At 41.4% G+C, this 72,089-nt stretch overlaps 1 protein-coding gene across 1 annotated transcript; it reads right to left on the reverse strand.

The window, feature by feature from the left end:
- Positions 1-18,366: 18,366 nt before the first annotated feature.
- RAD21 (RAD21 cohesin complex component) lies at positions 18,367-43,626 on the reverse strand. The gene is made up of 14 exons (XM_039549057.1): positions 43,399-43,626; positions 35,199-35,372; positions 33,679-33,808; positions 31,423-31,522; positions 30,328-30,434; positions 29,224-29,427; positions 28,650-28,775; positions 28,334-28,456; positions 26,506-26,729; positions 26,024-26,183; positions 25,558-25,709; positions 22,572-22,721; positions 22,032-22,115; positions 18,367-20,156 (listed from the first exon to the last, which is right to left on the reverse strand). Exons 2-14 carry the CDS (start codon positions 35,340-35,342, stop codon positions 19,965-19,967), a joined length of 1,896 nt encoding a protein of 631 aa, XP_039404991.1. The 5' UTR covers positions 35,343-35,372; positions 43,399-43,626; the 3' UTR covers positions 18,367-19,964.
- Between the last annotated feature and the right edge of the window lie 28,463 nt (positions 43,627-72,089).

Genomic DNA, 72,089 nt, shown 5'->3' on the forward strand with positions numbered 1-72,089 from the left:
TTTCTGTGACCAAAGATTAATTTCTGTGCCATTATCAAATGTAACCCTTGAGGAATTAATTGCATTTGTATCTCATATTGAAGTCCTATTTATATGATCAAGCAATCTGGAACAGATAAGCCCCTTCTTGGGAAACCTCTGCTGCTCAACAATATTTGCCTTTGCCTCAGACAGGTTATGCCCCCTGGGACCGCAGGAGCTCACTAAAGCACCATTTGTAATGCAGCGTGACAAATCCCGGAGCCACGGCGATAATCTCTGCAAACTCTGTACAAACAGTCCCTGTGCCTCAGCAAAAGTGATTAATGGGCTCTGCGGAATCAGCATACGGCCCTCTGCATTAATTACTTCGGAGGGACGCTAAGTGGAAAGCCGCAGGATGTGGGGGAGGCCGCGGGCCGGGCGGGCCCCGCTGTGCTGGGGAAGGGGAGCGGGGCAGCCCGGGCTCCCCGGGCCCAGGGGCGGCTCAGGGCAGTGTGGGGTCCCGGGGCAGCCGGGACGGCTTGGCCTGGGTGGGCTCGGGACGGGCACTGAGCCGCAGCGCTGCTCCGCAGACGCCTCTTGTGCCCTGCTCACGCCGGGCGCTGTGGAGGAGAGAGAACCCCGCCGAGCCCGGCCTTGGAGTGGGGTCAGGGAGAGCACCTGGGGGGCCGGAGGGGACGTGGTCCTTCAGGAGAGACCCCGGTTTGCAATATTCCCTCTCTCTCTGCCATAACTGCCGTGATTTAAAATGCACAGGCCCTTTGTAAATTACTGCAGCTCTGCTGCAATGACTGAAACGGGGCCAGTTTATCTCCAGGGAAGATCTAAGCCTAAACGTTTTACAGAGAAAGAAAGAAGATGAGGAGAGAAGCATGTATTTATCTTTCCAGTGTGTTCTCTGGGCCTCAACCAAGCCGAAAACTTCTACATCTTGTCTCAAGTCCTTCTAATCCCGGCTAGAGGATTCTGGTTAGAGACCCCCATGGAAAAGTCTTAATGAATTTACCATGCATTTTTTCAAATTCATTAAAAACATGTCAAATCCAGTAAAGCACACTAACCTGCCTGTATATTTTCCCCTTCTCCTACAGAAGTCTATGACAGGAATACCATGGCCTACCCAGCCCTCTTGAGTTACTCAGTGGTGGCACAGCCCTGGCCGCTCTGCCAAGTGTGATGAGTTTGTGCCCAGCTGGCTGAACCCCCAGTCCTTTAGCTGCAACAATGATTTCAGCTGGAGGAAGTCATTTGGTTATTCTGACTGTCTGATGTGATCCAGAGACCATAGAGGGCTTCACTGCACTCGGACAGGAACAATATTGATAGTACTACATCACGTGTGGAGCCACACTCTCTCGTGTAATAGCCTGTGCTGATGGACATCAGGAGGGGAACCTTTTGCTACCCTATGTTATACACAAGAAAACAAAAGCAGAAATATCTTTTCCACTTTGCATGTGAAGGATGAGAATTACAGCATTTTAGTTTCCTTGTCTTGTGCTGATCATAATATCCTAATCCATTCTTAAAGAGTGCGTTCATCTGACATTCACCCTCCTAACTGAAGCAATACACCAAAATGAATAAACATAGGAAAAGATACCTACTGGGACACTTAGCACACTAGCGTGCTAAAGTAACAGAGGTTTGAAACATAGGTAAATGAATAGGAACAATTTTACATTTTTTCAAAGAACCCACCACTCATCAGGTGTAATTTGGCATTACACCCGATTTCTGACGGAACTCATCTGAGTGAGAGCTAGAAACTCAAAAGCTTACAAATCAGATGTAAAAACAGTACTAAAAATCCTGCAAAGCTGTCTGCCAGGATATTCAAGCATCTTAAAAAATGTGGCTCTCAAAAATTTACCAGTGAAGCCTGAACTAAATCTCCACAGGTAAAAGTTCACTGTTTTCCTTGCACTACTCTGTAATGACAAGAAAATGCATGAAATATTTGGAAAATAGCATGGCATCTAGTTTTACAGAGTATAGCCTCCTGAAATTGCTGGGATAAAAACAGGGCAGCAAGAAAGTCACAGACACAGCAAGAAGGCTTAGGTCTCTCTTCTGAGAAATAAGACAGCTTGAGTTTTAAAGGGACTTTAAATAAAACAAGCAATAAAATAAAGTCATTATTTCAAATTGTTTTGAAGTTTTGCCACTTATTTGGCTAATCAGTGGGCACAGAGAGCAGGGACAGCAGGGAGGGTGATCTGTGTAGGGGCACTTAATCCAGAAGGTCTGGAGGGAGGATGTGCTGTGACATCCATATGAGTGGCTTTCTATGTGCCATAAACAATTAGATGGACATTCAGTACTGGAATAGCAAATTCAGAGTCATGGATATAATCAAAGGAAAAGTGTCTCTAATCACAGGTGACTTTTCCACTTCCAAAGCCACACAGCTGGAATCATTACTACAGGACATGTCTAGCTCTGTGCTGGAATAGCCTTTCCACAAGGCAGATGGGTCCTGAGAGCAGTACCTGGCAATTTGCTGATGGGAAGAAATTGGGCAGATAGCCTGAGGGCACCAGGTCCACTTAGTAACCTTTATTATGCAACTTATGGAAGAAGTCTTTTTTCATCTTTGGGAAGTTTGTAGCTGTTGTGGTATTTGGAGAGAGCAGTTAACCCGAAACCACTGGCAGCAGCTCAGCACGAAGAGGCCATGTTAAAGAGGGACCTCTCAGAACTCTTTAAATCAGATTTCCTCAAAGTGAAACAGGATGGGACTGCAATGTTTTCTTGGCATGGCCCTGAAACCAAAATGATTCCTCACTGACTAAAAAGTTTCATGAGCTGGTTAGACTACAGCCTGAAGCCAGAGATGGAAAGGAAGCTCCCTTTTCCTTGAATTCTGCTCCTTTTTCTCACGAAAGCTGGAAACAGGACTAACACAAAGTAGTTCCTTTCACTGCCAACATCAAACTCCAGTTTGATTACTCAGTGCATCAATTTACTGATTCTGTGATTTGAACCCATTGGTTTATTGATTTAGTCTTAATAGGTACACTAATGCAATCACGAGATTGTTCCACTTTAATTAACTTTGCAAAATTGTAGCAGATTTACCCTTGCTGCCTTAAAAATGAACCCTTGCTTATTCTTTTCAATAAAACGCACTTCAATAAAATCCACCACACCTGTTTGTTCTGTCAGACGGCTCCAGGAAACTAGCAATATGACAAGAGGACACAGGCTGCATCAGAGGAGGTTTAGGTTGGACATTAGGAAGAAGTTCTTCACAGAAAGGGTGAGGGGGCATTGGACTGGGCTGCCCAGGGAGGTGGTGGAGTCACCATCCCTGGAGGTGTTTAAGAAAAGACTGGATGTGGCACTCAGTGCCATGGTCTAGTTGACAAGATGATGTTTGGTCATAGGTTGAACTTGATGAGGTCTCAAAGGTCTTTTCCAACCTAGTTGAATCTGTGATTCTGTGATTCTGTCAATCAGAAATGCACGTTTAGAATAAAGTATTTCCAGGCCACTGGACTCTTCCTTCAGACTAGGATGAATCCATCTTATAATACACAGAAAGTGGGAAAGGCACAGAAGGCAGCATGGAAAACAAAGCTGAACAGAGGAAAATGAGCTTTTTTTCCTCATACCATTTATTTTTCCAGTAACATACTATTCAATCTCATAATTATTTCTAACTTAATGACTGACAGGTAGAAAAGGTTCAGAAATATGACTTAGGCATGGACAAAATAACTCTTCTCACTGGTAGATGAATTTCAAGGTGTTAGACTATTCAGTAGGGTGAGTTTAAATAATGGCCATAGGTCTTATTTGTACAGTACCTCACAGTCTGCTTTGCCCTCTGTCAGGTTTGATAAGGAAATAGTCCATTTAGTGTATTGAGATTTCAGCTGCAAGCCTCTGCAGAGAGTAATCATACATTTTTAGGGCATTTTCCATCCTGGCTATCTGGTGCTATTCTTGAGCTTTGCAATTTGTTGCCCATGTTTTTTGCAGCGTGATCATACCTTTTTTCTTTCTCAGCCCTCTTTCTGTTCACTGTTGCTCACAGAATTCTCCAAGACTGGTGCCCAGGTACAAAGTAAGGCTGCACAGTCCAGACCTGTGGACTTCGTGTCTTAGACAGGAAGCTCCTACATGTACTGTGTGCACTCTCAGAAAAACTCTAGTTTTCTCTTTCAGTTTCCCAGGGCCTACAGGTATAATATTTACATCTGGTATTCTTTTTTATCTGAACCAGAGCCAAAACAACTAATCACAGGGTGAATATGTAGATGAAAAGCCCTATGAGTTGGTTCTCCAGTGTGATTTTCTGAATCAAAAAATGCATAGGAAGAAGGGGGATAAAGGGTGTATTATTGGCCTAGAAAAAGTAGGATGTCTCTAAATGAAAAGATGGGTAGAAAAGAACCAGAAATTAATGGAATGTTGATGCATCTCAATTTCAGTCTGCAAAGCTACAAGCAAGAAAATGAACTGCATCTCAATGACCTGTAAAAGAAACTGGGGTATTGACTACTCTGAGCTTGAAGCTGATCTAATGAAATCATACCAAGAGATGTGAACAAACAGCTGGAAGAGGAAAACAAATGGTGAAAAGACCCTGGGATAAATTGCTCACCAAAGTAACAGCAACTGCAGAAATATGTCAAATTTGTTCAAGTTTCAAGAAGAATAAACAACTGCTGACCATTCTGTGCAGTGAAAAAGCCAAAAACAATCAAAGGTTATTAGCCAAGAAACATCCACAGCATCAACAAAGCAGATCCTCTTTTCTCAGCAGCTCTCACTGGGACTTTTGCCACTTCTGGGAGCTTGCAGCAGGGAGGAAAACCGGTGACTGGAGGTTTTGCTGATCTGCACGTTCATGCAGAAGGGAACCTCTACTGATGGCAAGGCTGCTCCAAGCAAGACCCTGCTGGTCCTGTTGTCGCAGCTGGGATGCACTGGGGAGCTTCTGAGACCTGCCCTGGGACTCTGCTGGTTCAGCAGATGATGGGGAAGTGCCATGGTTTAACCCCAGCTGGTAACTCAGCCCCACACAGACACTCAATCACCACCCCTCCACGCCCCCCCCCCCCCCGGTGGGATGGTGGCAAGAATATGAAGTGTTAAGAGAGAAGTCTTGTGTGGATTGAGATAAAAGAGAGTTTAATAGGTAAAGCAAAAGCCATGCACACAAGCAAAGCAAAACAAGGAGTTGATTCACCACTTCCCATGGGCAGGTGGGTGTTCAGACTTTCCCAGGAAAGCAGGGCTCCATCACACGTAGCAGTGACTTGACAAATGCCACCACTCTGAATGTTCCCTCCTTCCTTCTTTTCCCCCCAGCTTTATACACTGACGATGACAGCATATGTTATGGAATATCCCTTTGGTCAGTTGGGGTCAGCTGTCTCAGCTTTGTCCCCTTCCAACTTCCTGTGCACCCCCAGCCTCTTTGCTGAGTTTTGTCTTCCTGTCTTTGATGTGTTACTGTAATGTTGTCAATAATTTAGCTAATTTTTGATGCAAAATGCACCCCCACTAATGGAAATATTTCATTTATCATCATTATCATGCTTCTTTCAGTTTTCAAACTTATGCTGCTGAGAGAGCTCCAAGGTAATCCTGTGTATCTTGAGAGTGGGACAGAGAAAACAGAAAGGCCACAGGAAGGTGCTTGGTCACCCACTCGTCCCTCCACAAATCCATGCTTTTCCTGATAAAGTGCTTTACAAAGTAATACTGAAGACCAAAAAGATTAAGCTTTTGAAATGAAGGAAGCAGCTGAGTCACAGCTTGGTAAGCAGTAGGTGAACAGTAACTGGGGAAAAAAGGCCTGTTTAATATTAAATACAATACGAGATATTGTAGGAGACACTTGCATATTTTAAATGTTGTACAATGGACCACTGACACCATATTCATGTATACACACAAGTAAATTAGATGATACTTCATTTTCTCTATCTCTCACAGAAGAGTAAGAGGCTGGATCAACTCACTCAGAAGAAACATGATTCCCAAGAGTACCCAGAGCTTCAGTTCAAAGCTCAGATCAATAAGGTATTTCTGTGCCGTAGAATAAAGAGTTGTAAATGTGTATTTGCCACCTGATTCTCTTTGTAATGTAACCAGGGGGTATGTCTCAACAAGTGATAATTGGAAAACACCACATGTGAGAAATCACCTTCCTTCAGAAAGGAGACAGCCAAAAATAGAACTGAGCAGATCACAGCGCAGGGCGCTCCAGGATCTTTCCACATGAATGAGAGGGAGTGAAAATGAAATGGCAGAATCAGAGCTGATGACAGCCTGTCTGCCTGCTAGATGTGTCCTGAAAATGGATTTTATAACATTTTCAACTACTGTGAGGATTCAGGCTGCATATCTTTGTTACCTGCGCACAAACAGGTTCAAGGGAAGGGCGTGGCTCTTTTTCTGGCCATGCCTTTTAGCAGGCATGAGATATCCCCAAACCCTTTGTCTTTATCTGTAGTATCTGCTATGCATCTTTCTGTGCCAAGCACTCCCCTTTCACACTGAGCAAATAATTTTAGGAGTAATGGAACTGCCATTTCCGTCAGACATGAATGCTGTGCCAGCCCTGGCTTGCTGCTGGAAAGCAGGGTCCACTGTGCAGGCTGGAGCTTGGCTGGAAGAGGTGAGCACAATGGGTTTCAAGAAAGCAGTGGGGTTTTAAGAGCAGGAGACCAAACCCAAGGTCTATTTTGTTTGGTACCCAGCTTTCAACAAGCACCAGGGCTGGGTGCCTGCAGGTTTGGGTTGGACAAAATATCTCAGGTATCTGGGAGTCTTCTTCTGGGAATGTGTCTGGCCATCAGACTGGCCACTACACAGGCGCCTGTACATCAGAGTAACTTATTTCAGCATCAAGAGCATTTTTGGTTTGCTTCTGATAAAGTGTGTGGAGAATCATCAGAGATGCATCAGAGACCCCCACCATACCTAGCTTACCTGCATATCTGGATGGAAGCATGGTCCAAGGAAGCTGCAGCTTTGTCTAAGGTTATTTTAAGGAAGGAAGAAACATCTCATCCAATCTCCTGCTCTTTGACAGCAGCCACATCCATTTCTCACAGGAGTTTTTCAATGTACCTATTCAGCAGGACAGCCTGACTAGAAGAAATCTGAAGTGCAGGATTAGAGGACAGGCTTCTGTTACAGCAGGTGCCCAACTCACCTGCCTTCACCACACAAATCACCTTGAGAGGAGAGTGACCATGGAGATTTCAACTGGACATGGAGACAACAGGCAGACAGGAGCTGCAATAGGACAACAAAACAGGAAAAGAAAATAACAAACCAGTGATCAGTGGTGAACCATGATATTCACCCAGCAGCTGATCCTCTGCCTAAGACTCTTCAAACAGCAAGTGGCTTCTGACTGCGGTAGGCAATTCGTTCTGTCCTTCCAAACCCCAAGAGCTACCACCACTTTTTTCTATCTTGTTCAACATGCAAAAAATTAAGGGATGGTCTTCCTTCTCTATACTAGGGCTTTAATTATAATTTGGAATTTGTAGTGTTTGGTAGGTTTGTATTTCTGGGGAAAGAGATGCTTTTCTGTGCTCCTTTCTCCAGTAGCAGTCATGGTGTGGGTGGTGGGTCAGATGAGGAGGTCCCTGCTTGGACTCCCTCCTCCTCTGCTAGCTAAAGCAAAATGGCAGTGCATAAGTTAACCAAAATAGTTAACCAAATTGCCCAGTGACCTTATAACAATAACAATGTTTGAATGTTACTTTTGTTCTCTCAGCATAAGGAATAAGGAGAGCGAGAAGGAGTGGCCAACATCAGTCCAGCACAATCTTCTGGGGTAACCACAGTGCTTGGTTGCAGAGGGTTGTATCTTCCCATGAGGTGATGAAGATCATCTCTCCACAACACCATTTCTGTTTGTTATAGTGCTAGAGTGAGTGACAATGAGCAGTGACATGACATCAGCTCCCATGGGACGTGATCCCCATGTTTCTGGCCAAGACCACAGAGTGACCCCCTGCCAACATCTCAGCTCCTCGGTCCCAAACTCCAGGACCAAAGCACCAATTTCACTGAAATCCAAGGGGAAATTTCTTCCCCTTCAACAGCACTGGCATTTCAGTAACTTTTTGCTTCATGTGGCAAAATGCCACACTTTCACAGAGTGATTTTTTTGTCCCTGTAGCAAAGCTTCCACTAGTATTGGATAGGCTTTCACCTGCCTTTGGCCTAGAGCAGTGAGATCTCCATACCTGGACAAAGAAACATTTGTCCTTTGTAGTTTGAATTCAATAAAGAAAAAGAGAAAAGAAAAGCAAAAGCAAAAGAAATGGAAGAAGATGGGGCCACAGCTGAGGGGGCTAGGACGCCTGAAATCAGAAAGTCCCAAGGAGACAGAGTATTAGAAAGACAGTAGGTCAAAGCTGCACATTAAATTTATCACCAGGCTGTTATTTTTATATAGTTGGGTCATCCATCACAGGGATGTTTTCTCTAAATGAGTGAAGCATGTGGGAAGCTGCCCTTACAGTTATGTGCACATACAGAAGTAAAACACCTTGTCCTAATTTTTGCCAGAAATCTCCAAGTATGCTAAGAACACAAGGAGATTTTTTTCTGACTCCACTTACTGTAGCTCTCTCTGTTTTATAATAACTCTGCATTGAAGGTGGGACATCAATTCAATTCATTGCATGTCATTTATCAAGTTTGCAAAGATACACAGAAGCCATCCCTTTAGGGATGGGAAGTTCTGATACTCAGAGAAATGAAAGTTAATATCTACCTTGCTGGTGTAATGGAAAATGTTATTACTTTCAGAAACATATTTCAAGTTCGGAGACAAGGGTTTTAGGCAGATCTTTTGGAGAAAATTGTGGTTTATTGAAAATGGATGTAAAAGTAGATTAAGCCTCTTCCCATACCTTAATGCAACATATTTTGGAGTGTTCCAAGAGGTCTGGCCAGCTTATGAAAAATCTGAGCTTGTATGACTAATAGTCACATCCTACAAGTAAGCCCACTGTTTGCATTAAAGCAGCCTGAACACGGGGAAGTGTCTGTAAAACCAGGCAAAAGAAAATGAAACCAGACAATTTGAAAATCCATTCTTACTGAGAAAAATATGTATGACAAACACCCTGACAAAAATCTCAACTACTGTAAAATGTTGTAGCAGCAGTAACTTCAGCAGACAAACTGGAACTGGTCTTGGAGACACAAGCACAGTTTTGTCTTCTGCTCTTCTGGCAGTGCCTAGATAAGCAGGTAAGATTTGATACCATTGGCTGACAGTGAGGTAATGTCTCAGAGAAAAATGCCATCCTCTGCTGTTAATGTTCTGCTTACTTGCCAAGGGACTTGCAAAGCAGGGAGGGCAGGACATCACCAGTGAACTTCAGCTGTGGTGAGTCTCCTCCTTAGGCAGGATTCTCATCACCAAGAGGGTCTGAGATACCCATCTCAGTGCCATGAATGGATGCAAAAGTAGGTCCAGCACAACTCTGAGTTGGGCTGTAGTTGGCACCACTGCTGAGGGGGTTGACTGTCCTGGATGCTGCTCTGGGATGGTGACAAAGTGCATCAGACCTGCATGAGCCTCCAGTAACAAACAGGTTGAGAAATGACAGCTTCCAAAACGTAAATAGTGTCTTTCTGAGGAATATCAGGGAGTGATGCTGTTTTTAATCTAGTACCGTAAATAATAAAGTCCTTCACTATAGAAAAACTGTTACTCCTCTCCAATGTTCTTCTAAATAAATCTGTTCTGCCTCATGTTCACAATGCTCACCAATATGAACTCCTCTACACAATTGCCCCAGCTCCAGTGCACATCAATGCCACTGTCCTTGCCTCCATCTTCAGGTCAGTCAGCATCTTCCTAGATTTCACACATGGCCAGTATATGAATGGCTCCCTCCCAGAAGGCTTCCTGACACAGCTGTATAGGAGCAAGATGTGTTCCTTCCTGCTGCTCCTAAGACCAAAAGCACCAGGTCCTTCCATGCATCCCTATGTTCCAGACAACAGATAGTGTTTTGTACAGAGAACAGGCTGTGCAAAGAACACTCCTGTAGGCTTTCAGCTTGATGGACAACCAGAAAAACTGGAATGTCACTTGAACACTGCTTCCATTGAATCTAAAAGAGAAAACTAGAGACAGTGTTTTTTGTAGGGAAAATGCAGGAAAGAATTCTTTTTTGCTACTGGAACTGGAATTGTCATGCTTCACTAAGCTAAGCATTGCTGGGAATAGAAGATCTGTGGCAGAAGTGACCTGGAATGGGAATTTATGGGCATGAAGAGAGAGAAATTGCCAGAAAAAATGGGAATCATTGAATCACAGTTATAGAATGGTTTATATTGGAAGGGACCTTAAAGATCATCTCATTCCAGCTCCCCTGCCATGGTCAGGGACACTTTCCACTCAACACCTTGTCCAGTTTGGCCTTGAATGCTTCCAGAGACAGGATCTCCACAACTTCTCTGGGCAACCTGTCTCACCACCTTCACAGTAAAGAATTTATTCCTTATGTATAATTCTGCCACCCTTAGAAGCACAGCTTCTTCAGTAAGAAATTGGTGTCTCCTGTCACTAGGAGTTGCCACCACATTCTGAGTCTATGGATGACCTTGGCCTCTAGGATTTCAAATAAAGACTCCAAAAAAGCTAGTTAACTTAAATCCAAATCAAGAAGCAATTGGACAATTACTTTCAAAGTTTTGTCACATGTCTAAATTACATGGGAGTTTAGACGTGGTCGAACTTGCAGGGTGAAGGGACCTGAGAAGACTCTTTTGCCTAGAAGACCTTTCAGATATGAGGATAGAAGAGAAAGGGAATAGAAAGAGTCTCAAAATCTGTTTTGTATACAACTAAATCTCTCCATGGCAAAGAAAGCATATGGTATGAATGCAGAAACTCATTAGTGCAGACCTTTGGGAGACACTATGATTAAGCAAAACAGAGCCAGATGAACATTTGAGAGAAACAACAAATTGCCAGTGCTGGAGAAAAATAACTGAAAGGCAAGTGACTACAGTTGCAGACTCACGAAAAGGATATTCAGGAATGTGATTTCTGGGAAACACTTTTTCCAAGAAAGGTTTCTGGCTCTTTGAGACCAATCCAGACATGGAGGGAGTAGGTTAGCTCAGTCCTCAGTGGTGAAGCAAGGAGATATTTAGGTTGTTAGCAAGGAGCTGATGGTATTTTTCTGTGGGCTGTTTCCACTTCCTAGTACTTTAAATGTTTCAAGAATTTAAGAGCCTTCCCCAGGCTGCTCAGATTCTTGGTCCATCTTTTTACAGCGATATCTTCTAAAATTAAAATATCCTTGCAGGAATGTAATGAAGACAACTATCCTTCCCTATCTAGAAGGGAATATGAAGTCTCAACAAAAGATAAATGCGTATAACCTCACACACATCCTTTAGTCACCAGGAAATTAACTGCTTTAAATCTTCTTTTCTTGGCCTTTTGCCCACCATTACATGGCTTTCATCAAGAACTCATACCTACCAGACTTTATTGAGCATCTAAACCCTAAACCTGAAAATGATCTAATTTAGCTGATCGAAGGAGAAAAATTACAGAGAAACTACAGTTTGTAAGGGACTATTTTAAATGCTAGCTGCTTCTACTACATTTAACTGAAATCTGTGAGCTGGTTATAGGAGGCTATGTTGCAAACATGTAAAGACTATATTATGGTGATGATTTATCAAATGATACATTCTGAAATCAAAAATGTAGTGCTTCTTTGCTACTTGTACCTTTTGGTTCAACTGGATTTCTCTATTCTGTGTTTTGAACATTATTTTGAACAACATTAATTAGGAGCTGAAGCTTTCAAATAATACAAGGTTTTTGTAGTAGGCTTGTTCAATGACCTTCAAACACTAATTTTTTGCTTTAAATGTCAGACCCAAGTTCACGGTAGCGTTTTAAGTTATGTCATTTGATTTAAAACCTGGTGCCAACTTGATACTTCTCCCTTGGAGCAGGTGGAAAAGAATCATGGATGAGCATTCATTACTCATATCTGTGTAACATTCAGGTGAAACCAGCCTGATTTTTGCTTAGAAGTACCTTGTCCTGGTACTCTAGTCTAAGCCTTTCCCAAGTGATGAAGACCTGATTGTGCATCAATGACTTTGGTGCAAGGACTCTGTCCTAACTGTGAGGCTCCTGGTGAGAGATGCTCTCTTCACCCTGCTCCTCACCTCTGCCACTGGGAGTTTGTGCTGTGATGGGGAACAGAGAAGTGGCTTTCCTCTGCAGCTGTGATGTGCTTGAGGTGATAGGATGCAGGAGTGCAATGTCAGGGCACACGGTCATCTTCACAGGGTTCTCTCACACGGGCTTCACTGTGGGTAGGCACAACTGGGCTTTCTAGTAGTACAGGCTGGGAAATTCCTCTGCTGGAGGGGAAGGAGGAGAGTGGATCCTCGTAGTCCAGGTGGCTTGCCAAGTACCGTTCATGGAGGAGTGTTTACACGTGTGTCCTTGCACAGTGCATCTCTGAGGAAAATGTCAGCTTCTGTGGAGCTGGCAAACCCCAAGCCCATGGCTGCCAGGGAACTGTTGGCACTCACAGCTGACTACCAGACTTGGGGCTACTGCGTAACAGTATCTGTTTTCCCTTTGGGCAGAAGAACACTCAGGCCAGGGTATTTACCTGTGTAGCCAGGAATGGTGACGCTACACCACTGCAATCCAGCAGCTGTGGTACCCTTCTCATACAGTGCTGCCTGCCTCAACCACGCACAACCACTGATACCATGTCCCATTTTCTTCACAGATCACAAGTACTGCTTTGCCATTTACTCAGGCATTTTGCTGCTCAGCTCCTCTTACCATAAGGAAGGAAGTGTCAAGTTCAAAAAATTACTGTTTAGTTTTTAACTAGAACCACACACATTAATACCAAAATAGAACCACACGTAGGAGATAAGAGCACGTAACCATGAAAATCTAGAGTAATAGTAGTCTTGCCTTTCCTTCCAGTATGGTAAGCATGTTTTGGTTGTGGTTTTCCACTGATGATGCCTTATTTTGCATGTGAGGTAAGGGTGCCCTTTGTTTTGCAGGATAGAATGAGCACACGTAACCTTGGTTCCAGAAATCTTATCACAGGATCAATTAGATTGGAAAAGAAGTCTGAGATCATTGAGTCCAACCTATGACCAAACACCACCATGTGAACTAGACCATGGCACTAAGTGCCACATCCAATCTTTTCTTAAGTACCTCCAGGGACCATGACTGCATCACCTCCCCGGGCAGTCCATTCCAATTTATTTACCCTTTGTGTCCTTCAATGGAAAAAGTCTTGGCCCTCAAATTAAGCATAAAACTTTGTTACTGCTGAAAATCTGGGGCCTCAGGGATGATAGAAACAGAGAGGGCTTTTGAGGAAAGACAGCAGAGACATCATGCTCATGTTTGAACCCATGATTTATTGAGCAGGTGGGTAACTTTCTCATATCCTTGTCCCGGCAGCCCAACTGCAGGTCCTGTCTCTCATCCTGCTGAGTCCACCTCCACAGCTGGCAGACCTTATGTCTCCACCTTGTTTGCAATGAAAACTCAACAGTTCTCTCACTTTCGGTCCAGCCTTAGGGATTCAGAGTCCTATGGCTCCATTATACATATGCCCAGCACATGGCTGGATTTGGTACCTGCTGTATTTCCCTCAGGGCATCACACTGAGCCATAAGGGTCCTTTCCTAACAGAAATGGCAGTACTAAGTCACAAGAATAAAGTGCCATAAATGCAAAATCATTTAACATAAGGCTATGTGTGCACCCCTCTTGCTGGACTAACACTGCTCTCTGGGGAAGGCTCATCCTCCTCCTCCCCAGCTCTGTCTGTTGAGAGTAACCTGCATCAGCCTCCAGGGAACAGCTCTGGGCAATCGGGTCAGGAGTACAAGTGAAACCTTCCTGCACAGCTGTATGCACTGGGGCCTGAGCTGTTTGTTTAGCTGTGCCTCACCAAAAGGAGCTCGTTGGTGATCAGCAAAACCTGCCCAACACCTGCAACACTCCGATGGTCACGTCACCCTGCCAAGGGAATAGCGCAAGAGAGATGGCAATGAGGGTGGCTTTGCTGCTGACATGAGGATGATTTAAATATTCCTGATAGATTCCTCTTGCATGTGGTAGGTCTGCTCTTTTTGGGCTTGGTTTTAAACCGTTTTTGTATCAGCTTTGAACAGAGCCTACCTGTAATTCCACAGGCTCAGTGGCAAAGGCAAGAGATCCCAGAGATCCCAGCCCCAGCTCACATCCCGGGGAGCAGCCTGCCACAGTTAATGAACTGGAGCTGCTCCTCACAGCTGTGGAGATGAAACTCTGCACTGGAAGCACCAGTGTCTCCTGCACTTACTTCAGTCTTGAGACATGATAAAGGAAAGCCTGCAGCTTGTGTTGCTAAATGCCTGCCACCATAACAAATCTTTGTGTGCCTTTTCTAGCTCATTGCTGCCTCCCTCAGCATCAGCAGCGCTCAGTACAAGTTTGCATTCATGTAATTACAAAATGCAAAATGGTACCATTAGTTTATTTTCAGGGTCTCTCATTAGTTACTTGACCAGAGAAACATTCCTAAGCATCAAATTTGGCTTTTAAATCCAAATGCTAAGCTACTTCTCCTTCTATTTTTTCTTATAACATTGACTGTGGTTTCTTATTCCTTAAACATCAGCATTTCTTTTGTTTTGGAGATTAGTCCCATAGTCAAGAAATATGAGAAGCAGCTTAATTTGTACAAAGACAAATTTAGCTGAACTTTTCTGCAAAAATGCTTAGCAGTGGAATGGTTTATGGTATTCTGATCCCTTCATTTCAGAGTTCACAATCCAGTGCAATGTGTGGTACATGCTGCCTGTGAATTTACTCCAATTCTGGCTTCCTCTGCAGTAACATGAGGACTGGATATATTAACTTTCACAAAATGAACAGAAAATTAGTGTGGACACATCCACTGGCAGAGGCTGGGCTTGGGCTCTGTCATAGAAATACCTGATTTGAGGGAGAACTTTCAACTTCTATGTTGGAAAAACAGAATATTAATATAAGTGGTGTGCAAGTTGATGATGAACAGGCCACCACACAGTTTTAGCCAGGGCTGGGACTCCTGAATTCAAACTGCGATTTTGTGAATAATTTTCTTAGACTGGTTTAACACATATGCAAAGTTGGCACAGCCATCCAAAAAAGCAATCATCACTCCTTCCCTCCTCTATTCTCCTGCCTGGTGCTTCTTGTGTTATGCTGGCACAAGTTTCTGTGTGGCTGCCCAGTGAGCAGGATGTAGGAATTGATCCAGCTGGGAAAAAAAACATGTTTCTTTTGGTGGGTTTTACCCTGAATCAGTTCCCACTATCCCCAAACCTAGAAAACTAAATTGTACAAATAATTGCCAGCATTACCTGGGCACTGGAAGGCAGGCAAAGTATTTTGAGAAAGTAGCAGAACGATTTAATTTAGAGAGGAGTCCTTGCATGGAGAACACTGCTGGCTGTAAACCCCCATCTACCCTAGAAGGATGCCAAGTGTCATGAGCAACTCTGTGTTTCTTCTCATCACATGTATTCTTGATCAGTGTCAAACATTTATAAACATCCATGATTAAAGGTCAACCACACATCCTCAGTTATTTAGTGTTAGTTTCAGGCTATGTTATGATGTTTAATGTTTTTATTGAAAACAAAAACTGGGCAAACAAGAAAAGCAGCAGGGCTGGGTAAAGGAGAACATGTAGAGACCCAGCTCGTGACAACCAAACTACCTCTTGTATCCTTCCTGCCTGCTGGGGAATATCTAGGGCCAAATGATATTGGAGGGTGTGTTCTCCTAGACAGTTTCTGGCACTTTATTCTACTTATAATACAACACTAACATTAGTGTTTGGCTAATACAAATGTTCTTCTACCTGAGGTTTTTTTAATTGTTTTTTTATTATGCATAAAGATGTTTTAAGCTACAACAAATATAAAGCCAGCTCCTGTTATAAGAACTAGAGAAAATCTTCCCTTCTTCTACCTCCTGTTCTTGTCTCTCCCATGGCTTTACCAGATGTTCAGAGGTCAGCAAGAAATGCAGAGAACTGTCCTTTCTTCCTTGTGTATTGGGACAACCTATTTCGTGGTAGTTCAGCTTTTCTCTATGTTCATGTTGCAGAAATTCACAGTATATATTCCAGCCACTTCGTGGAGGTGAAACAGAAGAAAGGTCTGAAAAAGCACAAAGATGAACTCAACCACTTGAGGAAAGAAGTACAATCAATGGACACTTGAGAGGTTTAGCAACAGAAAAGTTTACCTTAACTCCACTCCCCCTCAACAATAATATTAAGTACTATGACACACACTTGGTTGTAGCAGTGGGATGACAACAGGGAGTGAAAAATAACCCTTTGAAATTTGACTTCCTTGATTTGCTGGTGCAGGATGTTAGCTGGAAAGACCAAAGCAGAAAAGGCAATTTCGTGCCTACAGAAGATGGGCACAGATCAACATCCTCAGCAACATATACTTGACCCTCCAACAAAGGCCCTGAAGCAAAGTTAACCACAACAGCTGCCAGGTCATTGCTTAACAAGCTGTCTGGTATCAGGAAGAATTCTCTACTCACACCCTTCCCAGAAACAGAGCACTATTTAACCTCCAGCTGTAGATAACATCACCTGCCTGACTTCTTTTCCCTTCCACCCCAGTTGGAATAAAATGGAGCAGTGGGTCTTCAAGGTGGATCAGACACACAGGGCAAGAATTCATTCAACAACTCGATCTCATTGAAGAAATATTTCCTTAGATTCCTGGAACTCTTCTCCTTTCACACACCAAGGAGTAATTTGGAAAGCAGGGCATGCACAGTACCCCCACTGTGAAGAGTTAAGCTTTGCAGACAGAACAAAACTGCCACTAGCGGAATGATGGAGCACAGAGAAGCATTCACAGCAATTCCTTCCCCTCACTGCTGCACTACAGCCAAAGGCACTAGAGCCAGTCCAGCCTGACTGGGAAGCAGTGAGGAACACATTTTACAGTAATGCTCTTGATCAAATCTAAATCCTTCACAAGACAGCTTCCTGAAAAGAGATGTTACTGAGCTGTGACAAAAACGGCTTCCTATCTAGTAAAAACTAAGTGAATGCTTATGGCTAATTTCTTTAAAACCATTTCATTTGTTTGAGGAGGAACTATAATAAAATGCGGATGCTGTACTTCTTTACAAAGATGTTGGAGCACTTTAAAAAAACCCCAAAAAACAACAGCAGTCATAGGGAAAACAATGAATGCTGTGCAAAGAGAGCCCTTCCCCATCTCATCATTTGTGTCCATAACAGAGGAGGGAAATATACTTCTTGTACCTCGAGGAGCTATATAAGAACACCAGTGCTCCATCACCATTCCTTGGACCTCATTCAACAGAATTACCACAAAACCTGCTTTCCAAGAAATGTGAGCCTGTTGGTACTACTTGCAGGCCATGGTCAGAACTAGTAACGAATCCTGTACATGATGAAGCAGAGCTTGCATTCAGTGCCCCAGATTAGAGTGTCATCAGGCATACATTTGAGCAAAATCAACTTGTCATGAGTGTTGATCACAGTGGTGTAACAAAGAACCAAACTGGTGATAAAAATGTACTAGATTATGCATAGAAGCCAGAAGAGCTTTCATTCCAGCCTGAGTGCCCAAGTTCCCACACTTCTCTCTCACAGAAGTTGAACTGAAGAAATGAAAGTCACTTCTCCAGTGCTGTACCTACACACACACACACACACACACACACACTTGGGCTGGCTCAGCACAGGCCAGCCTGCATCCCACAGGAATTAAAGCACACACAGGATGGGCCTGGCTGCTTGCACAGGTCACTCGAAAGCAGGACAGTCCCTTGTGTGTGGAGCCCAGACTAAGTTAGCTCACTCAGCCTATGTCAATCAGAATTCACTGCCCCTATACACAAGCTCTGCAGGTAACCAGCTGACTCCATGTGCTGCAGCCACAGGCTTGGATCCAAGTGCCTGGATCTACCAGGAAGAGCATGCAACTTCAGAGGCACTGACATGCACGCAGAAGCAATTCCAGGAGCAAGGGAACAGCAGAGCTAACAGAATTCAAGTTGGGTACGTTCTGGCATTCAGAAGAGACAGGCATGTAGATGAATCACCTTTTATAGACAGTCTCCCATAATTTTCCACAGACATTTCTAGCATAGAATCCTTGAACAAAAACACTTCCTTCCTAACAGCAAGAAATCTATTTACATACTCGAGTTTTAATATCTCAAAGAGCTAAATCTTTCCACACCCAATACCAAAATTACCAACCTCTAAGTGCTCAGTCCCTCCTACATAAATGGAAGGTGTTCAAACAAGATACAGAGCTAATACGTAACAGCTTATAACACAACTTTTATTAGAAAAGTTATACATAACAGCATCAACTATTTTCAAGAATATTAACCTTGAAAAGCAACAAAAACAGACTAAAAATGTGTAACAAGAAACTAATGACCTTCTCTATAATTAAACATTCAAGTTATCTACAATGTCTCTTTTTACAAAGGGGAAAATTACGGTTTTACAGGCACATCATGTTGAAAATAAAGCTGCAGTAACTTTGTACAATTACCTTTTTCAAGGATTATTAAAACATGGTCATCATGTAGTCTCATGTAGACTTTTTTAAACATTCACATAATTTTACATTTGAGTATACACTGAAATTTCAGAGTCCCAAAATTATTTCACAAAAGTGCCAACATTAAAACCAGAACCTTCAGTGTGAATAATTTTGCCCTAAAAAAAGTTAAGACAGGTCTCCATAATCAACATATTCACATAATTTCTGGTGCTACCTGGTCTAACAGTAAAGCTTCATTCTTCAGAAATAAAAATCAAACCGGACTTCTTCTGCAAAACCAATAAAATGTTTTGAACACAGGAGTGTACATTATCAGAAAAAATTGACACTAAAACCATAAATATATCTGAAGAGTCATTAACGCACTACACAATTATGTGGAATTGTGCCCATCTATACTCTATATTCAAGGTTTGTTGCCCTTTTGGTACAGGTGGTATCTGAATTTAGCAATTATTCTTATTGTTGGATGCCTGCTTAATAAAAAAATCAGATAATTTACAATCTAGAAGTCTGTTTTAAAAAGTCTGGAGTTTATATACAGCTCTAACAAACCTAAAGCATTATGATTTCTTAAATGTTTAAATGAAATGACTAGTTTTCATTTGTCACTTATTAACGTAATTAGCCATTATCAGTAGTGGACCATAACAAGGTGATAAGTGAAAAGGAATGTTTTGTCTGAAATGCTTCACATGTTCTGTCCTTTCATGTATCAGGTAGAGGAAGTGCTCTCCACAGACACTCATTTCCCCTTAGCATCAAGGGCTACAAAAATCTGACTGCAAAAATGCAGTGACACAGCAAGCTGACATATCAGGCACTACCTTTCATATTGGCAGCTTTAGGAGACCCACAGTATGCACAAAGATCTAGAGAAGGGGAAAAAAGTCTACTATTATGAGAAGCAGACCAAACATTTCAGATGAGTTTGGCAAAGTTTTTAATCAGACAATAGGTTGGCCATCCAGATTTACTTGTATAGATTAAAAATACCTCTATTAAATCAACTAGTCAAATTATTGTAAGACATTTTCATTGATACTCAACATCACATGCACCAATATTGCACACATCTGCTCCGAGCTGTTAAAACAATCTTTATCTGGGCGCTTGAGATGTCTGGTTTCTGCAGCTGGAACTCAAGTCACCCACCCCAGCAGTTTCACTAAAAATGTGAGTGGTGAAGTTAAAATACAAACCCCAAAATAACCCCAAGAGAAAACCAAGGACTTTATACAGACAATAAAATCTAAATTTTCTGCAATGGTCTTGTGGGCCCTACGGACGGGGCAATACACGCACGCACTGGTGAGACGAGCACCAGCTCTGCTCTGTGGAACCATTCAGATAATGTGAAACCTGGGACCAGGGGTGGCAATGATGTCACTGTAGGGCTCCTCCTGGGTCAGCTCTATAGCCTGCTGCTTTTTCAGTACCAGGAAACTGTAGAACTTTGCAGCTGCTTGTTTTCTATTTGTATTTCTGCACAGCTCAAGCAAGCTGATAGATTCTGCTCCAGTCTTAGCAAGAGCTCTCTGAAAAACACAACATTGATACCACAAATTAAACAGAGAACTACACAGAAACAACAATGTCTCTTGGCAAGATTCTGTTTGTTGTCAACCCCAGGACACTGAGGATTCAGAAGGATGGGAACATTACCACATGTACATGAAAATTTCTTCATGGATCTCAGTTAAATGAAACCTAGTAGGCTTCCTAGAGATGTGTAAAAAAAAAACCATTCTTGAATCTGCTGAACATATTCCAGAAACACTGGTGTACAGCACAAGATTTTATTTCTGCAGCTATAACTAACCAGTTTTTTTTGACTACAGGACAATTTTTTCTATTCTTTAATAGGAATAAAACAAAAAAAAAAATCAAGTTGTATTTCTCAAAATAAAGGTAATCCCAAAAATAATAAAGTAAAATTTCAAGCACTAACATTCTTTAAAAGATGTGTAATTTTCCCAAGGTGAAAGCCTGTTTATTTCTAAAACTCCTCTGTCTTAAACTAAGTACCCAAAGTCACCTACATTTTCTCAAAGTCTTGGCAAGAATATATTTAAAAAAAAAAAAATCATGAAAATACATCTTTTTTCTGGCCAGAACAACTGAGGCCTTTGATTTAAAACAGAACTGTCTGCCCTGGAATGACCTTCAACTAGATGAAAAGACATTTGGCTGGCCAAACCAAATTACTTTATATTAATCAGAATTTAACTCCAAATCTCATTGCATATTTAATGTTTCAGCCATCCAAAGTGATGCTCTTTTGGGTACACAGAAGAAAGAACTGAAAAAAACTAGTTATGGCCAAAGAGAATTCTAAAGTTCTCTTCAGAAACTGTAATGAAACAACACTACCAACTCAACATCGGTATACTTTAGAAATTATTTTTAAGCTACAGTTGTAGTGATTTGGTCTGGGACAGAGTTAATTTTCTTCACAGCAGCTCATATGGTGCTGTTTTGCATCAAGTAGGCTGGAGGTGCACAAGGAGTTGGGAGGGGACACTGCCAGAACAGCTGACCCCAACTGGCCAAAAGGATAATCCCTGCCATATGCCATCATGCTCAGCATTTAAAGCTGGGGGAGAGAAGAGGGGGGTGTGTGACCATTTGGGATTGTGGCATTCAGTAACAGCCAAATCACAGGAGTTGCCAAAATGTTTAATGGAACAAAGGAGCTACAAACTAGGATGAAAGGCAGATGCAGTCCAAGAATATGTGGAGGACACACACAGAGACTGATAAGCAAAGGAACGGTTTGCACTTCAGTTCAGGTGCACAGTGGGGTGTGCAGAAAAAAGCTCTTTAGCTCCAGCAAGCAAGAATCCATCCTACGGACAGATACATGTCTGTGCAGACTGAAGTCACGTGCTAGAAATCAGCCGAAGTCACATTTCCACAGTTGTTAAGAGATTCAGCTTCTCATGGCATGCAAGTTTTCAAACTAGCACAGCCAGAAAGTAAATATCCTGTAAAATGGTGTTATATCCCTAGACCCTTATGGGGGTTTGTCTAAGGACACACAGCACAAAACCAGAGGTGCTAGGGTTTCATTAAAAACACAATCAAACTCAATTATTTTAAAGTTTAAATTTCTGGGAATCTTAGTTGCACACCAAGTGTAGACACAAAGGTTGAAAAATATTTAAGTGAAAAATTTTAATTCAAATGTTCTCTGAAAAAAAGTGACAATTATGAAAGTATAGACTTAATTTTAATATATTTATTTGATATAAATTTAATCAACTACACGCATTCTTCCCCCTCTAAGGTAACTGGTATTTTAGGCTGTAACACCAACTGCAAAGAACGCTCCTTCTTGACCTTTTTAGATCAAAAGCATCACTGGGCATACTCAAAAGCTACTTTAAAAGAAAGCAAATAATCATGGGTACCTGAAGTCCATGGAGCATTTGTTGAGTCCTCTTGTTCCATCTCCTTTCTTCTTGATCCTGATCACCCCCTGTGCCGTCTTCTTCCTGCAAACAGGCGTAAAATAAAAGACATCAATGAAGTTTGTTTTGATATCCATAGAATATTAAATACTGTAGCTAAGAGACAACTTAAGTTATCCAATTTCAGGACATGCTTGGTTTTCTTGCAAAAAGCTACTTTCATTAAGTAGCACAAGCTATTTAAAATATACCACACCATTAAGTTCGAAAGTTCTTGTCTAAGGCATCAGAAAAATATAGAGTGGTTTAATCCAGCCATGTGTGAGAACAGGAGAACACTAATTTAAAACAGAATGTGTATGAAAATTATAAAATTAAATAATATAAATATAATAAAATGGTCATGAAATAATTTAAGAATTACATTTCCAAGGGCTACTAATAAGGACAGACAAAAGAACTATTTCTTATGCCTTTTACTGAATCCACAGTCAAACACTTCTGGGAAACACACAAACTGATTCTACACGGAGTTCTTACTTCTTCCTCCTCCTCCTCTTCTTTCTCCTTTTCCTTCTCCTTCTCTTTTTCTGGTAGAAGTTCTAGCTCTGGTATTAGCTGGCAGATGTTTTGGGGCTCCTCTGGAGGCATTTCTACAGGTGGTATTTCCAGCTGTTGTGATGGTGGATGCTTTAAAAGCACACAGTACAGTTAAACAAACAGTATCATTTTGCCAGTGAGTGCTTTTACAATAGAATAATGGTGCTACAGACCAGTTTAATAAAATCCAAGTATGTAAATCTTAGCCATTTATTAGAATTTTTCATTTTTGAAAACCAAAAACCAATTTTGTTTTGCTGTCCATATGTGTATTTTCAATCCTTTAGATTCTACTCAAACCAGAAATTATGGTATCACTAAAAACTAAAAATGCTTTCCAGTAACTTCACTTACTCCCCCATCCAAACTACTGATCTCATTCCATGGATCAGCACATGCAAATTTAAAATCCCACATAACCAGATGCAGTGCTACATGAACACACTTAAACTCACTGGAACAAGACATCTTCAAAATACCAAAATGCTGTTCTCATCAATACAAACATGAAGGAATTAAACACTGGTACCTGCAAAGTTTCTGAAAACGTATGAATGACTTTGGTGCTCAAGTATATTCTCAGAAAGTATTTATGTCAAGAGGAAAATCCAGAAAAGTAATTTAATAGGATTTATGTAGACAGTTTTAATAAAATTGATATATGGTACTCTCCCTCTTATAAACAGTTAAGTGCTTGCCAGCAAAGTTACCCTGACACCTGAAACTGTTTATACACATACCCTAAAATGGCTAAGCAACTTCTGATGTAGTCACACAGCAGGTATCACTACAGATTGTACATGTTGCCACAGACCTGACCTGGCCTCTAAGATGGTCACAGAATTCCCAACACACCAAAACCCCTAATTACACTGACTTAGCACAGTTGATGCCGATTTCACCCCATGACATAGCCAAGAGGAGCAGCAGCTGCCACCCTGTTAAATAAGATAATGTAACATCTAACAGTCCCATTCTACAGTGAACAACCTGTTAGCCAAGGAATGTGCAAAGTGAGGTTAAAAAATGCACAAATATGCGACACAGCATAAACCAGGACTGTTCTCACCAGGCAAGCATACAGAAAAATACACCTTTCATTTCGCCCATTTCCTTCTTTTCCCCTTCACAAAGTTTCCTTTCACACTGCATCACAGCTAGTGTCCAGGTCTACTCACAGCTCAACTAGGAAATCTCTCCAGACAATCAAAGTTTTTCTTTGAAGCCTTAAGCCTGGAACACTAGGACTGTCTTAAAAGACATTTCTGCAGCTAACACAATCCTTGCTTCACGGAAGCTGTTCATATACACTTGCCAAGCTGTGTTGGTTTAACACAGTCTGTTTTTTAGTGGGGTTGGGAGATAAGCTCCTCGAAACTTTTATGTCCAGCACAGAGCCAATCACTGAAGGCTCTGATGATGGGCAGGTTACTAGCCCGATTAGACAAGTTGGTAACGCCTCTGTGATGACATATTTAAGAACAGACAAACCATGGGAAGCTCTCTTTTCCTCTCCAGAGGGGTGGTGAGACAGCTGCCGGGGCCCATCCCGGCGGGGGCAGCTGGGACCACGCGGCCGGGGCCCTCCCGAGGCTGGGACTCTCCTGAGGCCGGGACCACCCGCACAGTGCTGGCAAGGACCACACAGCCAGGGCTGGCCGTGCAGTGCTGGCAGAGACCACATGGCCAGCAGCGAGAGACATGGTGAGCAATTCTCCAATGCAGAGCCCAGACGAGATCAACCTCTCAACTGCCACTTAAAGACACCAACTTTCTTCCATGTCAGAGAAAAGGGAAAAGTGAGGACACGTGAGGAGAACCATCATAGCGACGAGGTCAGTGAAAAGAAGGAGAGGGAAAAAAGTGCTCCAAGCGCTGGAGCTGAGATTCTTCTGCAAGCCGTGGTGAGGACTATAATACAACAAACTGTTTGCCTGTAATTCATTAGGTGCCTGGGGGGGTGCAGATATCCACCCGCAGCCCGTCAGGAAGAGTACTCACGCTGGAGAGCGTGGATACTGAAAAGCTGTAATCTAGTGAGGAATCCAAACAGAGATGACCCTTGCTTACAGAGATAGAGAACCCTTGCTTCCAAACTAGAACAGCTCATCCTTAAAAGACTAAACCCCATGAACTAAAATGGCCCACGCTTGGCAGGGAAGACTGCTTGGCCCATGGGAGGGACTCATATTGCAGCAGGTTTGGGCAGGACTGCTGCTTGTAGAAGTTAAAACCACGCTAGAAAAGTCACAGAGAACTATCTCCCATGGGAAGGATCCCACAGGACAGAAAAAAGAAACTCTTTTCCCTAAGCATACTGAAGAAAGATTTTTAAGAAGTGAAATACTGACCAAAACCCCATGTTTTGTTTCCTTGCACGGTCGGTGGAAAGAGGGAGGGAAAGAAAGGTGTTCTGAAGATTTGCTTTGGTTCCCATTACCCTTTTTACTTTTAATTCTGTTAATAATAAATCATCTTTATACTGTTTAAGTTTTGAACCTGTTTTGCCTTAAAGTGTTCTTTTTTTCAACAATCCTTAACTCACGAAAATGAAGTTTTCAATTCACCCTCCTCTGCTCAGCTATAGCAGAGGAAAATAAGTAGATGGTGTTTTCATGGGTGCCTGGCACTTAGCCAGCTTCCAACTGCAACAAGCACAACTTAATAAGTGATATACTAGACTCCTTGAAGACTTTTACTGAAGGAAATAGTATAATTTCTTTATTCTACCAGCATTTTAAGTGTTTCAGTAAGTTTTTCACCTAACAAAGGCACCAGAATGACTACCCAGGGACAAATGTTCTGACACTGCTACAGTGAATCTCAAAGGACCACAGAAAGCTAGGGCCTCAAATCTGTCATTTCCTACTCAAAGACACTGCCCACTTCTCACTCCCCATAAAAAGAATAGTAAAAGCTTACTCACAGGTAACACTGGCTCTGGTTCTACTTGCTGTAGTTTGCGTTTAACACCTGTCTGAGCTGGTGGGGGTGGCATAACTGATTCATCCAGGTTGGTTCTGCTGCCTTCCATCATCGACTCCTGTAAACGGCTTGGTTCTTCCAGAATAGGTTCATCTATATTCCACAACAAACCTTCTTTTAGATACTTAAGAATGTAATTAGAAACTGTACCAAAATCCAATCTATTATTTTAGAATTGAGCACTCTTCACAGCCTGCACTTTTAATCCACTGGTTCAAACAATTCCTAAGCTTCCCCTATTTCTAGGAAAAAAAAGTTATTTTGTGTCATAGGTTGTACATCAAGCTAAACAACCCATTACAAAGCTCACTGCTTCATACATAATCTTTGATGACTTAATACAAAGCACAAATAAAAGAGAAAAATACACTCTGAGGGAATGCCCTTCTCTTTGACAAGACACAAACCAATGACATCTCGTTGCTGCTGTTGTTGTTGCTGCTCATCTCTAGGAACCTCTGGGTTTTCAAAGTCTTTAAGGAACTCATCAAGATTGTCAGCTTCTCCACCTTTCCTCCTCTTTCTCAGGTCTTCTGGTACCAGAGGTGTAAGACAGCGAGTAAAGAGCTACAGAGGAAAGGTTACATTATTCACTACTGCAGTTCTCAGTGTCCTTTAATTTCTTTTTGGATCAAGTAATTATGGGCTATCTTTCTTTCTCAGTTTTTAAGCTCCTCTCCAACAGTACTAACATCTAAAAAAATAATTTTTTTCTGTAACTGATAACAGCAATGTTTGACGTATTTACCTTAGTTCTTTTAATATGTTTTTTCTTACAATTATGAATACTGCCATCACTGTATCACTACTTATATGCTGATGTTTGCTATACATGAGGCACAATCCTGAATACAGTCCATTTAAAAGTGAACTCGCACAAAAACATTACCTTCAGTAGCCTGTTATTCCACAAAGGCTGTGCAGGCAGAGAGAAAAGCTTTTCAACTCCACCAGTTTCTTTCCACATCATCAATTTCTTTGTAGGAGGTGCCAAATCCAAAGTAGTAACAATATCAGAGTAGTCACTTAATTGGGCTCGAATAGTCTTGCTGTCCAATTCTTTCACACTGTCCACAATCAGCTTTCTCTTCCTCTTTGCTTTGGTTTCCTTGACTGTTGATATTTTTAGCAAGCAATGAAGGTTAGCTCAAACAGGTACCAATCTGTAGAAGAATCCTTCAAGTTCTCTATAGGTCTCACTTGCCCACATATAAAGCTGCCTCAAGAATCTAAAGCAACTCTAGCTTTGGAAGAAGGATAAAACATCAAATACTATGAATGCTGTCCCATAACTTACACATTCTTCTGTGAATTTGAATCTACTTAAGCCTCAATGTTCTCAGCTGCACATGCCTCTCTACCCCATGGCTTGCTTGTTAGGCTGTGCAAACATTGGCCACTGTGTTGAACAGAGTATGGAGTACCTCTTGTATGAGGAAAGGCTGAGAGATTTGGTTTTGTTCAGCCTGGACAAGGGCAGTTTTGGAGTGACCTAATTGTGGCCTTCCACTACCTGAAGGGAGCCTACAAGGAAGATGGAGGAGACTTTTTACAAAGACATGTAGTGACAGGGTAGACGGGAGGGCTGCAAACTGACAGAAAGCAGGTTCAGACTAGATACTAGGAAGAAATTCTTTACTGTGAATGTGGTGAGGCACTGGAAGAGGTTGCCCAGAGAAGTTGTGGGTGCCCCATCCTTGTGAGTGTTCAAGGCCAGGTTGGATGGAGGTCTGAGATACCTGGTCTAGTGGAAGGTGTTCCTGTTTATGGCAGGACGGTGGAACCAGATCTTCACGATCCCTTCCAATCCCAGCCATTTTACGAGTCTAATCACAGATTCAAAATACCACACCCACTTTTTCCCCTAAGCCCTACCTGAGCTTTAGTGGCGTTCATGTGGGTGGTTGTTTTAACAGTAAACTTCTGACCGTGCTCTAGGATGGCTTTACTGTGCTCAAAGCCTGGTACTCTGCGGCAGAACCTGAAGCTCTGGCAAATGCTGTCTTTGCTGATCCCAGCAGATGAGCTGGACCCCTGCTGCCAGCCTGCCACGAGAGGGCAGTGCCAGGGCTCTACCACTGGCCAAGCAGGGAATCAGGGCCTGGAGCTCAGTCTAAAAAGCACAGGACAAGCTACTTTTTTTCCAAACATGAATTTTTTTAATAAAGCAGGGGTCTGTATATAAGCCAAATATAGTATTAGTTAAATAAAGCAAGTTTCTTGCATTAAAGAAAAAGGGAAATCCCTACTTAGTAGAAATTAAAATACAAAGGTGCATCTCCCAAACTCAGCAATTCATTAAAGCTACAAATCACTAGAAGAGCACTCGTTCTCAGTGTAAACAGTCACTCCTGCCCTTCAAACACAGCACATAAAGAACTGTGCTGCACTACAGATCCTGTATTAAAGACATGCTGAGTTCCATTCCAACTCTGTGCATTTTAACTAGCATGTTTATCTAAAGCTACAGTATCATGCTGTTACACATACTGACTGCAGAAATGACAAGCTAGTATTCTCCCAAGACCATCCATGCTACCTCTCTGGGAAGTACTGGAAAGCTAGTATTAGAATAAAAGGAATTCAGCACTTGATCCCTGTTTTCCCTCCCAAGTGAGAAGCAAAATCAGCAGCAGTGCCAGACATTCATTTCCACTCCATCAAGTTAAGGTGGTCTCTGACAAACTGTGTAAAACATTCCCCAACAGTTCACTCACCCGTTATGTCAATAGGCTCCAGAGCAAAAGCTTCCTCTTCATTGGGAACAAGCGTTGTCTGGTCAGTCATGGTTGGTAAAGGTTCCACGGGATCTACCGAGTCTGGGCTGTCTGGGCCTCCCACTGCAATTACAACAAACACCTTGCACTAGGGTCAAAACATCAACAAGCTGTGCTACCCTTCCCATCCCCTCCTCCACACTTTCAGGTGGTTTACCGTATTTCACACTTTTAAGCTTAATATGCTTTTAAAGAATTAGAATTCAAATTAAATGAGTTGAAAGTAATTCTAGATCTAGTCCTAGATCATACTCACTTGATACATTATCATCATCATCCATATCATCATGGGGAGGCTGCTCTGGCATCATTACTCCACTTTCTGAGAGTGCAGGTGGGTCATCAAAAATACCACCATCATTATTACTGAGAAGTTTGTCATCTGAAGCAACCATATGAAAGAATCAGTTTTGCATTCACAAATGGGTATAGACACATTTACAAAGAAGTACAGACAAGTTTATTACAACATAGACAAAGATAGTGCAAAAGTTAGAAACCAGTACTTTCAATGCTGACATAGAAGAAAGTAGCATTTCAAGGTGCATTTCAGCTCTAATTCTGAACTTACAGATAACGTTTATTACAATATACTTGCCACATATTTTACATCTAAGATTTTTTGAACTTTGTTTGAAATATGCCAACACTTAATGTGCTGTGAGTCATCTATACTACTGTAGCACTCACAAACCGGAATTTCACTGGGCAAGACATAACTTTTGACAGGGATCTTGGCAACAAAGGAAACAACTTCCCCTCACCTACCCAAGAACTAATTAATTAAGGCAGGAGGTGGGATAGAGGAAGAACAAATTTCTCAAACTTACCCAATATTCCACCATCGTTTCCTTCTCCAAAATTATCATCTTTGTATTGGTCTTCATATTCCAGGTGATTAGATTTCTCATTGAGGTGACTGGTGCTCTGTTCAGGTTCCAGTAGGAGATTGGAAGCACTAGTGCTCACTAGCATGTCATCCTCAAATGCACTGCCTTCTCTCATCATCTCACGATCATCCATCCCAAAGTCACCTGCAAGAATACAATTTCACTGCTAAAAGTGCTAAAGAACCAAGATGCAAGAGACCTACCTAACTGATCAATAAAGACCCATGTAAGACCAAACTTTAATTCAATTTATCCTATTTGCAGAGTTAACAACAAGATGTAAGGAATTGTGCCCAGCAATACCATAGCAAAAAAATACTGTTCAAACAATTATAAAAATAACTATCTCCTCTTCAAAGCATTTTATTGTACTTATTTGCATTGATATTAGCAAGATCCTACTAAATTTTATCTCCACAGAAACCAAAGAATTCAATGGAATTTGAAAAAGTTGTGCCTTATGCCTTGAGGCTGAGCTTCAAGTACAGAAAACAAACCAATACCAAGTCAACACTATTCCTAGATTATTCTTTCAAAACAATTACTGAATTATGGATTACAATACTATATATTGGGAACCAGACATTTAAATAAAACTGTCTTTAGGCTTTGATTCAGATGTTAGAACACTGTCCTTGAAAGATACCCAAAGCAGCAAACTTGTTGCCACTGACTGATTCAGCTTTAGAAATCTCCCAGTGGTTTCTGACTGAGAGCCTGTTTATGATTAAAGCAACAGCTCACTTCATATTCACATCACATTTTGAAAATTGTAATTGTCACAGTACTTCACTGATTAACTCGACTGAAGATTCTTCAGCTTTTCTTTCTGCCTATTCTAGGCAGCTAGAAGTTTGCTGAGCATTAGAGGACAGACTTTCTGGAAAAACTGTCACAAAGTAACTAAAAATTAAATGTAGAAAACCACAGCATGTTTGATCTAATTTGCTTTGTGCATAATGGGCATTCCATAGTAATTGCAAAACCGTATCTTACAATAACTGAAATTAGATAGTAGCACATAGTAACACATGAGATCTTTACCAAAGTCATTATCCTGGAGGATACTGATGTTGCCTACTTCCTCTCTCATTGTAATTTCTTCCACTCTGCTCTGGTTCAAACTGAACTGCTGAGCCACATCAATATCACTTAAACAAACAGAAGGCAATTATTAAAAATCCCATTAAAAAATTAAAAACAGATAAAGCCTGCTAAAATAAACATTACATTATTTAGTAAAAAGCAATTTTACATTCAAGTCAATTATTGAAAAAAGTAAGTGAACACTGAATAGAAACTACTACTTAAAACAGTGAGACCATTAATGGTTCAAAACTATCATCCAAATTGCGTTAGATTCTGGGAAATATATCAGTAATCTCTCTTACTCCTCGCTGTGTTTGGGTTACTAATTTCAAAGGCCAAACTAACAATCAAGAAAAGACTTCCTCCCCTTCAACTCAAAAGCTATTAATGTAGTTTATCAAACACTGTATTTTGCACCAGTACCAAGTTAACACTCTGTGGTGTATGAAGGTACATTTCTTATAAAGACACAGAAATTTTATGCAGTTTCAAATTAGTATATACTCTAATTTAAATATAAACTATATAGAACACTGAATAAGCTGTATTCTAAAAACTCCCTTATGGATCATTCAAATAACAAGAATATAATAATAAAAAACATCAGGTTTTTTAAGATTAAGAACTATTCAGGTTGTATACTTGTTATATGTACAAGTAATCTATAAGTATTAAGTTTAAAAAATTAAAAGTGCCATTTCAAAAGCTCAACAACATTTCCATAAAACTAATCTTGTCTAACCTAAGCATGTATGTGATGTAGGGTGCCTTGGACAGAAGAAAAAACAAAGTTATAACAGATAGCTGAGTTTTTCAAAAGCTCCTGTATGGACAGCTTTAACTTCAGTTAAAGTCAATGCTACTATGAACTTAAAATCAACACAAAGATGACTGCACACTTCCTTATTAGTGTATTAAAAGCCCTAAGAATAGAAGTTACCTACAGACTTTTTTTTTACATTCAGCAATGAGTTAGCTGTTTAAAACCAGGTTCTCCTCAACTAAAACCAATTATCATTTTCATGGAAATGAAAAAAACCCCAAACTTACTCTAGATCAGGAAGTGGTTGGTCAAAATCATGAAACTCCTCAGGTAAGGTAATAGCATTGTAAGCAGCCTCTCTGTTTTCCTCAGGCAAATCAACAACTCCTGCAAATAAGAACACCCGGACATGAGTTCCCATTCCTTACGAGGACAGCATTTTTCCCTGAGCCATTAGCATTTTCTCCCTGCATGAGCTTACTGTGTTCAAATTTGTTGAACTGAACTGATGCTGAACTGATGCTGACACCTACAAAGAAACCTTAAATAATGCTAGTAAGTGAGATTCCAACTAAATTCAAAACATATATCCTCAAGCCTTTGCACTCTATATAAACCTGGAAGCCTCAAATCAATCAGTAATGTTTGTGTGGCACTATGCAGAGCTGTGCAGCCAACAAAGGCATCATATGTTTCACAACACTGCAAGTACCTGTTCCAAAATAATTTCATCATGATACACAGTATGAGCTGCAAGGTTCTACTTTACAGTGGCAGCACAGTGTGACTACTTTGCTGCTGGTCCTTTATTCAGTTCCATCAGCTCCAGAGGTCCCGAACAGTACTGATTGCACTTGGGGCACACTAACTCATAGGCTTCTGCACATAAAAGAGCTGCATTACCAAAACCACACACATTTTCTTTTCTTATCCTCTGGAGATGTGTAATCTTATTCAGCAGGCATTCTCAGGGCATGACCACCAGATTGGGCATCACAAAACCAGTGCCAGTAATTGGTCCCTCTCTTTTATTCAAAGTCTTAAAGGTCAGGGCACTTGAAAGTGCATGGGAAATGCAGGTTCAACTCCTTCTGTAACTTGCCGAAGATCTGAGCTCTATGCTCTGCCTTCTGACCCACACACGCAACACAGGCAATTCTGAGGTACTGATACTTCAGAAACACTCTGCCCACTGTGCTCCCCTCTGTAATGAATAATCAAAGAACCACTGTCCATAGACACCAGGAAGAAGCAAGAGTCTGTAGTTTACTCATCATGGTACTTGACTAGGAATGAAGAAAACTAGTCCATCCTTTCAGGGCTGTTCAATATTTTTGGCTGCCTGGTGCTTAAAATGAAACATGTAAATGATTCTCAGAACAGACAAGACTCAGGACAATGCCTAAGGCACACAAAGCTGATAAACTGAGAGTAAATGCTATAAGATGAGTATTTCAGCTTGTGTCAGGCCAGAATGTCACTTTTTGTAAGTCTTAAATTTTAAGGTGGTTCACCTTCGACATGCACTCTGTTAGGAGTGAGAAAATTGGGAAACAGACTGCCTTGTGAAATTAAAATAAATTTATGTTCTTATCACCCAGGAAAGTTAAACACAGTAGTAAACAAAAAATTGGCAACAGTCAACAAATTGCCACTGAAAGCTACAAAAAATTCAATACCTGAATTCAATGCCTGAATCAAACCTGTAGGTCAGGAAATTAAAATAAAGGGAACATACCCCTAACTTTTCTCAAGTTACTGCTGCACTGGCTTTCAAGAATTGCCTTTTTAGAAAAAAAGCCTCCCTCAAGTTCAGCTTTTAAATCTATTGCACTCACTAACCTAAAAAGGGAGAATATGATTTAGCAGCTGTGAGCATCCAGCAGCATCACTCCAACAGCTACGCTGTAGCTGGAAAAAAGTTCCCCAGGCCGGAATTAAAGAAAACTATCTTGAAAGCCATGAAAGCCAAATAATTAATTGACTGCTAGATGGAAAAGTAATTTCAGATATTAATATGGTACCCCGTCTTCATGGAAAATATTTTACGTAAGCAACTATAGAGCGGGAAATTACGTTGCACACATACAAAAGGGAGATTATCTTTGATGCACGCATTACAGTTCACATTACTTTCAGAAACTAAAATGTGAAAGTGGAAAAAAAAAAGCTTACTTTTATGTTTCTGTCGTAACTCATGGCAAAAGAATCCTCACCCTTGACAGAAACAAGTCCCCTTCTGTGCTTCTTTTCAGTAGGGCACTGGCCTTTTTCAGACAGAAGGTAAAAGCCATGCAGTGTATTTCCATTTAACATCACACACCAGCTTTTACTGAATCAGCATTAGAGAAGTTTTTGTTCAGAATTCAGTTAAAAGATGTTTTTCAGCAGACAACTCAACCAGCCAGCTAGCTGCAATAATTACCTCTCCTATAACCTATACCTTTATGTAATTACACAGATCTAAAGGCAGAATTGTATGCCTTCTTAATAAATACATTTGTCAGTGTAACTTTTCAGAGTGCTTAGTTAAGAACAGATACCTGGACGAAAAGCCATCTTAATCTTAATGAAAGCCTCATTACAGTCTGCAAGAAGATATTTTGCTTTCCTGTGGTAGATTCTAACAACACCTAGTAAGAGATGTCCTGAGGTTCGGAGTGCCATCTTCACCTAAAAACACATTGCACAATCAGTTATTAGATGTAATCAGAACTAGATGTAGCCTCCCTTTTCCCTCCAGTCAGTTTTACATGAATTTTCTCAATAAAATCAAATATCCAAAATAAGCATAAAAATCAGCAGAAATCTGAAGAAACAAAGAAAGCAAAGTCCAGTTCAAGATGATACTCTATTACATTATTTATGGATGACCTGGCAAATATCAGTAAATTAATTAACAGCTCACTCCAGGAATTCCCAAATACTGCTCTGTCTAGTTAAAAAATAAGTGACAAAGCCTGTTTTTACCACACATTTTTATCTTTTTTTCTACCACCTTTGCTACTTTGTGGAAAATTGTGAATTATGGAAAAAGTGAAAAATAAAGTTCAACAACCATAAACAGATTTGGTTAAGTAAAATCTGGTTTAAAACTGTTAGCTACCTCTCCATCTTCTGTCCTGGAGTTAAAAAGAAAATCAGAGAAAAAAAAGTGGAAGATGTGGAGTGCCTATAAATAAGCACTGCCACACTTAACAATTTTAAGTTCCTTTCCTCTTCAATTTCACTGCTTTACTACGTAATGAAGTATCTGCTGTGGGAACGCAAAACTGAAAAAATTTAGAGAAGGACTCTTCTTTATGTATTTCAGGCTGAAAGAGCATGAAATTTGTGTTGAATGGTACATGGAAGAACTGTCTCACAGAAAGAGTAAGCCATACAGCATTTAACATCAGCCTGTAAGAATTCAAAATTTTTATTGCCTCCAATGTCTTTTTAATATTTTAGCTGATGAACTGTTACATAAAGTTAAATATATGAAAGAGTGCCTGTTAGTTTCTCTTTTCTCTAAAAGAATGTTCCAGCTCACTAGTCAATCTACCAACATTATCTTCTTCCTAAATCCTTCCAGAGCTGATAATGAAGCAAATCACTATTCTGGAAGAGTAAGCATCTCTGTGATTGTACAATACACTTTTTGCTTACACTTAGCAGTTCTTCTAAGATCTAAACTAGCATTATAAGAACTGTTAACATTTGTATTGACTAAAATAAAAGATATAAATTTTCTTTTGTTTTCAAATAGCTGCTTTTTGTATAAGACATTCAGACATCTGTTAACTGACAAAAGCCACAACTGTACCACTAGTTCTAAAATGAATAATTTCATTGTCATGAGTACTAGAGGGGAAGAAAAACAAAAACATGTAAAAACATCAAGCTACGTAAAATTTCCTCCACTTTCACAACAGAGTATTTCGTATCTAAGCAGACCTTTCCACCCTTCAAAACAGCAACATTAAGAACTTCATTTGCTTCAGTGACTCAAATAGTAAGTACCACCAGTACACACAAGTTCTTTTCACCGCAAGGTAACATCACATTAGTGTAAAATGGGTACCTTTGGGGAAATGATACTCTCCACGCTGCTCTCCAGATTACATTCAAAAACATGGGCTTTGGTCAGCTTCTTATCCCAATGGGCTGCCAGCCAGATTTTGGCCAGCGGCCCACGCTTGCTCAGGACAAAGTGGGCATAGAACATGGTCCCAGATGTCTAAGACAAAGTGCAAACCTGTAAAGAGAAAGGCAAATATTTCTTTCTGCAATTTTTATTTTATGAGGAACATCCTTGTAAACACCCTCTTATCCTCAGAAGTACATGTTTGCTTTTCAACCACTGAGGTCAGACTATTTGTTTAATATGTTTAAGAAGCCAACACTTACAAATGGTGTCCATGTAATAGCATATATATGTGTTTATTACAGAGTAATTATAAAGCAGAAGTAATACCCACTAACAGCCACATACACAACTTAAAAATGTTTATCATCCCTCAAGAAAAAAAAATCTTGAATCTTTTAACCTTTGGGGTAATGATACCAAACTCTCCTAGCGCAAAGAAGCACGTCTCAGTTTTCATTCCAGAGTAGCTTTCTACAACTTCCATTTCTTTCTACTCTTAATACAGTAGCTACTACTGTACTATACCAGCATATATTGTATATTGTTCCCAAAAAAGGTTCATCATTATAAAATATACAGTCCTAAATATTTTTGGACTTCACTATAATTTCATAAACAGGAAGCACAATTATGTCTACATTTCTGAACAGGTTGTTCTCCATGTCATACTTTTTTAATCAAGTGTTGATAAAAACGGTGAGAAAAATGACTGCACTATTCCAAACTTCCTTAAGACTCCATTTTCTTTCTCCTTAACCAGAAAAAAAAAGAGACACTCTTACCTATTTATCTAGTAACTACTTTGTTATGGCTGATAAGATGCCAACCCATCAAACCATGGGGAACCAGAACAGCATGATGTCTTATGATCTAAACATGCCAGTTCCATGCATGAGGTAAGTGTATTATTCAGTTAACTACAACTAGAGGGGGGAAAAAAAAAGTTTGCTTTAAAAAAGTAGAAGAATCTCCACAAAGAGTTTTTCCAGTAGTTTCTATACTCCAGGAAAATTAATCAAAAGAAAAGAACAGGAAAGATAAAATAAGTGCATTTCAGTTTTTACTTCCTCCATGCCTACAGAAAAACTGCCTGAGGAAGCACAGCAAGTCACAACTGTTATTGCTAGAAATTTAAGTAGAGGGGCAAGAGAAGCACTGACTTTACTGATTCAGTGGAAATAAAGCCAACCTCTAAACATCTGGATAACAAATGAAAAAATGCAGATCTAAAAGTCAAGTCCAAGAATTTCTTTTTTCCATTTTGAGAGTTGCATAACAGAACTGATTATCAAGTTACTCTCTTAATGACAGATTGGCCACCAATTCCATCCATAACCAAAACACTGGAGAGGATTTAAAGGAAATAAAGGCCATGTTCAGCTTAAACTCTAATTAACTCAGTATACAGAATTAATACTCCTCTTAGGAGTGAGGTTAATAGCTTTTAGTCATAATGAAGTTGCAAATTGACAAAAAGTTAGAATGCCATTTTTATTTGTTGAGATTGTATGAGGGCTAAGGACAGCACTGCACAAAGATGGACACGAGCAAGTTTTTCCAGGAAGCACAATTAAATAAATTTTGGATAAACATTATCAAAAGGAAGGTATTCTACTTTCTTTCCCCCCAGTAATTTTTGAAAGACATCACACTGTCTTAAGGCCAACAGACAATTCAATCCTTGCGTATTTCTGAAGGCCTCAGTATTTTTGTGTATGCAGAGACATAACTGTGCCGCACAGCATTTTGGTATCTTGAGTTGCTACCAGATCCATGCAGTACTCTGGTAACATTATGCCTGTGAATTACCCCTGAACATGAGGAATAGGGGAAAGCACAAACACAGAGTAAACAAACTCACTTGTATTAGTCCATCAAAAGCATTCATCAATGGTTGCAAAAACGTACTTTGATTAGTGGAGTTTGGCACAATTATTAAAATAGATAGCATGGGTTTCACAGAACTTCGAACATATGGTTAACTGAAAACATACTTAAGTTTCCTGTTAAATGTGAAACCCGCTATTTGGACAACTCTGACAAAAACAATTTATATCACTTTAAATGTGTTTCTCTTCATCCATCACTGAAGCCTTGCCATACTGAAATACATTAAGGGAAACAGCGACAATCAGACTACAGACAGTTTTGAAGTGTGTTGGGGTCCCTCCCCTGCCGTGTAGCCCTGGGAGAGGGGCCCTGAGGGCACAGACACGGGGTTTCCCTGCCCCTGCTCAGCCTCGTTCCCATTGGTTGGTTTGTGTTCCCTGCGCGGGCAGAAGGACCCTCGGGTCCCGTGACTGGAACAGTTCCTCGGCAGAGCCCCGGCCATGCGGCTGGAGAAATAAACATCTCTGAAACATCTAGCAAGAATCTGTCTGTCCTATATATTTCCTTTCCACGGGACTCCTGGTTTGATATATGCGTGTTGCAGGATCCCCACTGCAACAGAATGGTGGAGAATTGTGAGTAGAACGATCCCCGGTCCCTAAGCGACTGATTTGTGTGAGTAAACCCTGGAAACTTTGGATTCCTCTTCTTGGTTTTGTTTTGCTGTTCCATATCTGAACTATGGAGGAACGGTGGGAAGACTCTTGGCTCTCAGAGCCACATATGGACATTTATCTTAAACTTAAAATGATTCTTGAACAACGATTTGTAAATTTTAGCTTGATTCAAGCTCAAAAAGAACTGAAACACTTCCTGGCATGGTTGTTTAAGAACTTTTCTATGTTTCTTGGGATTAATTATTACCAAGGGCTTTTGGAAAACCGTTTGGACACAGTTAATACTGGAGTCAAAATATATGCCGATGGAAGAATATTTTCGTGAATATTATTTAGTTACCGAGACTGTTGAGCAATGTCAGCTGTGTCCTGGCGAAGGGAAGCCTGGCACAGGGACCGTGCGGCCCAGGCCACGTGCACCGAGCGCTCTGCGAGCAGCAGCGAGGCAGTTCCCGCGTGCGGGCGGAGCCACGCGAGCCGCAGTGGTCGGTGGCGGACCGAGGCGCGGCGGGAGCGGCGGGGCCCGGCGGTGCCCGCCCGGCCCAGCACAGCGCGTGGTGGAGCGAGCCCCGGGAACGCCCGACCGAGAGGGGCGGCGCGCGGGCGGCGGCTGGCGGCGATGGCGGTAGAACGGAGCCGCGCCCAGCCGAGACGCGCGCTGGAGCAGGGCTCGGGGGGGTCGTCGCTCGGGGGCCCGGCCGAGATGTGGGTGCAGCGCCCAGCATCGGCAGCGAAGCTGCGACCAGAGGAGGCGACGCGCAGAGAACTGAGCGGCGCGGCCCGGCCCGCGCAGCCCCGAACGCGACCCCGGGAAGAGCGCGCAGGCACCAGCAGCCCCGACAATTCCAACACGGAGCGACCGAAAGGAGAGAGCAAAGACGCAGCGAGACAGAAAACAGCAGCCACTCGGAAAAACGAAAAGATCATAGTAACTAAGACCTTAGGGATAGTTAAATGGTATAATGTTAAGCAAAATTATGGTTTTATAACAAGGTGTGACAACCAGCAAGACATATTCGTGCATAGAACTGCTATTAAAAAGAATAACCCTGAAAAATGCATCCCAAGCTTGGGAGATGGAGAGGTGGTGGAATTCAAAATTGTGCTAGGGAGAAAAGGGTTACAAGCATCGCAGGTCACTGGGCCTGATGGTGTTCCTGTAAAAGGCAGTATATATGCAAAAAATCGTAGTCATGTTAGACAATATCTCCATTGTAAGCCCCCCCTACAGTCTCCCTTTCCTAATCCCACCTTTCCCTTTTACCCTATGTCCTGTTACTCCCAGTGTATTCCCAATCCATTTTTTCATCCATGGTTTCCCTCACAAAACCATGCTTTTGCCAATTGTTTCCCCAGAAATCCCTTTCCAATGCCGAGTGGGGGATGAAAAGGGGGAGGGAAGAAGTTAAACCCTCTCCTGCCTCAGCTTCCCCACAAAGCATGCTCAGAGAGTTCTGTCTCCCTTCTGTCAGCCCTAAGATGTTCCACAGAATCTGTTTGGACATTTAAAGACTCAGGAGGGTGGCTTGTTTGTTTTGAAACTGTTCTTGTTATGTTTATCCAGTTGTTTTCATTCTCCTTTTATTAAAATAAAACGGGTGAGGTGTTGGGGTCCCTCCCCTGCCGTGTAGCCCTGGGAGAGGGGCCCTGAGGGCACAGACACGGGGTTTCCCTGCCCCTGCTCAGCCTCGTTCCCATGGGTTGGTTTGTGTTCCCTGCGCGGGCAGAAGGACCCTTGGTCCCGTGACTGGGACAGTTCCTCGGCAGAGCCCCGGCCATGCGGCTGGAGAAATAAACATCTCTGAAGCAGCTATCAAGAATCTGTCTGTCCTATATATTTCCTTTCCACGGGACTCCTGGTTTGATATATGCGTGTTGCAGGATCCCCACTGCAACAGAAGTGTGTTTCAATCTGAAGTGTTATTAACAAATAATGATTTCATTCCCTAAAACAGTAATTTCTTGTCACATTATGAGTCTCTGCCACTTCCAAATTCCAGCAGATGCTCTGCTCTGCATGGCAAAAACTGGGGTACAGCAATTGTACAAAGCCTTTTATAATTCAGTCGTTTAGCGCCTCAGTGCAACTGCTCAAAGCAGGCTCCCACTTTCTCCAGATTTTTTCTTTCTTTTCAGATACTCCTTTCTGTATTTCAAGCTTTTTGTGTGATCCTTAATTCACAGGACAGTATGTTGATGCAGTGGTGTAACAGAAGAAACAGATTTTCTGGCATAATTTGGGACTGGGATGAATGTTAAAGTAACCAAGAGTTTCTGCAAGTGGCAGAGTGCTCAGGCAGAGACCTAGAATATGTAATTGGCTGAAAAAGCAACTCATAAGAATCTACAAAAGAAAAGGGTAGCTGACGGCTCTTAAAAAACTTGTAAGGTAAAATATAACTGTCAATTTTTGAAACTGACTGGATATGAAACACACAAAACTTGTTCTAAGAACTTAGGCATTTCTGTCTTGTTTGCATTCCTCTAAGGCAAAAAGAATATGTACTCACAAGGCCATGTAGGACCAAATCCTGATCTTGTCAAATCGACCTTTTAAAATACTTGGAACTTTATTGTCATTAACTTTGAATTTCCTTCAATGTGCCACAGTTGTCCTCAGGCTTTCTCTGCCTAACTTGGTCAAAAACTGCACAATTTAAAAAATATTTTTCTTCCTACAGAAGTGTAACAATTGCTCTAATTCTATACACAAAGTAAGTGAACATGTAAAGCAGAACTAATATAGTACTGGTCATACACAGGGTCTGATCCAGAATCTGCCTCATTCTCTCATCTGAGACTCTGGTAATTGCTCCTTCCAAAGTAGCAGTAAGAAAATTTGGTAGATGCTAACTATGAGTTTCATCTTAACCCACAACTCACATCTATTCCATCTTAAAATCCTTCTTCATATTAGAATGGTTTACTATCTAACTTCTGAAGAGCACACTGGCATAGTTAGTCCCATCCTTCAAAGCATGCAGAAGAGTGCTTAATGAACTAAGAGGTGACAATAGACAGAACATTCAGCATATTTTGGTTTGCCTGTGGCTCACTCTAGCTCATTAAACCCACTTGTCAGCTGCTCTCCCTAGGTTAGGTTATGTACACACACACACCCCCCACTCCACAACTAAAGTTCAGTCTTCTATTTTTTTACTGTCACCTACTTTTGTTCCTTGTTGTAAAGCTAGTCCAAAACCACAGTCGCACACAGATGAGTAGACAAATTCCATACTACAGTTTAAGAAATCAGCCAGTCGTTTTAATTCACTTGTCCTTATGCTATCCTTCAATTTCTCTTCTCTGCTGGTCTCCCCCCACACGCATAACTTCCTCCTATGCTGTTTCTGCTTTGCTAAGCTCAGGCAGCCCTGGGTGATCTGGGGAAGGGTGAGATCACCCTCTACACCTGCATCAGTCTGACCTGGCCCTACCAAACTTCAGAAGTTCAGAAGAGCACTCACTAACACTGCCTCCCTGGCAGGTTTTGGTACCACGCTGAACACCTGGTGCCACCGAAAAAAATTCATCACAAACTCCACTAACATCACCTTACAGTTCCATGCCTCTTTTCACCACTACCTTATCTGATCTCCTTCCTTCAACCACTTTTATAATTGTCTGGTTAATCCATTTATCTGAATTTTAATATATTTCTTTGTGGCACCTGCAGCTTTACTAAAGCTCAGTGACAAGTCACCTTAATTTCTTATGTCCACAAAGTCAATTACTGAAAAAGATGAAATTGAACTAGTTCAACTTGTTATATCCTTGATAAATACATACAGTATTTTCCATTTGTCTCCAGGTCTTGTTTTTCCCACCAACAATTTTTCAGAAATTCTATGGCTGAAGTTGCACTACCAGGTCTATTAATTACTCAAACCGCAGCACTCCGTTACAGGAACTTCATTCACTGTTCTTCAATTACAATATACTACACACCTACATTAATCAGATAGAACCAGCGCCCCACTAAGGTTACTAATTCAAAAGCCAGATCACTCACAAGTACTGTACGGAGCTGGAGATTACTGAACACTATGAATACTGCTGTCCTCTTCCCTCAATTCTACATTCATACCTAGCCCTCAGCAGGTATCCTGCCCTTGCCCCTACATTCAGAATGCTCAATCAGTAGGAAAGACATCTTTTTAATTTAAGGCCCCGTCTCCATTATCTGAACCTCACGTTGCAGAAACCATGTACTAACACACTCCTCAAAGGTACATAAGTTGAAAAGAATCCCTTATGTTACTCCATCTTTTGCAGTTGTTACTCCTCTGCACTGTTCACCCAAAGAACCCAAATGAAACTTTTTAACATTTTACCTCTAAGAAGTTAAACTGATATAGTAACTAAAGGAAAAACTCTAATTTCTGTGGGAAATCCCATGGTATAAGCAAGACATGATTCATTTGTGTGGTAATTTAAGTTTATTGTAGGTCTCTAACTTTTTGCTCCTCCTTTTATTAGCCCCATCACGCTTACTTCCTCTCCAGTTAAAACTTTATACAAGAGGGCTTTGCTTTCCCAAATTTTGTAGAATGTCAAATAGTCACATATGAACCTTCATAAAATAAAACACAAGCCTGACCCTAATGCTTTGATGTCCCCTGTTTTTGATGATACGAGTTTTAGTGAGTAAGAGATTAAGGAAAGCCTACTTATTGCCCACATTCACACAGTGTGAGCCTAAATGGTAACTTCTCCAAATTTACAGTATTTTCTTTATGTGTCTAAATTTAAAAAAAAGGCATTTTCAGTGAAAGATGCCAATAAGTCACAGTGACCCCAAGTTTCCTTTGTTACTGATAAACACCCAACGTCCTGTTTTATATTTAACAAAGCACTTCTATTCAGCATCAGAAAAATCTTAAAAACTATAGCAAGATTTCTAACAGTGACTGTAAGAGCAGGATCTTGGTTCCTCAAAAAGCCGGCATTTTTGAAGGGCCCTTTTATTTGCAGCTGAACAGCCACAGTGTCCAGAAGGCACTTCGTATGCCACTAGCGAGGTTGTAAGAGAATTCAGTACCCTGCTCCATCCATGACAGAAGAAAAATTACACTTAAAAACTGAGGAGTGGCAAATGAAACTTTGTTCCTGCCGCTCCCCCCCCCCCCGCCCCCCCCCGACCGCTGCTGTTCGTTCAGCGAACCCACAGCCTGTTACATCGCGGCGGCCCCCGGGCCTCCCCACGGCTCCCTCGGCTTCCCCGTGACCCGGCTCCCCGGTGAAGGTCCCTGCGGAACCCGCTCCAGGTGCACAGACCGCGCCGCCCCTGCAGCTCCGCACTCCGCCCGGGCCGCGCTCCCCTCGGGCCCGGCCCGTGCCGCCGCCAGGCCGCGCTCAGGGCCCCGCTGCGCCTGGCCTCGCCTCAGATCGCCCCGGACACCCGGCTCCGGGCAGGGTCCCGAGGCGACCCCGGCGCCCTGCCCTTTCTGGGGAGCCCCAGGTGTGGCGGCGCACCAGGCGGGTCCTCCCCGCCGGGAGGGCTCGGCCGAAGAGCCGGCCCCGAGCCCGAGCATGAAGGCAGTACCCCGAGAGCCGGGCTGCGGCCGGGCCCCGCCGGGCCCCTTCGGGCGGCGGCAGCGACCGCGACGGCCGGAGCCACTCCTTACCCTGCTCCGGGCCCGGGGGCCGCTCGCTGCTCCTGCCCTGCCGAGCCGAGCCGAGCCGGGCCGGGCCGAGCCCGAGCCGAGCCGAGCCGAGCAGCGCCGAACCGAACGGAAGCTGAGCCGAAGCCAAGCCGGGCCGAGCCGAGCGGAGCCGAGCGGAGCCGAACCGCTCGCTCAAGCGAACAAGATGGCGGCCGCGGTCCTTCCTGCGCGCGAACGCGCCGTTCAAACAGCAGGATGTTTACGGTCAAATTCCCCCCCGGCCCCGGCCTCGCCACTGCGCGTGCGCACGGCCGGCGAGGCCCGGCACTGCGCGTGCGTGCGGCCCCAGGAGGCGGGGCAGAGTCGCGTGAATGACGAACGGCCGCTGAGTGACAGCGGCGCGCGGGCTCGGCGGGGGCGGGGCCTCGCCGGGGGCGGGGCAGCTGCGCGTGCGCGTCTCCTGCGGGGAGCGGCCGGGTTGTGAGGGCGCCCCGCCCTCGTTCTGCCCGAATGGGGCTGTGCGCTCCTCGTTAGCTCGGTGTAAAACGTGTGAAACAAACATTCTCTTCTTTCGCAGCCTGCTCCCTGGGAGGAGGTGGCACACCAGGTCTTTCTGATCCCTGCAGCCCCCCATGCTGCCGGGGCGCTGCAGGTGTTTGTGCTGTGGGGGTAGTTCGTTGACATGGGGAACAACTGCGGGCAGCACTCACTTTCTTTGTTCGGACTAATTTGGTTTTGACAGTATGTAGAAAGGTTTTCTTGATCCTAATTGACTAATTTATGATGGCCACGTAGGATGTAATGGAGAGGGATGTATGGCTACAACTGGACTCTAAACAGGAGTCAATCTCTAGGTAAAAGCAATGGAAAAGTAAAACAAGGACAGGTTTGGGGAACAGGGATTTTTCTGGTCTCTCTCAGGCACTAGGGAGTCTGAAGCTATGAGTACATACCATTCTGGATGAACAACAAACAGCCTTTGGTCCAAAGAGACCCAAAATACAAAAATCTCGCTAAAATAACCTCTGAAACAACACTTCTAGTGCAATGGATCATCAGTTTACAAAGGTAATGTCAGAATACCAATAAAATCTGCCTCCTGAGGGTTTAAGGAGTATTACTGCTATTTATGATACCCAGATAATATATCTTAGGGGATGATAACATCAGCAAATAACATGTAAAAACATGCAGGCTCAGTCTCCTGGTTCTCTTCCCTTAGATTCGATTTGAAGATTTCAGCATTCATTTTCGTTCATAATGTCTCACTAGATCCTTTATTCAGAATAAACATTGATTCTCTGTGTGTCCCACACGGATTTCTGGCAGATATAGTAAGATTTCAAGGGTTTTCTTCTGCAAGAAAACATTTGCTGTATCACTACTCTCCTGTATCTCCATATGGAGTTAGAGGTCCAGGCATTGAACCAGGGAGTGTCCAGGCCATCGACCACTGGCTGATAAGATGCCTGCATTAGTTTAACAGTGCTGATACATTGGGTTGCATCGAAGTCCACCAAAAGTGTGGACCAGCAAAGCTGCATCATTTGCTGCTGTAGGAAGTAGCCACTCACAGTAGGGGGAATAAAAAGCCACACCAGTAAAGTGACAGCACAGTGGTGTTGATGCCTTTTCCTGGTCTTAAAAATCAAGAGTCAAACACGTTTGGAAGGGAAAAAGGGATTTTACCTTGGTATTTATTTTAAGGATCCTTAGGCACACTACGTCCAGGTTGAATGCACCAAAACGCACACTGCAATGCACACCCCACACAAGATCTGGTATAACATTATAGTCTTACTAATTAGCATATATATCAAAAATTCCCCAATGAGAGGCTCGAATGAGCCCCCCCCCCTCATGGGTTAGCAAGCATAGTCCCGGAAGTGATGTTCTTGCAAAGGGGTGCTTACAGCTTCCTCTGTGACTTCACAGAACCTATCAGTGGCCAGTTTGAATATGGACAATTCTTTGAGCCACTTAAAGTTGTGACCGCCTCTGTGATCCACACTTAAGAATAGAAACCCTGAGGCAGAGGCTCTCTCTCGTTTCTGGTGCTGGGACAGGTGGCTGCGGGCCCCATGCGGGGGCCAGTGGGCCCAGCCCAGGCCCTGCTCGGGCCAGGCCGGGCCGGGCCACGGCCATCCTGGGGCCAATGGGCCCTGTTCCACCTGCGGAACCCCCCCACAGCCCTGCTGTGGGCAGCCGGAGCGGCCCGGCTCCCCCTCTCCAGCGCGGCCAAGATTCAGCTGAAGCTGCCCTGCTGTCCGGCGAGATCATGTGAGCAACAGCGATAAGCGAAATTCCAGCTGCAAGGCCTAGGTGAGATTAACCCTTTTAGTGCTGTGAAGAGCTGAAAACCTGAGGGAGAAGAAAGAGGAGATGCTTAAAGCTGAAATTCTGTTGTAAAGCTATGATATATCAGAGTACCCGTTGTAATTTCATGAAGGCATGGGGGGTGGAGCGTTCAACTTGTACTTGTGAGCAAAAGCACCTGTGCTGAGATAGGCAGATGCTGACGCAGCTGTAATTTAATGAGAAATTTGAACAGGGAGAGATGGAAGTGATGAGGACTTTTGCTCCAAATGGAAAAGGAGGAGACCTCAGTTCCTAGAGATGCTCCCAGAGATAGTCCTAGAAATGAAGATGAGGAGGACCCTTTGCTTCCAGGGAAGGAGAAGGGCCTCTGTTCTTAGAGATGAAATGCTCCCAGAGATGGGTGAAGAGAACTTTTGTTTCTGAATGGCTCAACCTTAAATTTGTACCCCAAAAAGCTTCAAGAGTGGACCCTCGAAAGCAGTTGTGGGAAAAGCTGGAAGTCGTGGGAAGGGACTCACATGTGAGCAGAGAACCAACCCGGGCGGCTGTCTCGTTGTGATAATGTTTTCATAGCATGGGCAAGAGAGACTCCTCTTCCTAAATGGACTGAACAAGGTTATTATGGAAGTGGTAAACAGACTGAATATCTCAAGGGTTGTCTTTTTACATTGTCAGTGGGAGAAGGGAGGAAGGTGGGGGGAGGAGAAGTGTTCTGAAGGTGTGGTATCATTTTTTTTTCTTCTTTTAGATCTGTTAATAAACTTCCTTATATTCTTTCAAGTTTGGTGCCTGCTTTGCGTTTCTCCTAATTCTTATCTCACAGAAGGTAAACAGTAATGAGTATTTTGGACCAAACCACTACACTAAATTGGTGTTTCCACCCGGTTCAAACCAAACCCGCTACACCTCCCCAAGGAACCTTCCCCTGGATGGTTCTATCTTCATTTACAAAATGCATTCTGGAGAGGACCTTGGTGCCTGGGAGCATTTTGATCCCTAACTATGAAGCTTCTAAGATGTTTAGTCTCTCAGCTTGGCAAACAAGTCCAAGAATGTAGGCAAAAGGCACTAAGAATACAGAAGTTGTAAAAAGGTATAACAGGGGTATAAAAGAAAAGGCAAAAAAATCATCATGGCATTAGTGTGAGTCAGAAACCCCAGCGCTTCAGGCCCTGACCCATGTTACTGATGTAACATCCACAGCGCCGCCTGGCTCTGGCTCTTGCCCTGCTCAGCGCTTACCTCAGTTGCATCCATTTTAGTATGAAATCCTTCTTTCTCTGGCTCAGAAGACACTAAGGATTAGCGGCTTTTGGTCAAAATTGCCTTTCTAGCTAGTATCGGCCAGTGTGTGCCAGTTGCTTGCTTAGAAGCCCTACATCATACTGCCATTGACTGAGCAGAAACTTAACAACGGGAAGGAATTACAATTATTTTTTCTTTAGTTGTTACTACCAATTCTTTAATAGTTGCCCATTTAAAAAATAAAATAAAATAAAATAAAATAAAATGTTTCTCATTGTTTTTCTCATGCTCTCTACTGTTTGAGCAAGCAATTCTTTCTATAAAAGACATCCTTTTTGAAAACAAAACTAGGAGTTATAGCTAAATTTTTGGTAATAACTACCATGTAGTTAAAAGCATTAAGCTAATACATAGGTCCAGTCTTTTCCAAATGACTCTCTGTAGTCAGTTTTCAATTTTTCCAGAGTTTAGTTTCCAGTCTTTCCATTCTTTGTTATTATAGGACTTTAAATGTATATACTTCAAAGAAGCAAATATATGCAAATCCCAGAGAGTTTATAGTCTAAATTTGGCTCAGTTTAAATCTAAAGGATTTGAATTGTTATCACATCTGTTTCTCATGGCAATATGTGACTACTGCAAAGATCAGTCAGTAATCTTGTCGTCTAATTTATTCTTGAATATATTCTAAAATTATGCCAGTCTAATTTAATGTTATTTATTTTTTCCACTGTCTAGTCAGTTTGATATTTTTCTGTTTCATCTAAAAAGAATGCTTCTTTCTGTCAAAATTAAAAATCAAGACAATCATTTGCATGGTCTAAAATTAAGGTTAATTGCCTGATATAAAAATGTTTCATTTGTACTGTGAAGATGAATGCACTTCATGAACAAGTTGGTATTTAAGCTTCAGCATAATTTTCAGACATTTTGTTAAGCATTAAAGCAATTACAGTACAGTAAATAAGGAAGATCAAAATACAGTGTGTGTTGGAACTCATGTCCATTGAGTTCCATCCACTGACCTATCAATTTTAAAATACCATAAATAAGTTTCCTTCTTTATTAATAATATATTAAATTACTGCATGGTTCTTTCAAAAGTTTGTGATTAAGTCAAGTATTTTTCAACCTTTTGCACTTACATATATTCTCCACTACTAATTTTTTTTGCAGTTTTGGTGGTTTTCTTAACTCAGCTTGAAAAGTTCCCTGAATGCCGGGGCCTGAGACAGACAATGTAACTGATCTTCCTGTCTCCATTTTTTTTTTCTCAAGAGCTGCCACAAGCACTGATTTGTATGTGGCACTCCATACTTTGCTGAATTTCTCTTCAGGCTCTGCTCAGCCACATGCATTCCAGATGGTACTTAAAAAAGCAAGTTTGTGACTACGATGTATGCTCTTGCTAGCACATAGCAGATCACATTATCCAGTGACATTTAGGAAGAAACTGAGGCAAAAAGCCTATTTTTGTTTTCAGCTTTGGTCAAGTGTATCTGTCAGGCAACAAAATCATAATTTGCAAATGCAGAACAGCTTAGTTCTTAGGAGAAAAGACAACATGTTTTTATTACTTTTGCTTAACTGAAGTAATCATTTTTCCCTGACAAACATTCTCCCTTGAAATTTGAGATCCAAATTCGCTCCTGAGTCACACACCCATCCTCCAGTTCCTTCCAATCTAAGCTGCTTTGCCCAATCACTTCCAATTACTGGCAACAATAAATTGCTTGTTTGAGCCATCAAAAAAGAAATTCAGGACAGTCACAGTCACACTTCTATCATGTGAAGTAGAAGGAAAACCACCATAATTTGTGATTTGATCTGTTAACTCTAAAAATATCAATATTCCAAGGCAGATAATCCAAGGTTTGTTCAATATGTTGGACCTTCTCTGAGGAAGAATTTCAGTCTCTGTTTACAGGTTTGCTGCAGCTTTACAGAAGAGCAGGAGGTGCTGGAAAGGGACCTGCTATGCAAGTGCACATGGACAGAAGTTTTTAACTGTAAGCCATGACTGCCCTTAGGTGATCCATAGGTGAAATGGTTTCTGAAAGTGTCATTCAGCTAACATGACGAAATCATTGTGGTGCTCTGTTCTGAACATTAGATAGACATCAGAATACAAATATTTGCACTCCAGCTGGTTGTTTAGACTCCTGATTTCAGTGTGGGCCATCTGGCACAGGTCCATGGGAAGTATGTGAAAAATGAGAATAACTCAAAACACCAATTTCTTGCCACTTGGCCTTTAGTTCAGGATACATCCTTTTACCAAAAGCTCCAAGCAGAAAGGTTTTATACTTGCTGGGAATTCTTTACATGGAAAGTCAAAGATGTTTCCTATCAGTGTATTTAATTTGAGGATGTCCTGGTTTTGATTGGGATAGAGTTTTCTCCAGTAGCTGGTACAGTGCAATGTTTTGAAATTATTATGAGAATGATGTTGATAACACACTGATGTTTTGGTTGCTGCTAGGTAGTGCATACTTTAAATCAAGGATTTTCAGTTTCCCATGCTCTGCCAGTGAGGAGTTTCATGAAAAGCTTGGGGGAAGCATGGCCAGGATGTCTGACTGGCATATTCTATACCATAGAACATCATGCCCAGTATATAAACGGGGAGAGTTGCCCAAGAGCCAGTGATCACAGGGACGGGCTGGGCATCAGTCGGCAGGTGGTGAGCAACTGTACTGTGCATCACTTGTTTTTCGAGGGTTTTATTCTTCTCTCTCTCCTTTTTATTAAATTATTTTTTATTATTACTATTATTAATATTAAAATAATTATTATTTTCTTTTGTTTCCATTATTACACTGTTCTTATCTCAAACCGTATGTTTTACTTTTTCTAACTCTTCTCCCCACTGGCATGGGGAATGAGTAAGTGGCTGTGTGGTACTTGGTTGCCAGCTCTAATTAGACCATGACAGAGGAACACAAAGAGATATAAATGAGGCAAAAGAAAGTTTGGATTTCTGAAATTGCAATGGAAATTCAGGTCTCAGTATTTGCTAATCCTGGATAGATGGAATGTTGTTAGGATCTGACACAGTAAATCATGCATCATGGAATCAGTACAAGTAAACTTGTTTGTATTGGGGTTTTCAAGGTTTCTGTAATTTTGTTTCTTAAAACGAGAAATATTTTTTCCCAGCTGAGAAGAAATGGTATAAGAATTTCAACTATCTATAGACTCAGTATTCTTGCACTGGCCTTTTTGATTCTGTTATGTATCAGCCCACTTCTGCTTAACAATTTTTAAAGTATTTAAATTTATGGTTATTCAAGAAGAAAACTTTGAAAACATCCTTCCTTTTTCTTTCTAGCAGATTTTGTTTCCAGTAAACTGAAACAAGTGTTTAACCATTTCTAATACTAGTTTTCTGGAAAGGCTGCTTTTTTTTTTTTTTTTTTTTTAATAATTGCAGCTGATCAGGTGGAGTTTTCCTTGCGTACTGGAGCTTAATAGGTTTCAGAGTTAACCAGTAAACACCTGTAATGCTCTCTTGGGCCTAAAGGTTTCAACTTGCTGCTCAATTGCAGTCTTTCTTCTCCCCTGTCTTCTGTTACACTCTTCCCATGTGTTCCTGGCTTTCTCCTCCCAACCTGCTAGCCACTATTTGTAGTCATTTTTAACTTCTAGAGTTGATCAACGGGTGGAACTGATGAGGAAGCTGGCAGGTAATAAATGGTCCAGGGAAAAGAGCCCAAGGACAGCTCTGCACGGTAGGGAGAGACTGAAGGCAAGCATCAGAAATACAGAAGACACACTGATTTTTAAATGGCTTTTCAGTCAAATATGCCAACTTTTTTACTTTGAGTGCTGATGCTCTACAGCAGTTTAATTGAGAGCAGTCTTACAATAATGTGTATTTTGCACAAATGAAAGTATACCTTACATCTCCATCAGCACGGTGGTATTCACGTAGTACTTGCCCTGAGAGCAGTTTGATACTGAAATGCAGTTAGGATAATGTTATCTCATCCATAGAACCAGAAAGGCACGTATTGCTGATGTATATGAAAATTATCTGTTATTGATAATGTCTGAAAACACTCCCAAAATACAATGCACAAGGAATTTCATAATTTCTTAGCAATTATAATCCACCATATTTTTCACTAAATAGAGAACTTTAAAAAAAAAGAGTACATAATTAAATTCTTTAAGTAATCATGAAAGCTTCTTTAACTGTGGCTCTGAGGCTAGGACATCTCTGGAAGATAACATACAAATTAACTAGATTTTGGCACACTAGGAATTAGATGGATCAGAAAATGAAGGAATTCATGAGAGAGCTAAGTATATATTGTTGTTCCAGTTGTTGCTAGGCAATTTGATTTGACCTCCCTTTCATCTGACTTCTCAGGCTCCTGTGATGTCAATTAATATAATTATTTTTTGTGTATTGACATGCAAGCTGTATTTAGATCAAAAGTACTCTTTTATTAATCTACTGTATTTGTAGCATAGTTGTGCTGTGTTGGTAGGCGTGTCTTTTGAGTTAAATTTGTCAAAGAAGACAAGTCTGCTTCTTTGGTAAGTTACACTTGTCAGCTTTCCAAATTATGCTTTTCTGCATTCCAGCATTTGCTCAAAGTGATAACCATGGTGCAGGCAATAACCGCGGAGTGATCTCCCTTCTGGTTACTTTGCAGCTCCTGTACTGAATGTACCTGTCAGTGTTTCACAAGTCTGGAAGCAGCTTTGCACAGAATGAGTCTGCTCCAACAGCCGCTCCCACTGTTGTCCATCTTTGACACTACAGGGACAATATAGGAGTTACAGAATATTCTGAGCTGGAAAGGACCCACAGGGATCATCAAGTCCAAGTCTTAAATCAGGCCCATACAGGGATTGAACCCACAACCTTGGCATTATTAGCGCCATGCTCTATCCAACTGAGTTAATCCCAGGGTTAATATGTAGGTGCTGTTTTGGAAACCACCATCAACAGTGTGTCTGGCCCCCAAAAGTGCAGTCATCCCCTGGTGACATATCGAAGACAGGAGGTACAAGTTATCTCCTGCTCTCAGACACTGTTGTTGCAGCACAGAAGACTCTTTTGAAAGAGTATGGAAAATTTTATCAGGATTATACTTTGGTACAATTGTAAGTGATGTCTGGAAACAAATCCTGATTTCATACTCAGAATTACACTGACTTCCAACTTAGCTTGTTAAGTGTCCTCCAAGTCTTCATAGAAGCTGTCCTGAAAAATGTGGTGTTTGAAAGGGGAGTGAAGAGTAAAGCAATTCTCTTCCCCAAGCTGATCATGTCATTTAAAATAAATTCCATTCTCTGTATGCAGATGCATCATGGTGAAGTAAAAATCATCACACTGAACACAGATAAAACATCCCCATTAGTGTGACATGAATAAAATAAATATTCCTATTGCAAGGTAACCTTGTAGTCAAGGCTGAAGTCTTGAGAAAAATTGTAGAATAGAGATTCTGAGTCAAACTATGTAACATTAATGGATGTTGAGCAAGGTTGTCCAGTGGCATAAATCAGTTTGCCATTAAATCAAGTACTGGAAGTTAGTAGAAATACAGTATTTCATATCAAATGAGTATCAGGTTTTAAAATCTTTTAGGAGTGAAAAAGCAGTTTCCTCACTGAATTTATCCTTTTTGTTAGCTATGCACTTTTTCTTTGTGTGTTCTTACATTTCACAGTTCCTGTTTGCAGTTGCTTTACACTTCAAAGTTGTAATTTAAACATTTTTCAGTACAAATTGTCTGGGACTATCTATCTGTTTAAATTTTCTCCTGGACATTTTACTGTTATATATAGGTATGACTATATTTGTTTCTTTGGTCAAGTAGGACAATTAATTACAGCATTTAAGTGGGTGACATGATTTGTAGAGAATTATGATGGGAATTAGTATGATGTGGTGGATGAAAATAGACATTAAATAAAGAATGAAGCCAAAAGCCGTTCAGCCATAAAAACCTATATATTATATATACAGTATAATAGCCATACTACTTAATTTCTAGTACTATTAAACATGTCAATGTAGTTTCTCCATCTTCATAATCATGAATGATTTTTACAGGATGTTGTAATTTCATTCTGTTAATAATAAAGATCTGTTTTATGTAATATAACCCCACAAACAATAAATTTTTGTAGATGAATGAATCATGCTTTATATGAAGAGTGCATTTATAAATACTTCATGTAAAATTAATGGATGATCAATAAATTTAATAAGTGAATTACATATAGAGTAAGCTGAAGGTGCCTGGAAACATGTAAGTGGAAGATGTTGGTGATTTTTATGTACCAAGGTCATAAGGAAGCTACAGACATACTGGCTGCTAGGGCAGTCTTGAAGAGTGACCAAGCTGTACTTTGACGTGCATTTGTGGACTGGTGAACCAGAAAAGTCTCCTCTGGTTGTCACACTTCTACAGACAAATGACATGACCTGGAACAGATCAGCAACAGTAATGGCAGTCAAGGCAGAGTTGCTTGGGAAATGGAGCATCTCTCTTCATTTGTCCTCTGCTCATTCAGCCTTCGTATACCTTGTCCATTTTCCCTCTGCTTAACACTAGTGAGGTCACATCCCAAGCACTTTATAAAGGCTGGGCCCTGGCTCATACCGGGGAGTTGTCAGCACACTGCAGAGGACTTCTAAACCCTTTGGTGAGGGAACTGAGTATGTTGCATATGAGGGTAGGCAGAGCCAAGTGGACTTCAGCCAAGGGAATACCAGGTTCCAGTCGGCTTCAAGAGCAGTCTTACACTGTTGAAAGGGGCCATAGAAGAGACAGGGTAGTGAAAGAATAAGAAGCAGCAGTTGCAGGAAAACAGGATTGGAAGGTGATTTACTTTAAAACATTTCTGATTTCACACATGGTCTCACACTTCCATAGACTAGCACCAGGACATCTTTACCCAGTTGTCTATCCAGCACATAGGCATCAGGATGCTTGAATACAGGTGTTCTGTTGAAGGACGATGACGCTGGCTATTGAGGCTCATCTTGTCTCCTGGTCTCTTCTTAGGTTGAGAGCTAAAGCTGATTTTTACGCATGCTTTTTTCTACCCTTTAGAGCATCTAAGGAATGAGTTTCTTCATCCTATCCCACTTGTCACCTCTATGAGCTGTCAGCATTTACTCACTCCTTTTTGTCTCTGATGTGAGTGTCCTGAGAAGCTGCTATCTGTGTGTTAGGATCGTAATGAACTGCTAATCTCTATATGCCTTCAATACATTCAGTGCACAGCCCTCTGGGATATGGGCCACTCGTCCCAGCTCATCAAACTTACTGAGGAGGCTGTTATGTCCCACCTCTAAGGCAGAGTAACTGAGGTTAGATCATTCCAGGTGAATTAGAGTGAAACAACACTGAATGACCAGTGTATACATGAGGCAGGTTTATTTTAAAACAATTTGGTTGCAAGAGAAAGGAGGTATGTAGTCATTTTGGTTTTCTATAAATATATGAAAATATAATGAAGAAAAAATTCTAAAAGAAGAATCATGAAAGAAAAAAGGAAAAGAAAGGGACAAGAGCAGATAGTGGAGAGGGAAGATATCACCACCTGTGGATCCAGTGACAAAACTTAACAGTTGTGATTTCAGTGTCCAAGGTCAGAGTGATGCTTGCAGTCTTGATCCATTGGGGGTGGGGGACCACGCAACAGAGAGTTCAACGGGTTACATATGTTCACACACACATACATATATATATACACACACAGGTATCTATCTATCTATTTATCTATCTAGGGTGGCTGGCTCGAAGGGTCGAGCTCTGGCATGCCCTCGGTCAAGAGGAAACGCAGCGTCACTTCCACAATGTCCTCAGGGAACGCCTTCGGTGGCAAAGCAGGGCGCAAACTGGACGCGCATGCTGCCACCTCCTCAGAGGAGGCACAACAGGCAGCCGGTGTCTGGGCTCACATCAACCTGGAGGTAAAGGAATAGAGAGGGGCCTCTGGTGTGGGTTCCAATAGGTTTATTGTCGGAGGGTCCAGGGACCAGAAAGGCCCCAAGGGAAGCTGTGCATGACTTTTTAAAGGGGGGGGGGGTGAAACAAGGAGGGGAAAAGGGAAACAGCCAATGGGGTACAGTCGAGGGGGAGGATACAATGGGGAAAATGAGGCGGGAGTCACAACACGGAACCAATGAATAACCAAACAAAGGAGAACTTTCCAGAACAGGGGGAGGTAGCCTAAACCTGGGGACCGCCCAAGGGAAGGCACCCTAGACTTCAGTGCTGTCCCCTGATCCGCCCTTGGACCCACTGTCTTGGGCGGGGAAATCCACCCAATGGATGGCCTTGGTTTGATTGGCATTCCATGGCCTCAGCCCAAGAGTGGGCTGAGCCACCCCAACATCAGGGATTGGCTGTTCAGACAGTTCTCAATCCACCTCACTGTCCACTCGTCCAGTCCACACTTTCCTGAGTTTGCCTATGAGAACATTGTGAGTGACAGTGGAGAAAGCCTTGTTGAAGTCAAGGTATACAATATCCACTGCTCTTCCCTCTTCCATCCAAGTAGTTGTTTCATTGTAGAAGGTAAATAATTTCACTGAAGGTAAATCATGCTTGACCAACCTGACTACCTTCTTGCCATCTGTGTGGATACAGATGGCCTCCAGAGTCAGGTGCTACATTCCTGTTACTAGGCCATTCCTATTGCTCTTCTCCCACCTTTGATACTTCATGCTGTTGCTTCCACAGTCTGTCATCTGTCCTTGCCTTGAACAGCATGGTTAGATTTGGTGATCTGGTTGGATCTGATGATCTGCAGCAACTTCTGCAGCTCGCCTTTCCTACAATTATGTGACATAGTCACAGGGATTGTCTCTGTGAAAAAAAAGATTTTGGGATATCTGTCTCCTAGAAAACATTTAGGCTCGGTACTGAGCACCAGGGATAGTGGCCTCTTGGGAGTCTGTTATGTGAGTGATGAAGTGAGAAGAATTGCAAGGAGTGGAAAAGACATCTGGTTTTACCAGAAAGAAAACAAAATTTGATTCAAAAGTACACAAACAAAAAAAAGAATAGGTTAAAGAGTAGGAAAACATTCATAGCTAGAAGGATGTATTTATATTAATTAAAAGAAGATATAGCAAGGACAGTGTCTTTTCTGTCTGAAAATTTTTCTATAAACACTAAAAAGCAACTGAAGTATCTATATAGTAATTATAAGGGGTTTGCACTAAAGCAAGAAGAACAACCAATGCAGAATATGAAACGAGATGTCACAGGAACAATAGGAACATAATGAATAGCAATCATCTTTGTAAAGCATTAAATGTTCAGAAATAAATAATTTGGAATCACATTTTCAGAAGAAAGGTTAAAGGCAATTTGGAGTGGAACAGATAGCTAAATGCTAAAGCCCATAAGTGGGTATTCCCTATAAGAGGGACTTCAAAAAGAAAAAAATTAGTTTTACTAATTTACCAATTTACTGTTCCTTTTGATGACTGATTCTTAAAAAGAGCAAGGAAGTTTCCTGAAAGGAGTGGATGAAATTTGCCAGAGATTTCCCCTCAGGTTTAATTTAGACATGGATGCAATTCATTATAGTGTCTGTCATTCTGGTATAGACTGGACAACAAACGTTAAAATCTAGATATTTCTGAGCCTGGTATTACAAAGAATATGCACCAAACATTTACAGTACCCATCAGAAATGGTACTATATAAGACTAACTTTGCGTTGTGATGTTATTGAAAAGGTGGGTCATTGAAAAATACTTTGAAATGAGTGATCAGAAATTAGTTCAGCTGCAGTTAAGTTGAAGTGTAAACCAAAGGAGCCTCTAGGGGCCACAACTGTAAAAGGTCAGGTGATGTGGTATCATACTTGTCGTTTGTTCAAGAAAACAGCAAATGCAATCATCAGTTGAATGAGAGTATATCCAGGATCTAAATGAAGTGTCATTAATGTCTGAAATGTTGTGGCTATGCCTTTATATGAAAATAAAAGGCTCATAAGGTTAAATTGCATCGCCTCTTCCTAAGTGCCACACCTAAAAGAGAAGTCTAGGATCCATTTCAAAGCATCTCCTGGAAATGCCCATGACTTGCTCTGTCCCTTGAACCATGTGTTGTCCAGAGGAAAACTGAATGGTGTGGGCTGAAGTTGTGCCAGGAGCAGGTTGGCAGTTCAGCCTGAGAGGTGGGAATACTGAGAGAGTCAGGAGAACAGGGAACTTGTATATGTCAAGAGAATAAAAAGGATTGTTGTATTTAAGTTAAAGAAACAAAAGCAGAGAAGGATACAATGCAGTTTTCTTTTTGCAAGAGAGGTAAATGCCAGTGAAGGTGAACATTCACTTCAGCCAACTGGCAGCAATGACTCAAGGACAAACATGGATGACTTTTTCACAGGAAAACTGAGGTTAGAAATGAAAATTTCCAAACATGAGAAAACTATGACTCTAGGATAGGAAATTCAAGAGTCAAAAGAACTCTGGAACTGTTTTTCATATAAAGATTGGTTAGTTTGTAAAGTCTCTTTTTGCATTTACTGCTTTTCCAAAAAACATGGTTGGCAGATTGTTTCCTGTTGGGGTCTCCCCCCCTGCCATGGAGCCCTGGGAGATGGGCCCTGGGGGGGAGACATGGGGTTTCCCTGTCCCTGGTCAGTCTCATTTCCCATTGGTTGGTTTGTGTTCCCCGGTGTGGCCAAGGACCCTCGGTCCCGTGACTGCAGAGTTCCTGAGCTGAGCCCCATAAATAAAGAAATAAACATCCCTGAAACATCTACCACGAATCTGTCCATATATAGTTCCTTTCCACGGGACTCCTGGTTTGATATATGCTTGTTACAGTAATCCCCGCTGTAACAGTTTCCTATTTGACAAACCTAAAACCTGTGAGTTTATTTCCTAAATCTTTACAGATCATCTCAATTCAGGTAGAGCATTCAAATTTCAAATACAGATAGCTAAAAAGTGCATAAGCTGTTTTGGTATCATTTCAGTACAAAAAAAACATTAGTAACTTTTCTGAATTGTGACTTTTTCTATACTCGTACTGTGATGGAGACTATTATATTTGTTCCTAAATTATACTCTGATAGGCCTAGTTCTGAACTGCTTTCTCAATGACAGCTCCCTGTAAACTGTGATAATCTAGTCAGCCAAGGAGCAAAGCAATCAAACTGGGATCAAAAGACAGAGTTTGGGTCTGAGTGGTGCTTAAGTAAGGGGTATTGTAAAACAAGTGGTACAAGAGGAAAATACACACCATTAACCCAGGGTGCCAAGAAACAGAAAGGTTTTTTATGTCTCCAGCTACTATCCCAAAAGATCAATGAAAAAAGTCTTATTTATGTCTTTGGGATTGGAAGTGTCTGGTAGAATTTATCTACCTTATGTTGTCCTAGACTAAGTTTGTAAACTTTGCCATTTTGCCTTAAATAAGCTCAATAAAGGGGCAAGATTGAGAAGGAGATGAGAATGTAGCCTGCCTCTAGTCTGTAACAGGCTGCCAAATTTAGCCACTAGCAAAAGCTTGCAGTGGAACCTTCCATACAATTAGAAGGCAATATTTATAAAATTAATAAAAGAAAACATGAAGCATGTAATGCAAGGACTGACCCAGGGCACTCATGATCAGACTTAGGTCAAGGGCTGAGTAAGGTATGCAAAAAATTTGTTATTTATGTATATAATATCCACACATTTAGACAGATTTTTCTGCAGTATTAAAAACCCTGTATATCATTGCATAAAGCCACTACTCCTGTGTTATGAAAACAAGGGAACATTTTCTCCTATATACAGGTTTGTCTCCAAATTGTCTGCCCCACAATTCTTTGCTACAGGGCTTCCAGCATTTTCTATTGACAACTATTACCAGTTAGAGTTTTATTCTGTGATATTATAATAACAAATTTTAATACAGAAAACAAATTTTAATATAGAGTATACATTGTCTAGTAGGAATAGCAGCATCATGAAAGCAATAGGAGAAAGAAAAATATGATGCACAGCAGTAAAGAATGCAGTAAAATAAATTGGCACTGCTGTACTGGTCTCCCTTCCTTGTAGGTCTGCAAACTTGTCAGTGACATTGCAAAGTATTTTTCAAGCTTGCTTTCTTTTGAGGTGATGAAAAAGATAAAGGAATTCCTCACTTTGGTGATCCTGTAGGTATTTTAGAATCAGTTGTAATTTGATGGAAGAGCTTTCATGCTCACTGTAATAGTTACATAAAAAAAACTACAAGCAGTAATTTCAAATCCAAATACAGCAACCCCAGATTTCATCTTACAGTTAGGAGAGAAAAAACCAGAATTTTCAATTTTTACCTCTTGTTCTTCCTTTTCCCTAAAGTGCCCTTCCTGTTACCACTAGAAATATCTTTATATGCCTGATGTTGAGATAAAGTGGGGTTAATCAGATCTAAATATGTACATGTGTAGATGTATTTTTATATAGATGCATATGTATATTTGCAAAAGCTCAGTTCAGTGAAAGTGCTTACGTATGGTACTATGATGATTATGTTTAATAAGCAGGAAGCCACACTAAAAATGCACATGCAGAAATACTTAAATCTCATTTCCTAACAATTTGTGTCTCTGTTACTACATATTCCCTCTACCCTCACCTGGGAGAGCACTAGCCTTGCTCACAGTCCCTAGCACTTCCCCTTTTCTCAAAATGTTTCCTAAAAGCCTTTTTTTAAACCCACTTTATCCTCAGTTTTCTCCCTTGGGCAGGGCAAGAGGAAACATGTACTGTGGCTGATTCTGGGCTGCCAGGATGCTGGTTCTTTGGATGTACTGAGATGTACTAATTCCATGGATCACACTTGTGGTAATCTGTTAACCCACTGCTTTTGTGATGCCATGTTCCCCCTCCTGCTCTCCCCTGCCCTTAGCACTGGCCACTCCCTCAGGCTCTCCCTATTGGTTCCTGTACCCCAACCCCGCCCAGGGAACGCCCCTGAGCCCCTGACAAAATCCCCCTGCACCCAGACCACGAGGTCTCTCTGCCCCTGGGGATCATGGAGACAAGATGTGGTTAAAGTCCTCTCAAGCCCTCATGGGAGACTCTTCTCGCCTCCGTCGCCATCACTGGTTGTAATGCTGATAGCTGGCCAGAGCAAGACTGCAGGATAGTACGAAATGGACTACGGGATGCAACCAGGTCGTGTTGCCCTAACTAGCCCCGCTGAGCTCTCAGGACACTACAGCCTGCTAAACTAAACCTAGCGATTTACAATGCACACTGTAGGTATTTTACAATCAGTTTTCATTTGCTGGAAGAGCTTTCATGCTCCCTGTAATAGTTATATAAAAAAAAGCTGCATGCATTAATTTCAAATCTAAATATTGCTGCTGAGGGGCTGCCAAACACAACAGGTAACTTGAGCTCGTTTGTCTTCTCCACTGGCTATGCAATATTTAATTCTTCCTTCTTTTTGCATTTACTGCTTTTCCAAAATCTTCCAGGAACTTCCAACTGCAAGACTTCAGTCTCATTGTTGCTGCCTGTTCGGAGCTTCCCTTCCCCCTCTCCAAGACAAGCCAGGACTTGCCTTTGCCATGTGCTCTAAACTCCTTTGTTCCAAGCGCAGGCAAAACCAAATGTAACTCAGACTCTTTAGCAGTGTTTGATTGGCCGCTCACCCCGGGTCCGCCCCCAGTCCTCCCCTTTCCCCTCCTCCAAATAAAAGAAGGGCCCAAGAGGGGGCCTGTCCTCTTTGGCTTTGCAATCCTTCTGTGAACATCTGTGTGTTTCTGTTTCTGTTTGAAAGCTTCTAATTGCAGGAATCAGGCAAGCTGAAGACTATATTTCTCCTTCTTTGCTTCCACTGGTGGTATCAGCTTTGCAGCTACTATTTGCTGCTTTTAGAGCTACTGAAATGCTGGATTGCCCGTGCTACCTCTCTAGGCTGCTCGAGGCTTTCTAAGGCATTGAACTACAAGCCTAGCCAGTAAAAAGATGTAAGTATCTCCACAATTTACCTTTCTTTTTTTCAACTGGCCATCTGGTTCAAAACTTACTAGGGAAGGATTGACAGAGAACTTAATTAAATAAGCCTTATTTCCTTTCAAATTCAGTATCAACTTGCTCTGCTGTAGGCAGCATTTCACAGAGAAAGCCAAACACAGATCAGTAGGATCATGCTTATATTATTCCAGTCTCCAAATTCCTGCTTCAAGCCATTGGAAAACTAAAGCTGCTAAACACATCTGAATTGCTTAACATGTAATAAATGACTATTTCACCTATCTTGTGACTCCCTCTATTGCACGAAAGAGACAAATTGACTTTGCTTGAAATCACCTGCCTACTTACTTGTGTTCTAGTTTCAGTCTAAAAACTCCTCCTTATCTCCAGCCAATATATAACAGTCCCAACATCAAGAGCTGTTTTTTCAGTTGGTAACTATATCTATTAGTGTGAATATTTAACAAGCTAACTGGGGCACAACAATCCTGGATTTTTTCTTGCCGTTATTACTGTAATGTTTTGAGAATGAAAACCATATATATACACACAACCTTATATCCTATTCTGAGGTCTCTATGTATACCCAGAATAAGGTTTTGCATAAACCTTATACTACCTTCCAGCACAGCAGAGGAGTTCCCCTAGTCAGCACATTATTTTTTATAAAAATGAACTTTTTTTTATATAGGAACAAACCAGTATCATTTGCCTTTAGTATGATAATATTCCTTTGGGGATAAACTTGATGTTACTAAAACCCACCTGAGTTCTGATTCAAAATCTAAATATTCCTAGAGATGCCATAACTAATATGTAGAAATCCCTGAGCTCTGACTTTTCCAGTAAACTTTCTGTATATAATATTCTCAGCTTCCAGCACTTATACACCACATGCTGTTATAAATTTGGTTTTAATGTTCTTTCAAAGTAAGGAAAGTTTACTTTAGCATGGAAAAAAAGAAAAAACAGACTGTTAGAAAGCACTTGCAAATCACTGGTGATGGGAAAATGTCCACAATGTCCAAGGAAGAGCCCCAAAGTCAATTTCTATGAAACCTAATTATAGTAATATTAATAGTAATTATATTATTTAGAAGCACAGAAATCTCCACCAAGTGTGGGGAGGAAGAAAAGTAGCTATTAGTCCTATTCACTTGCATGAATTGCAGTACTTCATATTCATAATTTATCCTTATGTATTATTTGCTCATGTTTTCCTCAGATGTCAGTGGAATCTTGTTGTCTTCGTAGTAATGAAAGAAAATTAATGAACAGGTATATGGCATTAAGCATCTTCTGTATGGAGTACCATGACTGTATGCACAGTTTGGTAAGGAGAAGGAGGAGGTGGGTATCTGGTTTAACTAATGAGGTTTGCATAGTTAAGCTGAAGGATGGGACTAAACTGGCCTTGGGTCTTTGCACACTGGAGTCCAGTCTAGGTTAGCAGCAGCATTGACTTTACTTTTATGATCCAACAGGACGGAGGTAACAGCAGTTAAACCAGTAATAGCAGAAATAACCAAGGAGCTGCACTTCGGAGTAGGGCTTGTACTAGGGAAGACTAGTGAAAAAAAGGTGTTTCTGCATTCAGCTGAGTCTGCTTACCCCAAAAGGGGTGTTACAGGCGAGCAGAGTTTGTGGGGTGGACACAAATGCTAAACCATAGCAACTTGACTTTACAGGTTAGCCAGACTCCTGCTGGGCTAGTTTGATTACTTGTTTGGACTCTTGACTTTGATGCTTTGGGACAGAAACATTTCAGTAGCTTTGGTCTGACACACAAGCTCGCTGCATATCTTCATGCACCACACTACTATGAGCAGATGTATCAGGGAATATGGTGCACAGACATCTGAATGTCAAAAAACAAAACTAAAATGGCTCTGTACTGAAATTAATAAACATAGCAGGTGACCACTTGGCTCCAATACTTCATGCTGACTGATGTTTTTAAGTTGCCAGTTAAAAATAAGCAGAAGCATAGTCATTAAGGGCAGGTTTCTCTCCTTGGACATATACAGATGACTTAGGAGAATCTGTTTGAACAGCTGAAATCCTATTGCACTACGGTTTTTAAAACAGTTTATCACCTCTATAAAGTCAACATCTGGTTTCCTCTGCTATTAAAAAAACCTCTCTGAGAGCTACCACTTCAGGCAGTTATGAATTTGCCTTCTACTTAGTTAGGTATTGTTTATCTTACACCAAGGTATGACAATACACATACATACGTACATATAGTGCTGTACATTACACATGAAAATCCCGTTTAGTGGGGTTTAGGCTGGGATTCATCACACATCATGGTAACCCCTTGTCCAGGTTGCCTGATATGGAACAGGGTCACACTTGGTTCAGCTGTAGAGTCTCAGCAGGTCTTTGGTAGCCTGAAGAGAATTTGAGTGTTTTTCTCACATTCTTTTGGGCAGCTCACTCCCAGGATGTGCCTGTCATTCTCCAGTCTTTATAGAAAGTCCCTCAGGCAGATGACTTCTCCAATAGGTACCTTGGAAGTGTACCTAAACAAAGGTGGAGTGAATCTGAGCCTTACAGCAGCCCCAGTGCAACAGTACATTGGTGGTGAGTATTATCTCACCCATGTTCAGGCATGTGGAGGCTGAGCTAGTCTCAGCTAGTTGTCTCCACATTTAGTGGGCTCACACAGGTTCATCCAGAAGGCAGTTCCTCTTCTTGGTGCCAAACACACTTTGTGAGGTGTGTATCTTTGCCTTGTGAAGACTCTTGTCTCCCTCCACTGACTGGAGAAGTTCCCTGGACAACTGGTTTGGACTAGATGGCCAACTTTTAGATTAAAAAAAATGTGAAGATAAATGCACCATGGATGACCGCATAAAGGTCCATTTGGAAAGTTTAGAGGAACATTATGACTGATAGTGCTGGGTGCATTTCAGGAGGAGACCTCTATGACAGGCAATGAAAATGTAGATGAGGAGTTCAGTGTAGAAAAGGACAGTTCTCATAGCAGCTGTATTTTCCTCAAGTAGATCTTGACTTGAAGATCTATGAGGAAAGACATATGAGTACAGAAGAGAACTTCCATATTTTTGGGTCCTTTAGCATATATATATAGAGAGAGATATATACTTTATGAAAAAGTATGTATCTCTACAGTTTGCTTCCCACATCATTTTTTTTGTCTTTTTTCCCCCCTCATTTTCCTGAAAGAGTGTAACACAATTTTTAAGATGATTGTTGAATTTAAACTAATATCTGACTTCAGCCCAGATGATTCCTAAAACTGTGCTGAAGTAGTATGCCACATCATGTCCCTGATATGGTATTGCATTGCTAACACACCTCTCCACATCTAGCAGAAACAGAGAACTGAGATATAAGGGATTTAATGGGGGAAAAAAATGCAGCAGAGTCCTTTTACAGAAAATTGCAGGTTTTTAAAGGTGACTGGCAGAGAATCTCTTGAGTGTTGTTTGTTTCTTGAATGTTGTTGTTTAATCTTAACATTGTTGTTTGTGTTTCCTACAATGTGCAAAGAAAGTTTGAAATGTGTTATTTTTCTCAAAGCTAGCAAGAATTTCAAAAAACGAAATGTCTTTTCATACAGTAAATTTCATGCCTGCTAGGGAAAATGTAACAGCTGTGAGAAACACATGCCCGGCTCTGAACCCCTTTGTGCCAGCAGTTTATACTTTCAGCTCACTCATCAGTTTAACCACAACCACTCGAGTGTCAGTGTATGTTTGTTCAGAGGGAAGGAGAGTGGCCCTTGTCCTTGTGTGTGCTGTTGTTTTGCAGCATGAATAAGAATGAAGAGGAAATAATGTTTTCACTAAGCATCTAACTATTTTTCATAGAGCTTAGATTTGGGAAACAAGTTTTTATCCAAGGTTATACTTGCCTATCCTTTTAGAAACCAGGAGAAAACGGTGAAGTTTGGGGCTGGAGGGAGGCATGAAGTCAGTTTCATGGGCCTTTTTTTGGGCAAAGAGAAGTGATGATGGGAGAGCAGAGGGCAGAGCAACAATTCAGCAGCTTTCTGGGCTGTGCTGCTGAAGACTGCATGTGTGCAATGCCTACATCAGCTGCTCACTGGCCCTGCTTCCTGGGAACTGTGGACCACTGCTATAGCCTTGTTGACAGGACCTTTGCTAGTGATTGAGATAAAGTCCTATCAGAGAGGTTCAATATGCTTTCTTCAGTAGTGCTGCTCCCAGTCACAAGTCAAGTAAGCTTAAGAATTTCATCCAAATTAACCTCTCCCTCTCCTCCTAATTCTTGCAAAGTCTTCACTGAGGATGTTTTTCTTCACATAGCTATAACATTTGGATATTATTATTGTTTGGAATTTGTTTTTTTGAGATCACTCTGTAATCTTCTGATCCAATAAGCAACAAATATCACAAAAGCTGAAAACACATGGTCTTTCTGCTCCCTATGGCAACTACCCAAAATGATTTTGCCTCTGGAGATAAGAAAGACAAGAAATATGTAACAGATACACTGATTTATTTTTTCTCTAGACTCAAACTAAGTAACTCAAACACAGAGGCTGGAGACTTAGTTCTCTATTATATCAGTTTTACACTGGAATAAATCTGAGTGAGTAAAGAAGTCCCAGTATACACTACATATGCCAGACTGGTGCCAGGGGTATATGAACTGTTCCTGATGAAAGAAGTTCAGAGAATCACTGTAGAGTTGAAATAAAATGGCAGCTATTTAATATTGAAGGTTATGATAATGTTAGGGATTAATGTCAGAGCTTATGCTTTAAATCTTTGCATAGTAGGACAAAGTTGGTTTTAAAACTTTTTTGGTCAGCGAGGGGCTGTACAGCATGACAGATCCTGTTCAATGCACAGTCCTTACATGCCAACTCTCCCTGCTGCTGACAGCTTGGCAGACCTCACCCATCTCCTGTCACACCATTCTGTGCTTTGCCCATTGCACTCTCCCAGTTTCACCCTGTCTCTTCTTGGGGATAAATCACCTTGCTCCCAGCTCTGCAATACCAATAACCCAGTGCAGCCCTTCTCCATAATGAACCTCAGCTCCCTGAACCCCTGGATCCCAAGCTTGGCGAGTACATAGTGTTTCTGTGTATGGTATCTGTGACCAGCTAGGTCACACCACTGGTCAGCAGGGTCAGCTGTACAACTCTGAGGGTGAGTTTTGTGGAAAGCCACTTGAATTGGCAGAAAATGTTTGTCTGGTGTTTGCTGTCCTCCCTCTGGAGGCCTCTGTCAGCATAACAGAACTGGCACAAGTGGTTTGGTTGTGATGGGCAACAAAACAAATTACAGTGGGACAAGTGATACTGAGTTTATCCACTAAGCAACAGCATCATGATCATTAGATGGCAGTACCCATGTGGTCCACACTCCTGGTCCTTTGCCCAGCTCTGCACTGTTCTGCTTGGTTCTTCTCCTGCCGTCAAGGCATGCTTAGGAGTATTGTAGTTCCTGTCTGTCGGTGGCTCTCAAGCTACCCTCTCTTTCTCCTCTCTCCTCAGAGAGGCTCTGGGGAGAATTGCACTGGGGTCACATCTCCAGTACTCAGGTGGGGGTGTGGAGGGGAGTTCCAATGCCACCTGACAGGCTGAACCTCCCTGGGACAGCTCTTAACCCCAGCCAGGTCAGGTCCGTTTGAAAAAAGGGTTAGTAACTGGAAACAAACTATAAGCACAAAGCAAAAATTTGTAGGTTCCATAAAGATTATGATGTTAAAAATAAGTATATCCTAATTTTTTGAGGTGTATAATTAGACTTAAGTCGAATTTTAGCAGTTATAAAGTAAATGAAATGTAAATCCCAGAATCCTGAGTTCTGTTTGTTCTCCCTGGGTTTAATTCTTACCATTTGTAAAATGATCATGTACAGAGTTTTGTCACTTAGCTGCTAGTTCAAGGTGCCAGCATAAGGAAGTTGAAGAGCGAAATCCTATGATGATTCGTAGAACAAATACAATGAAAGTTTCAGAACTACACGTTACCCTGTGCCATCAGGACGGGTGCCCTAGTAATATTATGTGTGAGAAAATCTTGCAGCTTTGTAGCCATGTGGTTCTTAGCTCCTGGAGAGCCACCATCAGTCACTGTTGAATACATGGTCAAATGTTGTGTTGGCTCTTCCATGCAGGAATAAACTCACAGGGACTTGCAATTGGACCACAGCTGGTTTTTTTACCAGCCAGCCATTATTAATGAATTGCAGTCATTAAAATCCAACCTGGATTTGTCCTGTGTTTGTGGTGCCCAGGATATTCTTCAGCTGAGATGACTGGTTTCTGAGTCATGGGAAAAACTACAGGTTTGTGAGTAGTATGCAATACATCTTCTCTCTAAATTTCTGATGGATCTCAGGATGCCATATCTTTTCATCAATCATGCATGCTTTTGGCTTTCAAGCATTTTGTGTCAAATCTCATCTGCCAGATTTTATTATCCTCTTATACTTCCTTTACTCTTCTCAGAGTGAGGATTTCAAAAGCAAATTAGAAGTTCTATCAACATCTAGATTAGAGACAAGAGTAGGGAAATTTTATATTTGTGTATTTCCCTCTAGGACAGAATGGTGCAATTGAGAGAAACTGCACTTTTTCTGGAAAGAGATTCTGGGTCTTCTTCTGACTAGAAAATTTACAAAAGTTTTTGCCTCTTAATAGATGTAAGTTGATCCAAGATGTAAGTTGATCCAAGTTCTGAGAAATTCACACACTATTAATCATCAGATGTATTAATGTATAGATTTGTATAGATTTTCTGAAGTTTTTGTCAACCCAGCTTCCTTACAAAGGCTGTTTCTGTACCTAAACCATAAAGAATATGTAATCTTTGGAAAACAAAACCAACCAAGTCTCCTCCTATCATGCTGTTTTAAAATAGAAAGCTGACTACTCTGTTGCTGAATTTGTGTTGCAAAAAAATACTCATTTTCAAAGCAGATAAAATTCAGTATTTTTGTCTGAGCAATTTGAAGAGTGATTGCTTCTAAAAAATGTATTGTTTAACATCTTTACCAATATCAGCCTTCAAGAGGCTAGGTAGAAGAGGCAAGTCATTGCCCTGTTAAATGAACTAAATTATGCTATGGCATACTTAAGCAGGTGGATTTTTTTAAAAGCATTTTTTATTCTCATGTAATTTATTATTTGGTACTCTTCTACCCAAACAAAAGAGAACAATATATTTAGAAAGCTCATTTAAAAATTTCTTTATCTTGACCTGTTGCAGGGGAGTTAGGTGTAATTTCCAAGGATATACTTCTGCTTGGTTATAGGGAGAGTGCTCTCACATTTTCTATGCTGGATACGTAAATTCACTTTTATATTTCCGATTAAGATGTAACAGATTAAGATATAACAGATGTGGCCTACAGTGGATCAATAACTTCTATACTCAACTAAAGCAATGCTGTTAGCCCTGCTAATACTCCACTGCATACCATGTGAGGGTGTGACCAACAGCAGCAGCTGGCACTGCAGTAATGGATATTTTAGTGTCTGAGGCAAACTTACTGCATCTGTCAGGGGCCTGTAGCCTCCATGGCAGTACAGCTATAGCACTCAAGTACCAGCACAACACATTACATCATTATCACACTTTGCCATGGAACCAGGGCATAAATAGTCAATGCCAATGTGCAAGTAGAGCTTGTCTCAGCAGCAGCCCTTCTGAGCAGCATCAACTGCTTGTTAAGCCACAAGTAGCTTGGAAACTGAGAGCTGGACTCCTTTGTCACAATTATTTAATAAGGGAAAACCCATGAAAGATCTGTGCTGACTTCCTAAACTAATAATCTAGGCACAAGTTCTCCATCCAACCCATGCCAGGTAAGTCAATATTCTAGTTACTGAGCAAAACCAGCCTGCATTGGTACTTGGCTGATATGGCCCCAGTAGTCCTGTAGTTTTCTCAGAAAAAGAAAGCCTGAAAATGGGGGTTCCCATAGAGTTTTATTCTGCAATTCCTGGGGCTATAAATCTGTTATTCAAGCCTAATCATTCTCCAAAATGTTTTCACCCCAGTGCTAATGGCTAGATTGCCCCATAACTGAGGCAGATTTTATGATATTTTGTCTAGTTCAATTGTGCTTTTAGTGGCTGGAAGGCTTCCATATAAATTAATCTCTTGTCTCTCCTTCAGAAAACAAGGTCAACTATAGCATCAATTTAATATATAGCTCTACATCTATCGAGACTTCTGGATCTTGCAGTTGTAAGTGACAATTTCAAAGTGTGCAATCCTTTGCTAATATTAAAGAGCAAAATCTGCTTTAAGACAATTAAAACTACTTTGATTTTCCTACCTCCTCTGTTTACTCTCAATTAAATCCACACTCATCTTGCTTTCTCTGCCTTGGAGGGTAAGATTTCTTTGGTGCTTCCTCTCTACTCCCTGTTTGACACTGTCCTAATGCCCTTTGTTCTTTTATTCCTCAGCTGTTTCTCTGCTGCCCTGCCTCCCTTCTCCAGCTTTTTTCAGTCAGCTTGGAACCATGGTTGCACTTTTCCCACTGAGCTCCTCCCACACCCAATTAGACTTCCAAATATTCATTCCTGTCTTGTATTTGTCAGACATTCTGTTTCACCTAGTTTCAGTATCTGCGGAGACCCCCTTCACCTATGTTCTTTCCTAACTAAGCCAGAGGGCTTCTTTCAGTTCAGATGCCCCTTAATGCAGTCTTCAGGACCACTGGCACTTCCCCACATCTTCTTCCTTTCCATCTTATCCTTTGGTGAGCTTGTGCTCTCTGCTTTCTACTTTAACATCAAACACTGTTCTCTTCAGCACCTCCTCTGGTAGATCCTCCCACTCCCTCTCCACTATCTGTTGGCACCCTTCAAGTTTTCACCCTCAGTCCTCCTCCTTTTATCATCTCTATTTTGACTACTTCATCCTCCTCAACCATTTCTGTTGCTTACAGCTATTTTTTCCCCCTGTTGTGAATTTTTGTCTCTGTCATAGCTTCTTTGGTGTTACCTTGCCATTTCAAACTCTCTCCAGGTGAGACTTTTTTTAGCTGTCCCCAGGATGTTCTTTTCTCCCTTTTCTGTTTGTTCAGAATTTTACTGTCCTCCTTGTCTTGTAGTCTTACTGTTACCTTTGATTTCTCTATCTCTCTGTCTCTCCAGCTACTCACTTACTAAATCTAATTATTTTATTCTATGTAGCATTACCCGGCCTATTCATGACCATTTATCTTTATTGCCAAAATATTTGTCCTTTTCTGCCCTCATTCTAATAATCCTTTTGCTGATTCTGAAACAAATTTGCTAAACTCATCTTCACCTTCTCTTCTAACCATGTTTTCATCCAATCTGAATCATTTCACCTGCTTCATGAGTCTTAATCTGTAACCCTTTTGAATGCCTTGGATAATCTGTCCCTCTAAGGACCTCTCAGAATTTACCTACAAACCGCTGCCCGTTCTTCATCCCTCTCCTCCCCCCTCCCCCATTTTTTTCTTTTTTTTGACTCCCAGGCTCTTCATTTCATTGTCCTTTCTTTCCAGGCTTCATTTAGGGAGGAATAAATATTCTAGGTCCTGTTTCTTCCTCCTATCTCTGACACGAGCAGGCAGATGAATGCCGTTAATGCTGTTGTGATGCTCAGACCTGCCTCCAGCAGCCATACTAGACATACTAAAGACTAGAGGGACCATGGAGAAATGCAACAGGGTGAGGCTTCTCAACTGAATTTATTGTGTCCCTCTGATTAAACACTGATTTATTTGCACTGCTTTCCAGAAAGTCTCATATCAGTGCTAGTGATCTGCAATTAGTAAACTTTTACTAGCTTTTAGTATACTGTCTTACTAGCCCAGGGAGACGGGGAGCAAAAAGGTAACAGGGAGACAGTTTTTCTGTGTTCCCTGTATGAATTGTATTAGATGAAGGTTTAGCCTCATTCCTTCATGAGAACAAGTAAGCACTTCCCTGCAGAAGCCAGCTGGGAACATTAAAATAGGGCAATGGGAACTTGTAGCCAGCATTTTAGCCCTGAAATAAGCACTGTGACAAGTAATGTCTTTGTCTTTTTATGTATTGTTTATAGGACTGTCCTTCACTTTATCTTACAGCAATAATGTTCATGGCATTCCAGCAAAAATGGCTTTTGCAGTTATTAAAATGCTGAGGTGTTTACTTTCAAATTCTGTTACAGCACTTTTTTTTCTCTTGGGCACCAATCTTTAAAGAGACACAAACAAAATTCAGTAGTACTGACTTAATTCTGTCTCTTTCTCATTCTAATTGCTCAAGTTGGTATAATATCCGCCTAGAGACTAAGCCTCAACTGCATTTTTAAGGACTCTGTGAACTAGCACCTTTCTTAGGCATCTTCTTGTCAGCCTCAGAGAAAGAAGTTCAGGTTATTACCACAGAACATGCACAATGCAGATATCCTGGTGCTGTGTTACTTTACTCTGACCTGCAAATGCTGTCACCGGGGTCTAATGCAATAGTTACTGGATTTGCTGCTGAGTTTGCCAACCAGGCTGTCACCTGTATATCAGCTGTGATAGATGGTTTTATGATATAGATACAGCAATGCTTTAAACTAGGCTACTCTAAAACCTTTGGATTCCTTGTAGGAAAACTGTAAAATGATAATTTCCACTAACAATTAGTCTCTTCTGGAATTTAATGGGGTACTTTGGAGGAAGAACACTGTCATGTGAGATCTCTGGCTGCATGATCTCTCCATTCTCCACTGCATTAATTTTTCTGTCCCTTCAGATGTTGCCAAGATCATATTTGATTTGCTTATGGAGCAGTGTTATGTTGGCGTAGCAGAACTGGATTATTCACACATTTTCATAGCTTGTGACTAAATGGCTGTATAAAATGGCAGTGAAAGAAAAAAGAATTAGCAATACGTAATATTAGCAAGACGCCTCCCACCTACCAGCCTGCAATAATTGAAATTCTTTTCTCTCACTTTTGGAGGGAAAATACCTTCTATTTTACACTGAACATTTAAACAGTTATTTCCTGTTCTGTGTCTGTAAAATTACAGAATCATTTAGGTTGGAAAAGACCTCTGAGATCATTGACTCCAAACTTTGAGGAATCACCAGCTTGTCAACTACATCATGGCACTAAATGTCACATCCAGTCATTTCTTGAACACCTCCAAGGATGGTGAGTCCACCACCTCCCCTGGGCAGCCTGTTCCAATGTTTAGCAACCCCTTTCATGAAGAAAT

Source organism: Corvus cornix, chromosome 2 (genome assembly GCF_000738735.6).
Source record: "Corvus cornix cornix isolate S_Up_H32 chromosome 2, ASM73873v5, whole genome shotgun sequence".
NCBI classification, from domain to species: Eukaryota; Metazoa; Chordata; class Aves; order Passeriformes; family Corvidae; genus Corvus; species Corvus cornix.

Excerpts from the sequence above, each read along its gene's own strand:
- RAD21 (XM_039549057.1), bottom strand. The coding sequence starts at position 35,342 with ATGTTCTATGCCCACTTTGTCCTGAGCAAGCGTGGGCCGCTGGCCAAA. Across the intron at positions 31,523-33,678 it reads TAAGATGGCTTTTCGTCCAG|GAGTTGTTGATTTGCCTGAG; the intron begins GTATCTGTTCTT and ends TCTTATTTGCAG. Across the intron at positions 22,722-25,557 it reads AACCAGAGCCAGTGTTACCT|CATCCACCATCACAACAGCT; the intron begins GTGAGTAAGCTT and ends GTGCTTTTAAAG.